Source organism: Topomyia yanbarensis, chromosome 2 (assembly GCF_030247195.1).
Source record: "Topomyia yanbarensis strain Yona2022 chromosome 2, ASM3024719v1, whole genome shotgun sequence".
NCBI classification, from domain to species: Eukaryota; Metazoa; Arthropoda; class Insecta; order Diptera; family Culicidae; genus Topomyia; species Topomyia yanbarensis.
Genome location: NC_080671.1, coordinates 368,200,172 through 368,263,513, shown reverse-complemented (window position 1 = coordinate 368,263,513; position 63,342 = coordinate 368,200,172). Strand labels below are relative to the sequence as shown.

The following is a 63,342-nucleotide window of genomic DNA, read 5'->3' as shown; positions in this document are numbered from 1 at the left end:
AAACTATGCTTTGCATGTATGAAAGCCAGGTCACCACGTGCCAGTATGTACTATGAATAGATGACATTTCACGAAAAGCGGCACAGAGCTGCTTTTAGGGAAGTTCATCAACAGAATCAAAACTATCACAGTCTCAATCGCCTTTTAAACAGCACACACTGAGTAAAACAACGGAAAATGTATTAAAATTATATAATTCCAATACTCAGTGAAGAAATTTAACAAAATAAAATGTCTTTAAATGTGCAAAAGTCTAAGAAATAGTATAGTCCAAAAATATGCTTTTCTTATGAAATAGCTGTTAAAACATTGAATAACGAGGGAAAAATAACCTAAAATAGATATTCACAGAGAAAAATATATGGAAAGTTCAATAAAAAAGAATATTTCATTTTGTTATTCTTAGTCTGCTTCGCTCTTTCTATTTTTTCTTCTATAATGACTTTTAACAATGCTTGGACTAATATCAAAATTTTGTTAAAACGGTAAAATGTTTCCAGTTTGTTTTGAGCCCTCGATGTATTTCCTGCCTCCCCCCATTCTTAACCTTCCGGAAGTCGCGCTAGTGCACTGAGTGCACACTTCTCTGAAAATCTAGCGAAATCGTCTTAGCACACCAGCGGCTGCTCGTTCAGTGAGATATTTGCGCGACTTCCGGAGGGTTAAGTGCCAGAAAATCGATAACAGCTATAATATTTTTCTAGGTGGCGACAAATTTCGATGTTTCATACCTTTTCAAAACAATCTTAACAAAATACTCATTCGATTTTTGAAATGTCATAAAGATTTCTGTGTTTAATGAAAATTTTTAATTCAAGATAAGTTTGTAAAAATCGGCTCCGCCATCTTCGTCGAAACCGACGTGACATTAATTTTGGAATATGCCTCAGATTGGAATGAAATTCGATAACAGTTAGCATTGCAGCTTTAGATTAAAATAAATGTTTTTGCTGGCACCATACTTGAAAAAACCGTGTTCCGTCTTGATTTCTAGACCAACCTTGCTTCTCATGTTCACCGGTATTGTAGAGTGACGGTAAAACAGCACAGCGCTGCGCTGATCGGTGTCTTGGTTTATATCTTTCCCGTGGAAACTCAACGTCGAAAAACCGCATATTACTCAACTTTCAAATGCGAGGATCACAAATGAATCATGCACCGTATCACGCTGCATGGGTTTGAAAATTCATGAATCAGCAGCAGCAGCAGCAGGCATTTCTCAAGCCTTGTTTGTGGTTGCGGACTGCGCGTGATACAATTCAAACCGATTTCGTTTCCTCTCTCTCTAGGTGAAACTCAAATGCACACCTATCGTACGGTATAGATGATGTATGCCAAATGCAAGCAAGCGGACCTTGTGCCTTCAATGTTTACGCATTGTGAGTTTTCCTCGCAGCCCGGGTCTCGGATTGCAAAATGGTTGGCCAGTTCATTATTTATTGTGTTGGTTTTATTTTGCCTTGACGCTTTCATAAACCCCTTGCCGGCGTCGCTTCTGTATCAATCGAAGACGTGTAGTTCAGTCCTAATCTCATATGTTTCATAACAAGCGATAGCAACTTATGAAAGTTTGGGTTATCTTTGAAAATACATGTATGTTTAGTTAATCGAAATTTTCAAATTTTTATATCATATGTGAGCGAGCGAAAGTCAGTCAGTAGTCTATATTTAATAATATAGAAGTGTAAAACACTGAAGTTCTTTTACGAGGTTTTTATGCGGTGTTTTGAGTTAACTGCTAACTCAAAATCCGCACAAGAAACTTTTATCTCGTTGATTAAAAAGAAGAATGGTTGAATCGGTAAATTTTTAGCACTGCTCAAACCACTGAGCTTTGAAAGAACTTTTTTATTTGAAAACTATATTATCATTAAAATTCAAAATTATTATAAACTGCTGATAGAGAAATATCAGTTTCATCTTGATAAAGTGTTTTTAAAAAGCTTTTCATGATAATGTTTGACATATTATAAAGAATTTATAAAACATTTTCAATCGAAACACTTTCCCGATCAACGGAGACGCTCTAAAATATTGCGTTTTCCCATTGCTTGAGATGAGCATGATAGCTTGCGATTCGCTAAACTGAAAATAGTGAGATTTGGAAAATCGTTAGTGTATAGGTCTTCTGTGATTGAATGAAGGGATTAGCGATAATAAATTGAAAAAATATTTTCTTTTAAGAAGGGTGACGATTTTTGGGAGAGTTTTGTTAAAATATTAAAAAAATGCCTAAAATGTTCAAGCTACGCATAAAACAGATCGGTTACCTAATCCGAACAATGAAGCAAATCAAACAAATTCAATTCATGTTGTAGCAAAATAATACCACTTTCGATTAATGATGATAATATAAGCTCTTTATGTTTGAACCAGTATATGATTGAATTTGTTAAAACCAAGAAAAGTTGCCGTGAAATAAAATTGTGTGATTCACGGAATCAAACGTAGTATAAAATTGAAAATAAATGTAAACTATGTAATTTTTTATGCTCATGGAGGTCAGCTCCAGAAGAACTAAATGTACACGATCATTTCTACTGTCGTTGTTGCTTGAAGCAAAACTGAGTCAGATTCTAACTCCAACTGCTGTCAATATGTATGAGCCGATAGCGATTTGGGTTAGACTCAGACACAGTCTTAGGGTAAAAAACGCTTTTAATCCACCTAACAGTGTGATGATACATTTCTTATAACATTTATCGCTTTCTTCGGGTATTAAATCGATTGAGAACATATAGAACAGGATGCTTCGCAATGTTTTTGATAAAACATCCAAACAAATTTTCGAATGGACTTGAATTTCATACTCAATATCGTTTAATCAAACTCCCAACGCGGCTGAGAACTAAGCACTAAAATTTCAGCTCTTGATATCTCGCTACCTCTGAAGCGCATGCATGCATAGTTTAAACTTTAATTCAATATCGACTTCTTCTAAAAATGACTTCCCAGTAATACCTTTGATCTGAATCATTATCCCTAATCCTAATGCCAAAGAACAAATAAAAAACTCTCGAAACCCGTTAGGGAAAATCATTATCATTATTGGAATTTTCTTTTTAACGAAACTTTTCGACAACCTTCCGTCACTTCTATTAAAAAATTCAAATACTTTATAATTCAGATAATCTTATTAGGAACTTTTTTCCTTTTTTATTTCGACTATGTTAGTCACATTTTCTTTTTTACATTTTAACGACATTCAATTAGCTAGAGATTACTGGGTAGGGAAAGTTATGAAACTTAGAGCCATAGTACTCAAGTGAGATCAAGGATGTGAAGTAAACAGATCGGAAAACTAGAAGTGGCACGGTCATTAGAACAGGCTTAATATCGTACGGGCTTAATCTTTGTCTTCTGTTAATGAGGGTCGAGCTTAGGCAGAATAACTACGAATCACCCGAGTTCACTAACATGTGTCCTGATAAAGGTAGACGTATTTATCTTTACCGTGACAACCGACCGCTAGTTATTCTGCCTAAGCTCGACCCTCATTAACAAAAGACAAAGATTAAGCCCGTACGAATTTAAGCCTGTTCTAATGACCCTGCCACTTCTAGTTTATCCGATTTGTTTAATTCGCATCCTTGCTCTCACTTGAGTACTATGGCTCTAGGTTTCATACCTTTCTCTACCCAGTAATCTCTAGTTAATTGAATGTCGTTAAAACTTATTAGGAACAGTTGTTTAAGAAGCTTTTGTAATATTGTGTAGGAAAAGCTGAAAATTGATGAATTTTTTCTATCTGCAACATATAAACCCTTTAGTATACCAATTAATTTAGGATACCCTTTTAACAGAAACTATCGCACGAATGGGAATAGGTTCGCCGAATTTTGGAAGAAGTCGATAAAATAACCTCTTGAAAACTACCTTAAAATTGGTGTAGTTCGATGCAATTGAAAGAAAATATCCTCAGAAAATGGCATGTACCTATTGCTGTGAATAATAAATACAGTAAAGACTCGTTTTTATCATCTCCATGGTGTATTTTAGGCTGACAAAATGGGAACATTGACTAAATTGCGACATATTTTTTCTTCATAATGAACTGAAGCTTTTAAATATTCTTCGCTTTCCTATTTATTTCTGATTATTTAATATAGTCTTCTAGCGCAAAAATTTAAAAAAATTATTTTTTATTTTTGCATATTTGCATCTTTAAGATAAGGAAAACATGCTCAAGAAAGGAGTTACTCAAATTCAGCATTGTTTGTCTGCTAGAGCCCATCAAACATATTTTCATATGAGGCTGATAAAATTGGGGGCTGATCAAATCGGGTCTTCAATGTATTATAATAGATAGGTAGTATTCGAAGAAGTTTCTTGTGGACGAGTGTAGAACGACTTTGTTTCTACTTACTTGAAGTAAGCGGTGTAGTGAGAAATTCGGTTTGGTGGGGATTTGGTGAAAATCTAACTTACTATCCAAATGGCATAATTACGAAACCGCCATCTTTGAAGTTTTAAAATTATCAGTTTTCAAAAAAATTTAACAGTGTTCCTGTCTTTAGCGAATTTGTTGAGACTTTTATTTAAAACAACTTAATTGTAGGCGTGATTACTACTTATATGGAGTATATCGAGTTATAAAATGATATTTACGAAGTGTTTCTTAGCCCTCCGGCACTCGCGCCATTGTATTTTGTGCAACACCTTCTGAAACTCTAGCGAAATCTTCTTCCCGCACCAGCGGATGCTCATTCGGGGAGTCATTCGCGCGAGTGCCGGAGGGTTAATCTAGTTTTTACATTTCTTACAAAAGAAATGTATAGGATTCGCTCAAACTTTGAAAACTTTTTCCGAGGCCCGGAGGGCCGAGTCTCATATACCAATCGACTCAGCTCGACAAATTGAGACAATGTCTGTAAGTGTGTGTGTATGTGTGTATGTATGTATGTACAAAATGTCATGTAATTATCTCAGCAATGGCTGAACCGATCTTAATGAAACTAGTTTCAAATGAAAGGCCTAACGTTGCCATTTGACACTATTATTTTTGATTTTCGATATGTTGTTTACTTTCTGAGATATGGACGATTTTGTCAAAAAACAGCAGGTTTTTCGCAAATAATTTCCGAACAATATACAATTGTCCCACAAACTGCACGTAAATAGCTTGTAAAAATACCTTTCTAACAAGCTATAGATTGTTAAAATCCGTACACGAGCGACGGAGATATTAAACATTTTGTATTTTTAGTCCTCGCTTACCAATTTCCACTATCTAAAAATGAAATTTTTTCATGCAGAGTATTGCTTTACTGGTGTTTTAGGGGCAAAACTAAGCCGATTTTGAATATCGGGGTATGAAAACACATCTACGTGATTCAAGGAATTCGATGTTGAGAATATTTTGTGAATTACCTTTATAATAAATTAACTATTTCTTAAAAATCAATATATAAGTTCACTTCAAAGACAAAATACTGTGTTGATAAAGAAACAGTGAGTTCTAGTATTTATCCCTTGGATTAGGCATTGCGTTCAATCATGAGGTAAATGTTGGATGGTATATCAATAAACAGATCAAGAAGTAATTCACCTAATAGTGAGATAAAAGATTTCTCAAATAATTATACTCGTGGCGTCACCGAAAGTAAAGTAGTAAGTATGTTTGCAGCCCAAAAATCTAGCCAAAATTTAGCTCTTTTGCAAGACTTAGGTTATACTGGTTATGACGCAAAAATTACTACTTACATTATTTATGATAAAAATATAAGAAATCAATATATCATAATAATATACCTATAAAAATAATGTCACTGCATTAACCAACATTTGCCATTCCTCACACGCCCCCCATCTCTCTCTCTCTCTCTCTCTCTCTCTCTCTCTCTCTCTCTCTCTTTCTCTCTCTCTCTCTCTCTGTTTCTCTTCTATCGCATCTATCTAGCTATTTCTGTATCCATTTCTAAGTTGTGTGATAAGATCTTCTGCCAATCTGAAATATTTATTAATTGTAATTGCGAAGGTTTGAAACTATTTTTTGTCTGCTGCTTCATCAACTCAACTGTAATTCAATTGTATTCAAAGCCTTTATCTACACTATAATTAAGGAAATTCTTGGCTATATCAGAAAAATATTTGGCTTAACTGGGTAATATGAAAGTTTGACATGAAAATTTCCGCCGCACGAAGTTGATTATCTACAAGACGCTGATTAGATCGGTGGTCCTCTACGGCCACGAGACCTGGGCTATGCTCGTGGAGGACCAACGCGCCCTTGGAGTTTTCGAACGAAAGATGTTGCGTACCATCTATGGTGGAGTGCAGATGGAAGACGGAACGTGGCACAGGCGAATAAACCATGAGTTGTATCAGCTGCATATTCGTTATATTGGTACGAACTTTCATGAGAAATAACGGATCAAAGACCAAAAATATCCACAAATTAGATCCAGGAAAAGAAGTCTCCCAATCCACTCTCGATGGGGGATGCAACTACAATGTGTTTTCTAATATAACGTCGTCCATATCTGGATATACTGAGTAGTTTGAAACACTTTTTTTCACAGTATTGGTCTGTATAGGACTTATTTATCCATATTTCCTGCACGAGAATTCCGAACGAAACAATATGAAAGCTATAAGGATGAATGGAAAGAGACTGCATTGCAATCAACTGAATGCATGGCTTTTATGCTATCGACATAGCCTAGACATTTCACACTATTTACTTCAATGCAAATAAAAACTTTGAAATATCTACCTGTCTCATTCACGAATCGCATTCTTCCTGTCGTTCTCTGTTCAAGGGACTTGAAAGCACATGTGACCTTGTCTAACTTTGCTATATTCAATTGCGCGTTAAAATACTGGACCAGTAAATTCTATTCCATACATAAATCTTTTTTTCGGGAATATGTGACCAAAAAGTAAACTTCGAGTTCCAAAGCAAATTGAACGTTCCAGGTTCCTGATAAATAATTAAGGTCTAACAATAAAGTAGAAACACCAGATAATCTTAAAACGACGCCGTCAAGTAAAGAAGCATGAAAACAAAAAGAATAAAACCAAAAAAAGATGGAAGCCCTAGAAAGTCTATTGCATATTTATTAGCCTTTTTTCAGAAGATGGTATTTTCAAAAACATTTCAAAACTTTCTGATGCAATGGTTCTCAAATTCGTTCAATCCGGTTTATTCATTTTCTTTATTCAAAAATGTTTTTAGCTTCAAATATATGACCATTTCATTTCAATTAATTATTTCATTCAGCATCTTTTTATTCGTTTTGTTCATCTGCGTTCATTTTACTTATTTTATTCGTTTCATTCTTTGGATTCACTCTGATTAGTTGTGTGCTTTTTACTCATATCATTCATTTAACTTATTTTATTCATTGTTTTCATTGTATGCATTTAATTCATTTTTTCCAGTTTATTCATTTTGTTCAGTTTCTTCATTTTAATAATATGACTACTTTTTGAGTTTTAATCACTTCATGCAAATAATTTATTTGATTCAATTTATTTCTTTTTATAAATTTATAACCTTTTACCATTCTTTAATTTTACATTTTAATCAATGCATTTTATTCTGCTCATTTCCTTCATTTTATTCATTTTATCACTTCAGTTCATTTCGTTTATTTGATTCGTTTGTTTTATATATGCATTTCATTTATTTTTTACTTTGTTCATTTTGTTCATCCATTCTTTTTATTCATTTGATCCATTTCATTAATTTGATTCATTGTATTCAACGGATGAATTAAATCAATTTGATTCATTTGATTAATTTGATTCATTTGATTAATTTGATTCATGTGATTCATTTGATTCATGTGATTCATTTGATTCATTTGATTCATTTGATTCATTTGATTCATTTGATTCATTTGATTCATTTGATTCATTTGATGTATTTGATTCATTTGATTCATTTGATTCATTTGATTCATTTGATTCATTTGATTCATTTGATTTATTTGATTTATTTGATTTATTTGATTCATTTGATTCATTTGATTCATTTGATTCATTTGATTCATTTGATTCTTATTTATGAATTTAAAAACCTATTATTTCATTTTTTGCTTTACTTTTTTATTTCGGTCGCTTTGTTGATTTCTATAATTTATTCAGTTTATTCGAGATTTTATTCGTGCAAGACTAGAAACTGTTTTCATCCCACCTCTAGTTGGGTGCCTACTTCTCGTGAGTTCTGCAAACTAATCCAATAGTGAAATGTGTAAGAAATGTCTCATCTCACTGCTAGGTGGATTAAATTGGTTTTTTTTTCTAAAGTAACTTTCTCTTGTAAGCTTCACAAACTCAAGCTTTCGATAAATTGTAAATTTTATCGTTTATAAACAATAGAAGAGATGTATCATAAACAGTAAAATCATAATAATTTAATTTAAAATTAAATAGAAATAGCCTAAAATATGTTAATACTTTGAACACGTAGAGCCTTCATGTCTTCAACAAAGTGGTTTGTAATAGCACTCCCCAAAATTTTGCTGCCAACATTATTTTATCAAATGATGTGCAGCTTAACGTTTGTAAAATTCATCGAAGATACTCAACCTGCGAAATTGGCGGAACGGAAAACGCCATTTTTCATTATGTCTCCTACTTTTGGAAGGCGGTTTTCTCGTTATTAATTCTATAAGGTTTTCGTCTCACCTCGACGCATCCCCAAAATAAAAACATTTTCAGAAAATGTTGGAAGTTATGCAATTTTTCGGTGAGCAGTTCCAAGTTTCATAGACATTAAAGCAATTTCAGTGTCGCTTCCTATTAAAAAAGACACTAATCCATATTACAGTACACCCCTTCAAATCTGAACTCGAAATGATAGAAAATTGTGATTATGATTGATTTCAGAACTCTGGAATGAGTTTCTATTGGAATGTTTTTAGGCAGGTATTTGATATTGATGTTATTAGACAACTGTGAGATCAATACTAATAGATCAATTACAGATCAGGATCGCATTCCCACAATTTTTCAAAGGTCCTCATACTGTTTCAAACAATAGGTTATCAATGTACTGATCAGATAATTATTATTGTAATATTGAATTAAATCAGTCAGCATCAATAAATTTTTAACTTCAATCCAATAATTTTTTTGTGAGGTTAAAGGTTAAAGGTGTGGTTAAACCTCAAAGCATCCTCTTTGCTACACCACTGGTTGGAGTTATTCATGTCGCTTTTCTTTTTCCGAGATATGTTTCAGATCGATCCGATGGTTATACGTCAGAAGGTTCGCGCAAATGAAAATTTTTACACCGATAAGTTATCAAGTTCCATCTAGAGAATTTGGAATTGTTCGGTGTTTATTCTAGCGGTTGTAGATGGAGAAATAAAATACGAAATTTGTTTTATCGAAATAATATTAGGGTCATTTAAATTGATTATTACTATATTGAACAATAAATAGGCGACAAAGGGTAATCCACAAACAACAAGCTATAACTTTTAAAGTATTCGAAATATGTATTTGATGTCTTCAGTAAAGTTATTCGCAAAAGCAAGAGCTACAAATTTGCTGAAGGCATCATCTCAATTCAATCACTTCAAAGAAAATTTGTGAAAATATCGCACTCTTAGGGTGTTTAATCGGTAAAATCGCAATACTAAAAGAAAGGGCTTATTGTATGCTTTAAATTCTCCGAAGGTACTATTGACCTAAAATTATCCGTTTTGGCGCTAATAATACATTGAATGTTTTTGGTCTTATTTCTGGTTATGGGAAATGATAAAAATCTTTCGCCCGCATTTAATGTTAAATATTTATTTTGATAAAATCCGATTTCAACAATCTATAGTTCGTTCGGAAAGTATTCGTATAAGCTTTTTAAAAATATATAAATCGTTTAGTTATGTCTTCAATTTCGGCAGCAAATTTCCAAAAACTGCAAAAAACTCGATGTTTGTACCTTGAAATATTCATATCTTGGAAACTAAGCATTAGAATCAAAAACCATTTAATAGCGTTCTGTCTGGGTGATAGGCCTTTCATTTAAAATTGATTTGGATAAGATCGGTTCAGCTATTGCTGAGATACACGAATGAGAGTTTGTCCGTTAAATACACACACATTGACCCAAATCGTCGAGCTGAGTCGATTGGTATATAAAACTCGGCCCTCCGGGCCTCGGAAAAAATCTTGAAAGTTTGAGCGAATTCTATACATTTCTTTTCTAAGAAATGTAAAAAACAACATAAATATGCGTGAGCGGCGCGCGTAATGTACAGCAAATTATGTAAATTTTAAACAATTTAATAATTTTGCTATATTTTAAGTAAGCGTATATTACTTTGAGTCTTGTAATGTTGTTTGAATACAGTGAAGACCAGATTTTGTCAGCCCCCGATTTTATCAGCTTTTTGACCCGATTTTGTCAGCCTCATATGAAGATGAATAGTTAGTAGTTTGATGAGCTCTAGCAGACAAACCAAGTTGCATTCGAGCAAATCCTTTCTTGACTATATTTTTCATATATTAGATATTCATGATATGCATGAATAAAATTTTTATTTTTTTTTTAAATTTTGCATTGTCAGACTCCTTTAAGATAATTAACTAAGGTGGAATCCCAGTGGAAATAGATTTCCTGTTAAGGGATCCACATTATAAATTAAATTAAAGTTAAATACTGCTGACGGATGTTTACATTAAATTACAAAACAATATCATTAATTAAATATTTCGTTAAGCCTATGTTTAAAGTACTGTTTCAATCTAGCCTTGAAGATGGTACGATTGTCGATTCTCTGCATGTCAAGTGGAAATGCATTAAATTTGGTAGGGTCAATAAAAAGAATGCGCTTTTGGCCAAGGTTTGTGGCTGCTCGAATGCGTTGCAAGTTACTATTTTGACGTGTTGAACGAGAATGTGTTAAAGTTGTAAAATGTATATTATGCTGCGCGATGGAGTTATGTAGATTGTCGTGTATGAATAATAGTGTGATACTAAGTAGTTAAGTTGTGAATTAATGTATGCAAAGTAGTAGTTCAACAGAGCTCGCTGGGGAACAAACGCTTTAACTCTCCACAAAATACCACCAGAGGATGCCACACGCTTTTCGACAAATTTTATATGGTGTGTCCAAGATAACGTAGGATCTAAGTGTATGAAACAGTCCACATTTTCAATTGTACAATCTCTAAGTTTGGGATGATGATGTGTTGGTAAAGTTTTCCGTATGGATCGGAAGATCATGTACTTAGTTTTGGAAAGGTTTAGTGATAATAAATTTGCTTTGAAATATTGGTCGAGAACACTTAGATCGTTATCGATCGAGTTAATAATAGTATTGACATCATTGTTAGGATAAAACAGATCTGTGTCATCAGCAAACAGTCTAGGAGTACCAGTAAGCCTCAAGTTAAGCGAAATTTAAACTAAATAATCAGAAAGGGTTATGAGGTTATATTTAGGAACTAAAGAAGAATATTTTAAGAGCTTCGGTTTCTAAAAAAGAAAGAAAAAAGATATGTCCCGATTTTGCCAATGTCCCCGTTTTATCAGCCTAAAAGGGGCTGTATCTGCTCATACTCATGGCTAATTCGGTACAGGCTACAATTTAGTTTTCCGATTTCTACGGTGTGCAAACTTGAGCATGGATAGCAACATTATCGAAAATGAACATACATCGGCCAAGCATTTCGACCGTCATTGGTAATACATTCTATCCGACATTGGTTCGAAGTTAGTACAATGTTGGTTAAACAACAACATTATATTCCACAACAATAAAAAATATAGCTTGGATTGGGTTGATGATTTGCAAAGTGATTCTAAGTTGAGAGGCTGAGAGCAAGAATGGGTTATAATTTTGTTCAAAGCAAAAGTGGGTCAATATAGTTTGCCACTGAAAATATGTATTCGTAAATATAATGAAATTGATCGTGCAATACACAAGTTCATTTGTTGTTTTCTGCAAAGAAGTATTTTCGTGCATTGTAAATAGTAGGTTCCGTTAATTTCATGAACTGAAGAATGGCCGCTTGATGAACGAAAGTTTTCGTGAATTTTACACATTTTGCGTACATGCTAACTATTCTTAAAATATTTATTTATTTAAATAATTCACCATTTTATGAAATTGCATGACCTGTTCTAATTATATTATTGACGCGTGTTTATTTACATTCAGTATTGTTCATATTAATGATTTTTCTTTTACTGGGCAATAATATACATGTGGATTCATTCCATGTATATTATTCTATATATTTATTATTCGTATAAGTTTGATGCATTTTATTTATTGTATTTTTCCTATCCTATCTTTTTTTGTTAGTAACATTTTATTTCAGCAGCACGTGCCTTCTTGTCATATTCATTTCATGTCATTATATTCTGTTCTTTTTTTGGTTCAGTGTATTTTCATCGATTAGTTGTTTGTGTTAATCGCTCCAGTTATTTTTTTAATATTTGACGTGATTTGTGCCGTTTAATCATCATTTATCGTATCAATCGATTCTAAATTTTGTTTGCGGCCTTGATATTGTGAAGTTTTAAAGTGTTCCCTGTAAATTTTGTTTTTGTGTCGTGAATAATCCAGTGGCAATCGAGATTGTTTACATCACCGGACCTGTGTAATTACCAACAAAAAATTCACGCGCTCGCTACGTCACCTGCACGCGGGTAGAGAAAAGTATTTCCCTCATTACAACTTGGCGCACAGTGAGACGAAAACGAAAAGCCGGATCTAGGGCGGGTAGAAAATCGGCATTATGACAAGTGCATGCGATCACTGCGCGAAAACCGTCAAATCGGACGACGACTTTATCGAATGCATGAGATTTTGCAAAAATGTTATGCACATGCAGTACGGGAAACAACTCAACAAGCTGTTCTTGAAAAACCTGTTTTAATCCACCTAGCGGTGCAATTGTGCCTTTCTCATTTCTCTAAACTATGGCACGGAGGCTTTTTATGTTCAACATAATCGTGGAAATGTCCATTACATTCTTAGTACACTTTGCACTTATACACAATGGCATGCCAGCCACGAACTTGATGAGCTACGTGTCGACGGTGAAACACTTGAAACAAAAAAATATCATACTCCATTAGCCTAATCAGCATTAGATCAATGTTATCTGCTTGCTAACTCATTTTGTCATGCGGGGCTGGGTATGTGAAGAGGGCGAAAGTCCCATGAACGAACGACTCCCCAGCTTAAATTGGTATGCTTTGTGATATAGTGGTGGTTTAAAGATGATGGGGTTGAAAGGGAGGAGTATGAGGGCTGGATGGGGTGGTGGTCTGAGGGGTGATTTAAGGAGATTTTTAAAGGAGGGGCGCGAACAGTAGATGGGGGGTGTAACCCCTCTCCGAAAAACCATCAACTACGCCCCTGTTAAAATCCAGAAACCCTAAACGAGTCGAAAAAAAAATTTAGGCCGGGATTAGGTTGACGTTTTTCAGAGTGATTGCATAACCTTTCTATATGAGAAAGGCAAAAATGTGCCAAAATCCAAAAAAGTGAATCGTAGTCAAATTTTTTTTTCGAGTTTGCATCAAATCTCGACGTTTCATGCACCTTGAACACATTCAGCATCAAAAATAAAAATTCTATTTTTAATTTTTCCTATAGTTTATATGAGAAATTTCTGTGTGACCGCACTCTGAAACCCGTAATTCCGGAACCAGAATTCCGATCGATCCAAAATTCAATAGCAGCCGATGGGAAGGTTGCACCTTTCATTTGAGACTAAGTTTGGGCAAATCGGTCCAGCCATCTCTGAGAAAAATGAGTGACATTATTTGACACATACGCACATACATACACACACACACATACACACACACATACACACACACATACACACACATACATACATACACACACATACAGACTTTTTCCGATCTCGACGAACTGAGTCGAATGGGATATGACACTCGGCCCTCCGGGCCGGGATTAGGTTGACGTTTTTCAGAGTGATTGCATAACCTTTCTATATGAGAAAGGCAAAAAACTTGCCGAAAACCCAAATTTATTTTGGATGTGCAATGGATGTGTCAAGTTGATGAAGTTTGCTCGCTTTCGCGACACCGTTTCTTCGCTTCAATGTGTTATCGCTGCGAAAACGGATGACGTCTGTGCTGAACTAAAGGCAGAGTTATCAAAAATAACCAGCAAATTTCGCAACTCGCCAGAAAGGTTTCAACAGCCACTCCAGTCCGGCCAAATTCCGGTACCTCTCGACCACCTCAGAAACGTTGTCGCGAGGATGGCCCTGATCCGAGCAGTATTCTTGTCGGCGGTCGAAAGCTAGTCGATAATAGCAACATTCTCACGGTTCCACCTCCCACTCCGTTGCTCTGGTTGTATCTTTCCCGCTTTCATCCCAGCGTTAGCAAGGAGACTGTCGAAAAAATGTCCAAAGAAGGAATAAACTGCAACGAGGAGATAAAGGTTATTCTGCTTGTTAAAAAAGGCATAGACGTCAGTACTCTGAACTTCATATCCTTCAAAGTTGGAGTTCACACAAAGTACCGTAAAGCAGCTCTTAACCCTGACACATGGCCGCAAGGCATATTGTTCAGGGAATTTGAGGTAGCCGTACCCAGAACATTTGGTGCCCATCGACTGATTTTCCTCCGCCCTCAGAATTCGCAAGTATTCCGCTAATGCAAACCGGCCCATCAACCCTACAGAGGACTCCGCAAAGATTGGAAATGCCACTATACCAAGCTACACTGCCATTGTGAAGGAGTGTTGATGCTGATCGCATACTAGGACGCAACGCAGTTGGTAAAATGGAAGCCCTCGATTCCTCCGCTACAGTCAAGCCCTTGCAGCCAGCGTTCAGCAGTCGTCAGCTACTACCGTCCCGTTCCTGCTCTCCGCATCGCACCATCGGGGTTTAACGCATACTGGGACGCACCGCAGTTGGCACTACGGAAGCCCTCGATCCCCCCGCCACAGTCGAGCAATTGCTGCCAGCGATCATCAGTTGTCCCGGTCCTGTGTGTGGGATGGGTGAAAGGGTCTTCCAACCCGCCACAAATGGCAAGTATACATCTGATGCGAACACTTCAAGCACTGATGTACTCTTCGCTTCCAGTAATTTGCCTTTTGCTCTAACATCTTGTGACCAGACGTCAACCATTTCTCTCGCCGACGATGATCGTCACATTCTGGGGCGTGATGCAGTTGATTCGCTCTCTGTAGAACCTGATCCGTCATCCAATAACATCGAGATTTACTAGCAGAATGTTGGTGGCTTAAATTCATCAACGGAAAGCTATTTGCTTGCGACCACGGGCTGCTGTTATGACGTCATCGCTTTAACCGAGACGTGGCTCGACAACCGTACTCTGTCCCGCCAGGTGTTTGGTTCAACATTTGATGTCTTCCGCTGTGATCGCAACACCCTCAACAGCCACAAGACATCAGGTGGTGGCAGTGATGCCACAAGTACAGATTTATCTAGAAAGGTACAGATTTTTGAAGAATTTTTGATACTGATTCTGTACGGTACGGATTACCGATTTTTGTAAAAATGTACAGAATGGTACAGATTTTTTTACATGACAGCAAGGTAAATTAAGTTAACCCTGCGATGCATCCCAGTAAACAGCAGGTAAACGTTGCGTTAGGCAGCAGTGATGGCAAGAATCTGAAGTGGAGCTGGTACTGATTGAGCTTGAATCTTCTCGGAGTGCATACGTTTACTCTGACCTGCTCCATTTGAGTTCCAAGCAGGTTTCTCAGATCATATTGATATTACAAGCCCCATCTCAGCTTCTTGCCGCTACTCTGTTGGCCACCATTGGTTACAAACAAAGTGGCAGCGAGTATTTGAGCTGGAGCTGATATTGACATTTCCCAGTCAAACTCATACGGAATTCTAACTGGTTTCTTGCGGAATTCCAGCTCAAATAAAACAACCGAGTCAGAATGTCTGGTTTGATTTCCCCGAATGAAAAATATGTATAAGAAAAATGATTTTTTTTAAAACAACCTTGTTATTGTTTGGGTACAGAATCCGGTACAGATTTTTCTATAGAAGAGTACAGATATAAAAGATTTTTCAACTCCCGGTACAGATTTAATTCTGGCAACACTGGATGGTGGTGTACTCATCGCCGTTCAGCATGGTATAAAAGCCCGAGTGATCAACGATGAGCGGTGCGCGAGCACCGAGCGAGTGTGGATACCAGTGAAACTTGCCGATCGCAATCTCTTCCTGTGTGTCGTGTATTTTCCACCTCACCAAAGTCGTGATTACAGCCTGAACGATGTACATCTTTTCTCCGTTTTTTTTATCACCTCGATCGCTGCCCCGTCCGATGATGTTGTTATACTGGGCGACTTCAACTTACCTGGCTTGACGTGGTGCCAGGCAAGTCATAAATTTCAACGATTGGATATCGAAAAGTCTGCGCTTATCAACAATGCCAGTTGTATTTTGGACAACTACAGTAGCGCAACTCTTCGGCAAATTAATAATATCATCAACGAGAATGGACGTACACTGGACCTCTACTTTGTAAGTGCCCGGAACTACGCTCCGTACTGCTGTGCCGCTCCGACACCTTTAGTCCAGCATGTGCGCCATCATCTCCCACTACATCTTGTACTCGCTGGTAACCTAGGAGTGAATTTTGAAGACGTCTCAAACAGAGGCGACGCGTCGGTACGTTCAACCTGTTCATTGAACAGGTAGGCAAAATCAGACGGCCAGAAACTCATTTTGAGTGAACACAGCCGTAGCACGATAACTACTTTAAATGAAAGTAGAATCTCCGAACCTTGAAGTTTGACAATTTGATCTGAACGATAAACCAACCCAGCGTCTTCAGCGAGTAGAATTCAGAAATTCTTTGCTTTCCCATGACTGGTTCAACCAGAGATATGAACGCATCTCGTACTCTCACCGCATGTTCTGGATAGAGCAGCTGCTTGAACGACGGCTGGAACAGCAGGGCGAGTGACATGGGCGACCGCTGGGACCATTCAAAAATTACGTAACGCGTTTGGGAGGGGGTACGACATGTTATGACATATGGGGGAGGGGGAGTAAGCTAGATCGTTACGTAACATGTTTATACTGAACAAAAAAAATCGAAGTATTTGTTACGTAATAGGTGGGGGGATAGAGAAATTTGTGACAATTTGTTACATGGGGGAGTCAATTTTGGACAATTTTTCCGTTACGTAATTTATTATTGGTCCCTTATTTCTATTCCCTTTTGCACCGGTTCAATTCAAATATTGAACCAGCGTACATGGTCGCGATGTCCATATGGACGTTGGATAGAACTGTGTGCATGCCAAACGAGAGCGTTTATAACTTTTCAACACGTTGCGCCATACGTTCATATCTGTCGGTCGAACACTTGTTTTCTTGGATAGCCTAACACGATGTTTCTGCTCTTGCGACATACTAGTTATAAGCGCGTATGTATTTGGTTGGTTCAACGATAATAATGAACCGTTTACTTGTGCTTCAAAGAAATTGTTTGTTTTTTGAATTTACATTCTGAAGCTATGTCTACTGAAAGTGTAAAATGGACAAACTCAAATCAGGGGTTGCTCTAATCATGAACGCGTGGATGTTAAATGTCTGTTTCCTACGATATTTTGCGAGGAAAATAAGTTTTCTGAATTTAAGGAATTGCATGTAGAACATTAAAATTACTATCCCATTTGAAATAATTAAAGGAAGAGTTTGAACCGGTTGACAAATGTTTCAATCTATCTTATACAGAAGGACGAATAATTCTTGGTGTATATATGTTAACCCATTATAACCCAGCTATGTTAAAACTTTTGGTAATTTATAAAATACTTCGTGGGCCCTCATATTATGCCGAATTAAGTATGGGAAAAATAAAATATCCACTTTGGAACGCTTTGTTGCGCAAAAAACTAACGTATGAAATTTCATACGCTGGGCTGATAGGGTATCAAAAAATCATTACATAGAAAATTCGGCTAATATCTTTATATTCAGCATAAAATCGAATAATATCTTCAACCTTGCGAGATCATTCATTTAGCAGCTTTTTTTGAATGATTTTAATACTTCTCTCCTCTCTCGTGCCGTTTCGTCACATGATTGGTTCGTTGCATCAAACCATCTTTCACTCAAACTTTGTAATTATTTGATGAAAAAGAACATTTTCCAGCGAGAATTTACATAAAAAATATTCTGGGTGGAACCAGGTATGATTTGCTACGTATTAAGCATTTGTTAGCCTTGAATGCACTGATTCAACGTTAAAATCAGCGAGAAAGTTGTGAATTCCCTCCTGTTCCTAAAGAGGATATTATTTTGCCTTAGGAAAAAAGATATCAGTTCAGCCTAGCGTATGAAATTTCATACGTTGAACTACCAGCAGAATTTTCGCAATTGTTTTACCAATTTCTTCCATTTTTTCGCACTGAGCCACATCTTTCACACCTCTCATGGTCATTCGTTTACAATCCGAAACAAGAATTAGTGATTTAGAAGAGAAAATTATTAATATGTATTGTTTACATTTTGGTTTGAATTTAGTCCAACTTTGACATTCGAAAACACAATGAAATTTTATAAAAAAAGATTATTGAGCATACACATTTTAAACTATAGGGTATTAATTAACGTTCACAAAAAATCAGTTTTGTTTGGAAGTTTGGAGTTTGGAAACGCGTTTGGAAGTTTGGAAACGCGTTTATTGTATAACAAGTATGATTCTGAAATGGGTTGTTTTTGCGTATGAAATTTCATACGCTAGGACATAATGGGTTAATAATCATATAACGATTTATTAGTATTTATTCCCCATTATACATACGCTTGAACAAATTTGTTGCGCTCAGCTCCTGCGGGCAGTTTTCTGTCGACGAACATCTTTCATTGATCCTATTCGCTAGATATTGGATGGAATCGAATTAGAGATGATTGTGTCCTTTTGAGGGCCTTGTGGTATATTGAACAGGTTGACGATGGAACCACGCGTCGCCTCTGGTCTCAAACTCTATCGTCTACGATTTTAAAAACGCTGACTACGACAGCACCGTTAGCACGCTGTTGGATATAAACTAGGATGAAAATCTTAACAATGATGACGCGAACGAAGCAGCGATACCGTTTTCTAATATTCTTAACTACCTAATCGATCGTCATGTGCAAAAACGAACAGTCAGCACCAATCAACACCCTCCCTGGCAATCAACAGTGCTTAGACGATTGAAAACTGCCAAACGAGCTGCATTTAAAAAATTCTCGAAGCATAAGACACTTGCATTACGAAACCACTACTTTCAACTCAACCACGAATACAAACAGCAGAGCAGACGTTCCTTTTTAGATACCAGCGAAACATCGTACGTCAACTGAAATCCAAGCCCAAGTCGTTTTGGAAATATGTGAACGAGCAGCGAAAAGAATCCGAGTTACCATTTTCTATGTCATTAAATGGAGTTTTAGGCACCGACACTAAGGAAATTTGCCAATTGTTCTCTGACAAATTTTCGAGCGTTTTTTTTCCGACGAGAGCATTTCCCCACAACAAGTCGCTGCCGCTGCAAATCTAACACCTTCTCTAGGACGAACCATCTACCGAATTTGTGTCGATAATGCTGCCATTCTTGCAGCAAATTCAAAGCTGAAAGTATTTAGTTCCCCTAGCCCAGATGGCGTTTCCTTTATTTTTGTCAAAAAGTGTATCAGCGGGTTTCTTGAACTACTTCGGCGAGTCTTTGTGCTATCACTCACTACTGGAACATTTCCTTCCTGCTGGAAAACAGCGCACATGTTTCCAGTTCACAATAAAGGAAACAAATCGAACATTGACAATTATCGGGGAATTTCGTGTTTAACCCTTTCATGCCCAACTTTTTTCTAGTAGGGTTTCAAAACTATTTTTTCTTGAAAACGGTGGGGTCAAGAAACTCGAAAAAACTTTTTTCATAAAGGTAGGTGCTTCTCTTGCAGTGCTAGAAGCTGCGAAATTTTTACCTTCCAATGCTCACTACAATTCTCATAGAAGATTCACAATAGTCAAATGGCTTGGAAATTGGAGCTAAAAATAGTCTAAATTATTTAGGTCGGCAGGGTGCATCAGGACATCATACGAACTGTGTCTTGTGCTAATTTCGTTTTTAGATCAGAGTTGGTCTAGGTTCGCTCGGAGCTGTCACTTTTGTATGGAAATTGTAAACATTAGAGCGAACCTAGGGCGACTCGATTCTAAAACCGAAAACAGCATTGGATTAGGGTACGTGGATCGCCTGTCCCTAGTCACAAGATTATAATGTCTATACTGAGTCAGAACTAACTTCAAACAGGGTTGCTATGATTGATAATAAAATCTACTTGTTTTGAAGTCATGCTGTTTCTTTAGTTAACAACTTTTCTTAGCGAATGTTCAAAAACTTACAATGTTCCACGATTATGTTCAGTAGAAGAATACCTTTATAAATATATAGTGTTCTCATGAATTGTTTGATAAGGTGATTTTTTAAGAATTTATTTTCAATTTTAACTGATTTTCCATACTGATTTCCATATAAACTTTGAAATTTTTGGAGGGTCCGTAGACGCAACCGATCGGTACCAAAATTTGCACAATTACTAAGGGCCATAAAAGGAATTAATAGAGCCTGGTGGAGCTAAAAGTCAAAATTTGAACCAGTCTACTGTCCATCCAATCCAAGTATTTTTTGTAAGTTCTTGAGTCAACTTTTTAACCAGTAGGTCCCGTGCGGTTTTTGATTTTAGTTTTTAGATAACTGATAAAAATGTTAATAACTTTTTCCGATGATTTTAAATCGATTTATAGTTTTCGACAAATTTGTAGGCAATAAAAGTGTTTATAAGATTCTGAATTTTAGTATTATTTGATTGTCTACAGTACCAACCAGTGACAAAAATATGAATTAGTTTCATTGTGAAACCAAAGTTTTTATACAAAAAAAACCTTTAAAATAAAAAGTTGTTATAGACTCCCGACCGTTTATTTTTATGCTTTTGGTTTAAAATGAAAGGAAAAAGTCAGTTCTTTCATATTCAGAAGTTTTACAGTTGCCGAATTTTTAAATAAAATTGTTCTACAAAGACACCGTGTATACATTTCTTTTAAAAGGAACATAGAATCGTATTTATTTTTTGTAAAATAATCCAAATTTGACCCCGAAACCATTCGCTCCCTTAAATGCATTGAGATACATTTACAACGTATTGTTCATTTATGATTTATGAGAAATGTTCTATGGGCAAGATTGCACCTGGTATATTAATGTTCATTATCTGATTCATAAATGTGAAACTCCGTCCTATATGCAATCACACTAACTGTACCTACCTGCACCCTATCTCAATAAAACAACGAATTCTCTTATGGTTCTCTAATTACCACAGTACTTTGCTTGGAACGTTCAAAGCCTAATGACCGATATTGACCGGCCCCCCTTCTAGCGTCTCGCGAATGTTGCAGTCGCTTGCAAGCTCTGTTCCCGAAAAGCGAAGAGAAAAGTGAGCTCGAAAATGCGTCAGTTACCTCCGCCCAGTGCCTTACTTTTCTCATTCGTATGCACATTCATAATTGCGGTGCTGGATTTTTATCACGCTCTTTTCTTGATTCGTAGCCTGATGCCGTCATGCCATCCGTACCGGTTGCTTACGATTTGCTCGTCCTTCACGCTTCGGAAACCATGCGAGCAGTCGAGTTTTACCAGAGATTTATTTCCGGTTGAATTGAGGGTGTGTTAATTGGTGGGTTTCTACGAAGGCAGCGGCGAGAGGCGAAAAACAAACGCAATTACTGAGGTGTAAAAGAGAAAAAAGCATACCCAAAAATATTTGATACATTTGTAAGCAGGGAAAACTGATCTATCAAAATTCTACCAAAAATTAAACGGGTGCGCCTTTTTGAATTTCGTACCAACTGTTTCTTTGTTGAAAATAATAATTAGGTGACAATATCAAGAAAAGTGGTTGAAACTTTGAATACTTTGTATTCACTGGCGATGCTATTGGAGACTAATAGCATAGACAGACTCGTACAATTTGAAAACTGTGCTTTTTTCTATTTCTCCATAGTGGAGAACAATTTAGGCAAAAGCTATTTTTCTCTATTAAGGAGAAAATTCTTTAAAGCCATCATTGCGCGTGAAGAGCACAAAACCTATAACCAAATTATTTATGGAATTCGCTTTTCGACTTCGTCTCATTAGAATCCGACGCTAACTTAGTGGCAGCGTCAAATTGCTGAAGCCTTGCAGTTGAAAAAAAAACTCTCCACGTAGTAAAATTAGAAAGTTGAAAAAACTGTTGAAGGATTTCAAGAAATGCAATATGCTGCAAACAATTATTCTTTGCTTGTTAAACTAAGATTTGTTTTAGTACTCACCAATATTTATTACTGAAATATATTAATCTTATATAAAAACTACATTTGATTTGTTAACTTTTCATAAAATTATTATCCAGTTTGTTTACCAATGATTGAATTTTCACTTGATTAGAAAATTTAAATCCACTCTAATCCTAATAGTTTGACTAAATTGTTCAATAGCAACATTTTGCTCTAACAACAGTGTTTAGCAACATTAGATATTGATGATTTCCTTAGGAGCTAGTCAAAATTCTGTGTCATGTATTGCCGCTTCGTTTATTAAATCTATTAATAGCACAATAAAAGTTTCAACAGCTTACTTCAGCTGTACCAGCACCATAAAGTAGGTGACAACGGCACCCAGCACCTGTTGTGGAAGACAGCATGAAAAAGACATACCATTATTGATTGACGCCCAAATTTTCTATCGTTTTCCATTGCCCCTTACCGACGCAAACAGATCCAGCGAAACGGTGAAAAACTTGGCCCCTGAAATGGTCATCGCCTTTTGACACTGTTGGCACACAATCTGCACAAAGGTTTTCGCTTCCTCGGAACCGTCATACCAGTGGCACGAATAGGCAGCCTCCATCACCGATGAACTCTGCAATAGAGGACAGATGAGATTGAGCTGTTCTACGCACATACGTCCCATCGCAGGCGCTGGCTTACCTCCTCAATCAGTCGGTTGCCGAAGATACAAAACAGGAACACCTGGGCCAGCGCGTACACCAGATAGCCTATGACGGTCAATCCGTACACGTTGAGTCCGTCGATTTTGGTTGCCTGGTAGGCCAGCAGCGTCAGTTTGATGGTCGAGGTTAACATGTGCAGGAGCAGGGCCGCTCCGTACGTATCGCCGATGGCCGAGACTAATCTGGTGATTAAAGGAAGGAAACATTAGGCTATTTGTAAGGTATTTAAATATAATGGAACATATCATGTTAAGGGCATGTATGATAGCTGATAACCTGAAAATCTCTTCTGCAATAAATTTTAATATTAGATATAAAGATTGGCTGAGTTCAAAATAAATCTTCATGCCCCAAATATAGGAACAAACCTCGTCTTACAGAATAAATATATAACAAAACATGCCCCGCAATGTTTGATGCCTGTTACACGAAACAAATGAATTTGACACTGGTTGTTATTTTCCACAACTTTTTTTTCTCCGAGGATCGTAATTTATAGCATTCAATTTTCCGCCCCATCGGAAGCTGTGATTTACGACGACACATTCGCGTGACTAACATTGCCACGCGTCATTGAGTTCTTTCTGACTTTCCCGAAAAGTACAAAGTAAACCTAACCGGCTATGCGGTGGAAAAGCAGCGCTACATGTCCAAACTTGAATGTGCCACATTTTCTATTCAACTCCCAGGGCGAACGCCAGCACAACATTCGTGAAAAGAAAAATCCTTGCAATGTAAATATACCGAGAAAGGACATCCTCGCTCCGTCAGCAACACGATAGCCGTCGATGTTGAGCGCAAAAATGAAAGCACGGATGCGGAAAGAGCACTCAGCGCTTTGGCAGAGGCGGCATTGGTGATAAAAGAAAATCCCCCTCATTCTTGAAATCGTTGTTTATGTCCTTCATAGTTTTCTATTTTCAGACGTAACATAAAAAGCATCCATTCAGTCGCTGTACCGCCCTAGCAGAGTGAGTAACCTAGAGGTTAGATGCTGGGTGTCAAAGGGGTTTGGGATGAGCTCTATGCATACATGGTAGTGTGAAAATGATGAGTCGATTGAGACTACCCTTTTCACCTTGATACTGCCATTTACCATTTACTGATCCTAGGGATTAATGTGGAAAAGTTGAATCTGTCTGACTGGTCCTATAAAAGAGTCATTTTATAGTAATTTCGTGATTACGAAATGAAGTAACCCTACTCTGATTTGGGTATATATTTGAAGGATATACTTTGATGAAATTAAAGTAACCTAGATAATTATAGGGGAGCCTAAGGTTAGTTGGTGAAATCCTCTTTTCTCCGTTTCTATTAGACATATTGCACTGCCTCTCTTTGTGTACCTCGCTTAATGTGAAACATCTCTTAATGTGAAAAACTTTTTCCAATGTTGAAAAACACTTTGTTTTGCAGAAGTGAAGCGATATAGTATTTTCAAAGATACTTCGTAAATTTTCTTATTTTTAAACATTTAGTTTTATTTAAGGTGATTTTCAATGTATTCCCCGAATGATTATACGGGGCGTGAAAAAAGCTTTCAGTCGTGATATAGATTTCCATTAGGTGTGGGGGGGCTAAAAGCTTAAAAACATTCAGTTAGGTTAAGCCCTCATTGTCAGTTAGATTTCTGGTAAAGGTTCGATTGTAAAACAGTTATTTCATTTTGTTATTGAAATTTACGTTGTTTCATTTATTTCTTATATCTAGAAACTGTTTCTCAAAAAAAGGTAACTAGAGTATTTATGTATCTTATTATCATCCCATTTTAATGAGGCTTAAAAATTAACATTGAACATTTTTTAACATTAAAAATTTCTCACGGTCTTTGACGCAAAACAATTCTCACGTTTTTGGCAACGTGATTTTTTTTAAAGTTAATAAAATTGACCATTTTTAGTCCCAGATATTCCATTCTATTCTAACCCTAAAACAGCCAGTATTGAAAAGCATCCTGGAAAACACTACAGTTATTCTATAGTGTTTTTCTTGTCAATATTATTATTTGAAGCATATTTTCATATGTCGCAAATTTTAAAACGGCCAGGCCTACTGTGCAGAGTTTGGTTTAAAGATGTTTCAAAATTAAACGGCAATCAAATTATTCAATTAATGAATAATTTGATTGACGAATCGTTTTGAACCTTAAAGGAGGAAGAAACGAAGACAACCGTACCAACCGTTTCCGTTTGAAGGGGATATGATAAATCGTTGGGAGTGACTTTGCTAAGAAGGTTAATGTCACTCCTTTGGTCCTTTGGGATGGAACAGAGGTATTTACACCTTGCCCTGGCTGTTAAGCCTAGAATAAAGCCCCTTTACTCGCTCTAAAAATGATGTTTAGATCACCTTTAAATTTCACTACTCGACCGGTATCTACAACAGATGGGCGTACCTCAATTACTTTCTGTGTCCATTATCAAAACTGCGTTTTGTCTGGAAACGACACTGATGACGAACACAAACATGCATGAACCGCACACCTGCTATAGGCACAGTTAATCATTTGGATTTGAGTAAAACCATTCCATTAAACACATTCACGAAAGTGAATAATTATAAACACAAAAAGAAAAATATAACTAGATTGTCCGCAACGCTCGTCGTACCTTTCTTCATCCAATATAGAACGCCATCACTTTGACCGTTCCCGCTACCGGAGACATTATTCAGGGATTCACCTTATTGCTTGATTGTTGGAGAGGTTAGGCAATTATCCTGAAACAATATCTTTAATTCGTCCTTCGAAGGTATTTTTTCAACAATTTGCTGTGACAACTTGAGAAAGTCTGCGTCCGTCACCAATAACATCGCGCTCCTGGTCGAACTGATCACGGAAGCTACCATCTTCGCTATGCCGGGATATTAGGTGTTGCTGTTTAACCCTAGAACGTTGCACTGGGGTACAAATGTACCCCACGCCTTCTTTGGGACCGTGTAAAAACGAGAATTCGGCATTTACCCATCTGGGACCCTAACCATAATTCAATTTAGAGTTCCTAGTACGAGTAGGAAAAGATGGTATAACCAGTTTGCTTTTAGCCTTCGTGGAAGCAGGTGTCAAAGTTGGCGTGGGATACATTTGTACCCCAGTGTACGGTTGCCGTTAGTGTTTCGTCAGGTTTCGTGCTGTCAGTGGAAATGTGATTCGTGACAATACCAGTTTAAATACTGGTTGTTTTACTACGGTAGTAACAATTAGTATTATATAATCGTTTTTAATCGTTTATTTAATTAATTTAATTTAATTTTGAAGCGGAACAAAAAATCGTTCTCATTTTTGCTGATTTTTATTGTTTTATAGTTAATTTTTTATAGTTTTTCAAAGCAATGGCGCACAAGTATAATTTGCGTACAATAACAGCTGTAACAGTAACATTGCGTGTTACCAATGTATTACTATTCAGAAATATTTTTTTCATTTCAATTGCCACCCCATTTCGTGGTATTTTCCCAATCCCCTATTTTTAAACTTTCACTCTTCAAAATAATTGCAGTTTTTCAAAACTATCGAAGTTCCATTTTATACCGTATCAAGATAATTCTTTCAACTTTTAGAATCATTTGATTTTTTTTCAACTCGGTTGAAAATTCGCAAAATTATAATAATTTTTGTGACAATGTCAAAACAGCGATTTTTTCACTTTTTATTTTGTTCAATCCAATTTATGTATCATTGATTCAATAAATTCCGTACTTTCACTTACACAGCTGTTTTAGCAATTAAAAAACGAACAACATGGTTCATTATACATTGTTTTTGTTTGCATTTTTACTTGTGAAAATTGCGATCAAACGCGTGGGGTACATTTGTACCCTAGTGCAACGTTCTAGGATGGAAAACGCAAGTGCAACGTTCTAGGGTTAAAGTTGACCATTTTTAGTCCCAGATAACTCGTAAACTATTGATGCATGGAATTTTTTTACGAATCAATAAAGTTGTGATTTCGTATGAGTTTGGATTTCTTTTAAATATTTGTTTTATTATTTGCCTTATGTATCCTGCAATAAGCAAAGCCAATTTGAAATCGCTATCGCTATGGAAGTATGCTTTAGCATAAAACGTTATTAAAAGAAAATGATGCGTATTTATTTTAATGTTCAGGCAGTTTGGGGATTTCATCCTTTTCTCAAGGACGTCATTATCCCGGTACTGCTATTGCGTATTCTGTAGTGGCAACACGCCAAATGTGGCAAAAACTTGAGAGGGCCCCGGAGGGAACTAATTAATTACTAGACGCTATCGTTGATAACTCGGTTCATATTATAGGTTGTGGTGAAAATCGAAGTCTTACTGCCAACTGCAAATTTACTGCCAGATCATACACTTTTTCCAAACTAGTCTGCAACAACAATTTTATACTTCTTGGAAACATGTGTTCTTTGGCAAAATAAAGCTTCCATCCCGGAAGCTCTTTAAAATCAAATTTTCATCATCCTTTCAGATGCATTTATTGAATTTGTTCAGATCCTGATCAAACATCTTTCAGACTCACGATTTTGATCATAATGTTTTGCTTTACGGTTCAGCTCGATTGCCTGATAGTCCTATATTTGAAGAAAACGACGGCACCGCTTCGACGTCACAATGGCACCTTCAGGACAGCAGACAAACTTTAGGGGAACCCGGGGCTAGTTGGCGGTTGGGGTAAGTTGGCGGAAGCCCCTTTTCTCCGTTTCTATTAGACATAAAGCGTTGCCTCTCGTTATGTACCTCAAGTAATGTGAAACACATTATCCGATGTGTTTTTGTTGCAAAACATTTTGTTTGGTTGAAATTGTGGGCGATATTATGTTTTCGAGCATACCAAGTAAATTTTCTAAATTTTAAATACTTTGCGGTACTTAGGTTGATTTTCAATCTATTTACCGAATGATTATATTTTTCGATAGCACGTGAAAAGAGCTTTCAGTATCCGTATAGATATTGCATCTATCCACAAACAAAAGTTATTTTTTTAATAGTTTTTAATAAAATATGCGGTTGGGGTAAGTTGGCGGCGTTGCACGCGGGGCAAGTTGGCGGTACTATCAGTGTAAAAAAGTCATCAAAAAAATTTATTTCTGGAATTCACTCCAAAGCAAGAAAATCTTTTTCTTCTGTATCTCGCCAATGTAGGAGACATTTATTCCGGCCAATTGCACGAAAAATTTCGAAAATTTGCTTTTGAATATGGAGTAAGCGTCAAAGTCAAAATGCCGGGGTATTGAAACTGAAATATATTAGCAAATGTCGGTTAATATACAGTTTTCTCGAAAAGACATTCAGCACGTTCCAAAAGGACCCTTGAGGTAATAGAATCTCCATTTGATTGCTTAGTTTTTGGCATATCCCACCATACCGCCAACTTACCCCGGGGCCGGGGTAAGTTGGCGGGTTTTCCGCGTCACATATTTTTGTCTCTAAAAAGGAGAAATTGTATCAAACACTTTTGAAAAAATCAAAGATGTTGTCAACAGTCTGCTCTTTCAAGCCGCATGTTTTGTTTTGCAAGATCTATCTACATCAAAGCGGTAAAAATTGAAAACTGAAAACACCGCCAACTAGCCCCGGTCTCCCCTACTTGAAAATTTCGGTTTGTATTGTACATATAAAGGTTTGGCCATTGTGATCATCATACTCGGGTTTTCATTTCTATTATGCAGAATAATTCCTCTCTTTTTTCTGTCGCGTGACAATTTATGAAAACATACTTTTTAAAAAAAATTTGCATGAGATCTCAGGAGAAAATTTTTCTTGAAAATCCAAAACTCACAAACAAAACAACTTCTTAGCAACTCCGAGAATCAAGTAAAAAATAGAAAAACTCATTTCTGTAGGAAAAAATTTAATAACACATTTTGAGGTATGTGAGTGGTCCAAAATTCATTTAGAAAACATAGTTAGGAAAAAATCAATTATTTTTCGTAATCCAGTGCTATTTATAGCGACCGAATAATCTGGGAATTTTATGAAAACCATGGTCGAATGCATTAGACATTTCCAGAGAGCCACTTTCCAGTCACGCTCCACACACATATTTTCCTCGATTGCATACCTCCAGCGAGAGCAACGCTTTCACCAAAAGTCGACAACACCTTACAGGTTGTCTACTGATCACTTTAACGAATCCCTCTCCTGAGCGCTACATGCCCAAAACTGATTATCATTTTAAACAGTCTCTAACATGCTAGTCCATAATTCATGTCATGATCGTCCATTTCAGCGGCTTTCAGCACACTACACTGTTCTAACATATAACTAGTGCAAGCAATAAATTCCTAGTCTTTTCTAATCTGTTACTCGTTGGTACTCCACATCGAATCAATTTCCTCATATGTTATCCGATAGTCATGTGATCTCTTGTTGATCGTTCTCCAAAACTTTTTGTCCTAAAGGCAGAATTATACATCTCATGCTTTCCATGAAATATGGGATTTAAATGTATATTTTTTGGTATTCACTAATAAACTAAGTGTATTAATATTTTTTTCGGTTTCCTAAAGTATTCACCTGGATCTTTTCAGATGTTTCAGAATGCATTTTTTCAATAAATAAACTTCTTACTTCAATATACTATAATATATGGACAAGGGAAAATAGCCCAATAGATATGGTAGCAGATATCATTATGGTTTATTACTTTTTCAGTAGATCACACTCAAATAAAATATAACAAATGAACATAAAAACTATAAACTGATGAAAATCGTTTATTTAAAGATGCATCCCAACAACACATTATCATATTTCTTATTTATATAATGAAGAGTTCCTACACATTTTCTTTAGAGTTGTCCCTCTTTACCATGAGAACCGACAGCTTTCCTATCTGTATATTCCAAATCCTTTCATAACTATTTTTTATAACTTTTCGTACCTAGTAATTTCTAGCTAATTCGACATTATTCGTTAAAATGAAAAAAGACTAAAGTAGAATAAGGTTTTATTCAAACGAATAACATCTATATAGTTCCAAAAGTTTTTCTAAGATTATGTTACTGTTAAGTTTTAGAAGAAAGTTGAAAGTTTCTCTTGTTCTCACTTTTCATGTAATACCTCCTGGAATCACCATATCGCCTTTGCAATAAAAAGTTTATAATTTTTAGTCAAAGCAAAAAATGAATTTGATCGCCAGCACTCTTGTATTTTTATATCGGTAACCGAATCTTTGCTGCAGTTACCGCTTCCTCTCAGAAATCTTATCTTGATATCGATAGAGATTCCTGATTTCAACGAACTTTCTATAACTGATTATCCACACACATGGGTTATTTCGTGGGATTTATTAATTATTATTATTACTACGATGAAGATTTTCTACTTTAATTACGTTGAAGACTTTTTTGGAAATAAATTGTAAAGCATCTACTCAATGGATTTAGAAACTTTTTTTTATTTTGAAGATACATGTTTTGACTTTTCAATTTTACTTTTGAAGACGAAAAGAAAAATCTCTTGCGACTTTGAAACTTCATTAATGACAATGATGTTGAAACTGAATGGGTCCCGCTTAAGTAAAGTTGTGGCAAATTGGGTAATCTCTAATCAGAAAACTCATATTTTTTATAATCATAGTCATTTTGGCTATATTTAGACGAGAGGGATTTCTTTTATTTTATAATTCGTAAAATTTATGTAACGATTTGTGAAAATTTGCAACATTTACGTTATTTTTTGGCCTATTAGGGGCAATAAAAATGGATCAAATTGACATTTTGCAAATCCTTCTCCACCAAACATAGCGGTATGTTTTCTGAACAATGGAGAAAAAATTATTGAAATCGGACCAGTACTTCTATGAAAAGTCTTACTTGACCGCTTAAAAAACACTACCTTCGGGAAAACGCGTTTAAAAATAAAGTACGGTGTATAACTCGATTGTAGTATCTTACTAGTTAATCTGCTATACCGGGGCCGTAGAGTTCACCTTCCTCATCACGAAAATGTTCTTGGTTGTCCACATTTTATTCCCTCTGTTGAATTCGGGCCTGTTTTACCACGACACCCACTTTGCGTTCAGAACGAGTTATACTTCACTATCGAATCGTGTAGCACATCTTTCAGCTTCAGTCCCCAAGGTAATTCCCATCACCTCCATAGCTTGTAAGATCGATGAAAATCTTTGGTTGAAGATACTGACTACCAAATAAGTCACAACATTGACCACCTGCCTGCCAGAATTTGTGCATGTGTTTTTGGCGCTAAGGAACAGATTCCACTATTCAGAGACTCATTGATGTTTTGGGGCTGAGCTCCTAAGCATCTTTCTAATAAATCACTAGATGATAGACTTTCGTAGATCTTGACATGTTCGAAAGTTTCTAAAGTTCCTTTTACTTCAGCCTGACGCCACTTGCAGCAACTGTTCTCGCCGGGTGAACACTTTGAGTGCCTGAGATTTTCGTTCGATGACGAGCAGTGTTCGAGGGAAGTCCAGATTGCATTTCACAAATGTTCTACAGAATTTGAGTTTCTCCGAATCGCCAGACCATAAAATTTTGTTAAGTGGTCGATTGATTTGTCCGTCAACTTTCCCTTTCCTTTCCCACCGATACCTTTGTTTTCTTTCTTCAGTTTTCGTAATCTCGTTCCCATACGCTTCTCAACATGTCCGACGCATTTTTTCTTAGGTACGATAATCTGCCCATGATCGTATATCAGTCCCATAAAGATAGGAAATCCCATAGAAAACGGGACAACTATGCGATCATGGGTAGTAATCTCGTCCCCAAAAAACACGAAACCATTCACAGACGCTCACATATACATAAACCGTCAAGAATGGACCTGTGAATTCTTTAAAAAATGTGTTTTTCCATAGACAAGAGCCATCGTAGTGCGCCGCGCTTAGTATCTCAGAAACGGTCGGATATGGATACCTTTCGATTCCAAGAAACATGCCAAGGAATATGATTTTCACCAAATCCTTTCTGCGGCGTGTTCTCAGATAAATTGAAATTTAACAAAGAAAAAAAATCGATTTTTTGAAACCATGAAAGTAGAAGACCCCCTTAGTCAAGAAAAAATGCAACTCACTGCAATTCACTTCAAACAAATCAAAAATACCACACTGAATGGAATCATCTGAGCGAAATTCGTGAAATGATTATTTTTTGTGTAGGACTCCATCGCCACAAGCCTGCACGGTTTGTCTGTGAGAAAGCGCGTTTGTTTGGTTAGTTTTACACCAGCGCGCGATCGTTACATACACTGTGAGTGGAAACAACTAGCGACGATCGCCTGCTTGTAACGATGTGATGAACGCTATTGCGTTGAAGATTGCATATAGCATGGGCGTAATTCAAAACATGTAGTTACGTTATGGCATCTCTTCTTAAAGAAATTTATTTGCACCGTTACGCAAATACGCTAAGGCTCCATATTGTGAACCACAGTTGGCAAAGTGCACCAACCAAATATACTATGAAATTTAAAAATAAGTTCACTGCAGATTCGTCTCTAATATCATGTGAACCCAGGTGTTTAAATGTAGTAAAAGTCTACGTTTGTCTATTAAATTCTCGTGTGCCAAGAGGAAAGGTCAGGAAGTCTACTTTTTAGGCCCAGATTTTTACCTTATGTGGGTGCAGAGTGAAAAATTAAAAATACTTCTTCGATCAAAACAGTGATTATGATATATCTTATGTATTTATCAGCCTCATTAAATAATTTACTAATAGAAGCGAGAGTTTCCGAATTTTTTTTAATTTCTTCCAGCAATAATGTGCATACCGCAAAAAAGATTTTTTGCGATATGCACATTATTGCTAGCTTGAATCTATATAAAATATAGTAACACAATATACTTAGTTACTATGAAATAAACAGTTTGTTTCAAATTAAAAAAGTTAACTCTTGTTTGTTTCAATAAATTCGGTTTTTGTTGGAAAATATTTCTATTTTCAAATCGGGAAATTGAATTGAACTAAGCAGATATTTTTGGATGGATGAATCAAAATATCAATTGAAGCAATTTGGCAAGAACTGTTATCTGAGCTTTTCGAAAATAAACAAAATTATTGCTTAATTTAAAAAAAAATTGTAAAGAATGAAATAAAACTACATTGCAACGTATTAGCATGTGCGGTTTATTTGACATTTTTTTACAATGTCAAACTGTATAAAGATGTAAAAATTCATGGTCTTCCATATTCCTTTGCAAAAATCAAATTGTGTTCACTCCGTGAAGTTTTGTTGGTTGCTTGAACGTTTAAAATGTCTCTTTTCAGATGTTCGATATTTTTATAAATAAGTAGAAGGGGCTGGCATTCTTTAGATAGCTTTACTCTATATCTTAGAACCAATCCTATTCACAGTTAACCGTCAAGTTAATTACGCCAGCCAATTATGCTCCCTGGGGATTACACTGCGGTAACTTCTAAGATCGCTTGCGTGGAGTAATTTGATAAAGCGACAATTCGTCAAAGTTACCAAGGAGGTTCCAACAGAAGATCCTCCCTAAACTAATTGCAAAGTACCAGTCAATCAAGCGATCGTGAACTGTTTCGATACTGTTCGTGGAATTGACGAAAGAATCTTCCTGCACGCTTAAACAGCATCATGACTTTGCTCTCTGCTGAATCTGATCTGTCCTCCAACAACATCGAGATTTACTAGCAGAATGTTGGTGACTTAAATTCATCAACGGACAGCTATTTGCTCGCGACCACGGGCTGCTGTTATGACGTCATCGCATTGACCAAGACGTCGTGAACAGCCACAAGACATCGGGTGGTGGTGTACTTATCACCAGGGTTCGGCGTGGTATAAAAGCCCGAGTGATCAACGATGGCCGGTGGACGAGCTCCGAGCAAGTGTGGATTTTAGTGAAACTTAACGATCGCAATATATTTCTGTGTTTCGTATATTTTTTACCTGACAGAATTCGCGACTTCAGCCTGATCGATGTACATCTTTCCTCCGTTTCTTTCATTACCTCGATCGCCGCCCCGTCTGATGATATTGTTATACTGGGCGACTTCAACTTACCTGGCGTGACGTGGTGCCAGGCAAGTAATGAATTTCTATGATTGAATATCAAAAAAAATTCGCTTATCAACAATGCCAGTGGTATTCTGGACAGCTACAGCAGCGCAACTCTTCGGCAAATTAATAAGGGGCCGTACACAAATGACGTAGCTTTTTTCGGAGTTTTTCGACCCCTCCCTCCCCGCTCGTAGCATTTTGTCACAAAACTCTAACCTACCCCGAGGCGCAAATCCCCGACTATGTACGGGGAACGTGCCATTTGAGCCAATATATTCTGATTCCTGATACCCCTTATAAATAACGTAGCATTTCTGACAACCCCCCCCCCCCCCCACCTTCCCAACGCGACCAGTGGATTGAAAAAAATTTAAATATGTTTTACAATTCTTTTAAATACATGTATTTACAAAATGTTTGACGGCTTTTATCCACATTTTCATTTTAATAGCAAATTGCGAACAAAATAAGCCCATTTCAAACTAATAGCAAATAACTTAAAATTCAAAGCGATGACTTATACTTCTTTATATACCAATCGATTGTAATTGAATTTCAGCTACAATTTCTGAAAGATACATTTTTATATTTTCTCAAAAAATAGACAAAAATGCGTAGAAGTACAGAAATTTCATTTAGTTGGCAAAAATCGTCGAATTCAAAGGGATGAGCTAAATCTTTTTATGTACCAGTCGATTGGAATTGATTTCGGTTACAATTTCTTAAAGAACAAATTCTTATGTTTTCTAAAAAAAATAAACAAAAATACGTAGAACTACAGAAATTTAATTCAGTTGGTTAATATCGTCGATTTCCAAGCGATAACCTATACCTTTACATGTACCATTCGATTGTAATTGAATCCGACTACAATAACTAAACTAACAATTTTTATATTTTCTCACAAAAATAGACAAACATATGCAGAACTACAGAAATTTCCTATAGTCTATTTTCTGAAAAAATATTAGAATTTGTTCTTTTATGGCATATTCGTTTTTGACAGTGCACTACACCGGTGTAGTCGGTGCTACACTCATTCAAACTTGGGTGTAATCAATGTATCCCTTTCTTTGCACTACACCGGTGAAGCACCAAGAAAAAACGAAAACGCCATTAGATTGTTTGCCGAAATCAATTACAATCGATCTGTACATAGAAAAGTATAGGTCAACGCTTTGAATTCGAAGTTATTTACCAACAAAATTAAATTTCTATACTTCTACGTATTTTTGTCTGTTTTTTGAGAAAATATAAAAATTGTTCGTTCATAAATTGTAACCGAATTCCAATTACAATCGACTAGTGTATAAAGAAGTATAAGTCATCGCTTTGAATTCCAAGTTATTTGCCAATGAAAGGAAATTGCTGTAGTTCTACGTACTTTTGTCTATTTTTTTAGGAAACATAGGAATTTGTTCTTTCAGAAATTGTAACTGCCATCAATTACAATCGATTTGTGTATAAAAAACGCTTTTAATCCACCTAACAGTGTGATGAGACATTTCTTATAACTCTTATCACTCTCTTCGGATATTATATCGTTTGAGAACATTTAGAACATGATGCTTCGCGATGTTTTTGATAACACATACTACATGGGATAGTGGCAGGACTCAGAGAATCGCTCAAATCAGCATAGGACAACATCAGTGCTAGAAATCTCAAACTTAATCAATGGGAAAGCGAAAAAATGGCCCATAAAATAGACATACCAACGAATTATTGTTAATGCTCTGTTAATAAAATAGCTAAATTGTGGTGGGAAAACTGAATTTTTCTAAAAGGGTTATATATTGCACTGAGCCAAAAAAATCTAAATTTTTTTTAATCGATTTGAAGTTTATACTTTACTCAAATTTCCAACGCGACTCCTGATATTACGCTATTTCTGAAGTGCATGCGTGCATAGTTCCAAATTTTACTTCGACATCGACTTTTTCTAAAGGTGACTTCCCAGTAGTATCCTTGATTTGAATTATTATCGCTAATCCTAATGCCAAAGAACAAATAAAAACCTCTCGAAAACGAACCGTTTGGGAAAATCATCATCATTACTGGAATTTTCATTTTCACGAATCTTTTCGATAACCTTCCGTCATTTGCGTCAATGCACTGGGTGCACAGTGCTCTGAAAATCTAGCGAAATCGTCTTAGGGCACCAGCGGGTCTAATTCAGAGCTATCTGCGCGGCGAGTTAAATCTGTAAAGAATACTAAAAATTAATTTCTATTCCATAATTTTCAGTTCAGCAATTCGAGAGATCGTGCTCACCGTAAACCATGAAAAATAGACTACGTTGTGAAGCGATGGTCACTATTTATTAAAAAATCACGGTTAAATAAAAAATAAACTATTAAAAAATTTTAAATAGTTAATAATTTTCGCAAACTTATTAGGAAAAATTGTTTAATAAGCTTTCGTAATATTGTGTAGGAAAAAAGCTGAAAATTTCAGTATTTTCTCTATCATATAAACCCTTAAGTATACCAATTAATTGGTATACGAATTGGAATAGGTTCGCAAAATTTTGGAAGAAGTCTATAAAATATCCCCTTGAAAACTACCTAAAAATTGTTGTAGTTCGATGCAATAAAAAAAATCCCCAAAAATGAAATGAACCTATTAATATGAAACACAGTGAATAATACATACAATAAAGGCCCATTTTTATCAATCTCATGGTGTATTTTAGGATGGCAAAATGGGGACATTGACTAAATCGGGCAATTTTTTTTTATTTATAACAAACTGAAGCTGTTAAAATATTCTTCCCGTCCCTTGATGTAGTCTGATAACTATTTCTGATTATGATGAACTTTTTATTTTTGCATATTTTCATCTCCATGATAAGGAAAACATGCTCAAGAATGGATTTACTCGAATTCAGTCTTGTTCGTCTGCTAGAGCCCATCAAACAAGAAGTTTTAAAATTATACAGAATTAATTTTTCAGAAAATAGTAACAGAGTTCGTGTCTTTAGCGAATTTGTTGAGACTTTATTGTAGTCATGAATTCTGAGAAACTTCACCATAAATACTTCTCGGACGATATACCGTCAAAATTATTTTATCAAATGATGCGCTGTTTAACGTTTCTAAAACTCATCGAAGATACTAAACCTCCGAAATTGGCGGTTACAAAATGATGCTGTCTTGACCTTAAATTACTGTTTTTAAACATTTGACCTATACATATAATTGGTCATACAACAAAAATCAAATACTCATCAAAATCGATCAGAACCTGCTAGAGTCGAACGGCAATCGACATTTTTCATAAATTTCTCTCTACATTCGGAAAGTGTTATCCTCGTTATTAATCATATTACGTTTTCGTCTCAACTCGACGCATTCCCAAAATAAAACCTGTTTTAATCCACCTAGTGGTGCAATTGTGCTTTTCTCATTTGTCCAGACTACGATTCCATGGCTGGTTATGTTCAATACAATGGTGGAAATGAATATTACATGTACAGTACGATTTGCACATACATATAACGGATCGACAGCCACGATCTTGAGATACTATGTGATACTGAAACATCGCTTGAAACCAGCGGCGGATCATGGAGAAAGATCCGGGAGGTCCAGGTCCTGCCGAAAATTTTCAACTTGTTAAGAAATTTTAAACTAGTTTGAATTTTAAAGTAGCAACCCCTCACTGCATACTCCCTCCGGGCCGGTATGATTGACGATTTTTAGAGTGATTGCATAACCTTTCTATATGAGAAAGGCAAAAATGTACCAAAGTCCAAAAAAGTCAATTTTTGTCAAACATCTCAATGTTTCATGCATTTTAAAGTCATTTGGCATCAAAAATACAAATTTGATTTTGAAAATTTTTCATTTCAGTTTATATGGGAATTTGCTGTGTGATTGCACTCTTCACCTCGTAACTCCGAAACCGGAAGTCCAATCAATAAAAAATTCAATTGCAGCCGATGGGAAGGTTGTACCTTTCATTTGAGACTAACTTTGTGCAAATCGGTTCAGCCATCTCTGAGAAACAGAGGTAACATTTTTTTCCACATACACACACCGACATTTTCCGATCTCGACGAACTGTTTCGATTGGCATATGACACTCGGCCCTTCGGGTCGGGATTAGATTGATGAATTTTAGAGTGAATGAGAAAGGCAAAAACATTTTTAGCAAATGTTGAAAGTTATGCATTTTTTTGGTGAGCAGTTCTATGTTTCATAGACATTTAATCAATTTTAACTTTGCTTCCTATTAAATAAAGACCCTTATTACAGTACATCTCTACAAAAACGAGCTCAATTTGAAAATAAATCTGAGGATTATGATTGATTACAGAACTCTGGAATTTTCTATTGGAATGTTTTCAGCAGGAATTTGATATTGATGCTATTAGACAACTGTGAAATGAAGACCAATAGATCAGTTACATATCAGGACCCCATTCCAACAATTTATCAAAAGTCCTCATGATGTTTACAACAACAGGATATCAATGTACGGATCAGATAATTGTTATTGTAATATTGAATTAAATCAGTCTGCATCAATAAATTTTCAACTTCAATCCAAATTTTTTTGGGGGGGGGGGGGGTGTGGTGTTTGTATGGTGTTAAACCCCAAAACCTTCTCTTGGCTACGCCGTTGCTTGGAGTTATTTATTTCGCTTTTCATTTTCCGATATGTTTCAGATCGATCCGATGGTTATAAGTTAGAAAAATTGCAGTCAAAAGGTTCGCGCAAATGAACATTTTTGTACTGATAAGTTATCAAGTTCCTTCCAGACAACTTGGAAGTGTTCGGTGATTATTTCTAGCGGTTGTAGATAGAAAAATGAAATACAAAATTCGTTTTAACGAAATAATGTTTAGCTTATTTCAATGGATTATTACTATATTGAACAATTAATAGGCGACAAAGAGTAATCCACAAACAACAAGCCATAACTTTTAAAGTATTCAAAGTCTTTAGTAAAGTTATTCGCAAAAGTAAGAGCTACAAATTTGCTGAAGGTATCATTTCGATATAATCACTTCCAAGAAAATTTATGAAAATATCTCACTCATAGGGGGATTAATCAGCAACAGCACAATACCAAAAGAAAGGGCATATTAAATTCTCCGAAGATACTATTGACCTAAAATAAGCCGTTTTGGCGTTAATAATAGATTACATGTTTTTGGTCATATTTCTGGCAATGGGAAATGATAAAAATCTTTCGTCCGCATTTAATGTTAAATATCTCTTATGATAATATTCCGATTTCAACAATCTATAGCTTGTTCGAAAGGTATTCATTAAAGCTGTCTAAAAACATATAAATTGTTAATCTATATTTTCAATTTCGGCAGATAATTTGAAAAAAACTGCAACAAGCGCCATTTTTACGCATTCAAACATTCATATCTTGGAAACTCAACATCAGAATCAAAAACAAATTAATAGCGTTCATACTGTTTTTTAGTTCTTTCATTTGAAATTGGTTTGGATAAGATCGGTTCAGCCATTGCTGAGAAACACGAATGAGAATTTGTCCGTTACATACACACAGACACACAGACATTGTCCCAAATCGTTGAGCTGAGTCGATTGGAATATAAGACTCGGCCCTCCGGGCCTCGTAAAAAATCTTGAAAGTTTGAGCGAATTCTATACATTTCTTTTATAAGAAATGTAAAAATGATTAAAAACCCTTGAAATATCACCATTTTGCATCCATGCAAAAATTCTTTAGCAATTTTTTGCATACTCTTTATTTTGGCACAATAATCAGTATGCTTTTAGGTATCTAAAAAAAAAATATAACTAAATAAAAAATCGAAAAAAAAATTTTTTGGTTACTGGCCAAGAATTTGTTCTAGTTACTCCTCTGTGCGTCGCTAAAACGAAAATCAAAAAATCAATATACGTTACAGTAATGCAGCTACAAATGTAATATTTGCATAAAGATCCATCCGTTATGGAGTTTGAACTGATTGTTCTTCCAACTGGATCAGATGACATCGATGGAATCGAAACTGTAGTGTTATCAACCATTTTTGCTTCGACTGTGTATTATATTTGATCAAAAGCCTTAAACATTTTTAATTATCAGAACCTACTATTGGAAAAATAAGTATCGAGTGTTTTTTCGCCATTTTAATACACGGAATTTTGAATGAAGTACGTGCAATTACAACTGCGTGGTGGCAATCGACTCAAGCGCGAACAACCACACCGAATACAAACGAAATAACAACGCCAGCAATGTTCCTCTAGTAAAGGTCTGGACAAGATAAATATGACGTATCAAAACGACCCACACGCCAAAATAAAACAACCTACAGAATAAGTTCTTTTAGTTTAAATTTAGGTACTTTTGAGTTGTGCGTCGCTTTCGCACTTATTAGTGTTGTCAAGAACAAAACGAGAGATTCGACTCAGTCGAGGTTTTCCGTGCAGTAAGGTACTTTTGAGTTGTTTGGGGTATACTCAAAATTAGGTAAATTCAACTTAAATTTAAGTAAAATAAACTCAAGGTTGAGTTATGATTTTTGCCGTAGTTAAATGGAAACTAGCTTCAACAGAGTTTACCTAATTTTACCTTCCTGCACGATACCACGAGGTTGAGTCAAAAGTACTCAATTTTAGGTAGTTTTTCTGTGGCGTACACACTGTTTTACAGTGAACGGCATGTTATTGTTACGGCAAATAGCCTAGAATAAAAATACCGCACGCCAGCATTTAAATCATCCTAGTCGCATTTTCGTTTACTGGGTAATGCAGCCAGCTAAGTGGCGAAGGGTAGCTGAGCTGATAGTGGCATTAGGATGGGTAATAGAAAATTATGTTACGGGTCATAAGCTTTTCTCGTGAATTTTATTTCGATTAAGGTTTAGACAAATCTTTAAATCTGTATTTTAGATAAAAATCTGTAATATGATAATAAAGATTCTGTGTCAACAAATAGTCGAGAAAATCTGTAAAATCCAGAATAATCTGTATATGTGGCAACCCTGGTTACATTTCCGGCTAGCTCAAAAAAGGGTTTCGAGAAAAACGCGGGTAAAGTTGAGAGGCGTTGCGACCGAAGTGAAATTTTGTATATGTATATTTTATTCGATTATCCCAGAAACAATCAAACTCTTCCGATTTAGTCAAATCCTGAAATCCTAAGCGATTTGAAAATATTGAAATATTTACTAATTTCAAATACACCGAAATGCTATGTTTGCCAAAATGAATCTCTATGGCAATATGCACAGGCGTCCCTTTTCTTCACCCTTTTCCACTGATTAACTGTTTATGCAACTGGACTGGATAAACAAATGTCTTCAGAAAGAACACCTCGAAATTACTAGTTTTCGAAAGGATATAGAAAATAAACCTCCGTACTGGTAGGTCGATGGATGCCAAATTCTTCCAAATCTAGTTATTGTCTATTTTTAGTTCATATTAACCCTTTCATGCCCAACTTTTTTCTAGTGCATGTAGGGTTTCAAAACTATTTTTCCTTTAAAACGGTGGGGTCAAGAAACTCGAAAAACCTCTTTTCATAAATGTAGGTGCTTTCCTTGCAGTGCTAGAAGCTGCTCAATTTTTACCTTCCAATGCTCACTACAATTCTCCTAGAATATTTACAATAGTCCAACTGCGTGGAAAACGTAGCCCAAAATAGTCTAAATTGATCAGTTTTATCAGTTTTCACTAATATTGCAACATAACGAAGTTATATGAAAAATTCATTTTCCGTCGTCAAAGTAAACGGTCCCTGGCAGCACTGCTCCATCGGAGTTCAATCAGACTAATTGCAATAACTTCAGTTCTAGAGCTGATCCTTGTAACCTTTAATACTCAAATGAAAGCCAATAGTCACATTTATTAGCCTTACTTGTTTTTGTGAGCAAACCTTGCCTTAATCATAAGTTATAGCTGTTTAAAAACGTTGTTGTCCACAAACAACATGGGCATGAATGGGTTAAGGCAAAATAACAGCAATTGAGTTCTTGTCGCCCGGTCTCACGAACACTTCTGCAGCTTCCTGGTTGAAAACAATCCCATTTGATTTTGCCGTCTTTGTTTATTATTTCCACCAGCTAGTGATGTAGTGTTTGTGTCATGTGCCGTGTACGTACATGAGCCGTAGAAAAGTCTATAGCCGCAATAAATAATTTTGGCCAGGATTCGACCCAAGTTACTCCTCTGTGCAGCGATCGATACTTACACTGTTAGTGTAAAAAAAATAGAGACCTTCGCGTTTGGCAACGGTGCGTACTGCGATGAACGTTATTGTATTGAGAATTGCATAAAGCATGTGCGTAAACCAAAATATGCCGTTACATGGTGTCATCTCTTCTTTACAAAATTAATTTAGACCGTTACGCAAATACGGTAAGGCTCCGTATATTGAACCACATTTGCCAATCCTGCATGTAGTACTATAAATTACCCTCAAACTGATTTTTAAGAAAATCTTTCGGAAGCAACGTAGCAAAATGCAGTTTCTATTTCAAGCGGAGCTGTCGAAAATGGGCACTAACCAAACACTATACTTTTATGAAATTCAAAAAAATATAAGTTCACTGCTGATTCGACTCTAATATCATTTGAACTCACGTGCGCCAAGAGGGGGGGGGGGGGTCAGGAAGTCTATTTTTGCTCAAATTTCTACCTAACTATTAAGCTGGATGTGGGTGGAAATTGAAAAATTAAAAATGCTTGTTCGATCAAAACATAATTTTAATGTCTAATATATTCATTACCGTTATTATATAACTTACTGATAGAAGCGAAAATTGGCAAATATATTAATTTATTAACAGAGAATTTGAACTAAAATGGCAGCGCGTACGATATTAAGCCTGTTCTAATGACCCTGCCACTTCTAGTTTTCTGATCTGTTTACTTCACATCTTTGCTCTCACTTAAGTACTATGGCTCTAATTTTCATAACTTTCCCTACCCAGTAATCTCTAGCTTATTGAATGTCGTTAAAATGTAAAAAAGAAAATGTGACTAACATAGTCGAAATAAAAAAGGAAAAAAGTAAAATGGCAAATAAATTCAATTTTCTATTGGTGTACAGACAAAAAATTAAAATAAAGTTTTTAGGCATCTCCAATAAAAAGATATTTTGTGGTATGCACATTATGGCTAGAATGGATCTTTAATAAAATGTTTAATAACTTAAATACAAGATAGAATGTAGCGCTTTATGTTGAAGGTTGATCCACTGTTTATGGTCACCCGTCAAGTTAAGTACGACATTCAAGGATGCTCCCTGAGGATTACATTGCAGTGTCTTCTGTAATCTTTTGCGCGGAGTGAATTGATAAAATCCACGCTGGATTCCGCCAAATAGCCACAGCAGTACGACGAAACATCAGTACCGCCCTGTCACGAAGCGTCACTCAAGGAAAAAATCAAAACTCAAATTTAAACTGAAGGCCTACTTGCAACTTTACTTTTGAATTGTATATGGTTCGATTCCGGTTTCGGATACGAAATTTTGATACGACTGAGTAGTACCATAGTATCAAAATAATTCAAACCTTTAATATGCGTTGTTTTGCATTTTAAATATTGTAAGTGGGTAGAACTGATGGTCAAAGTAATCTATGTCAAATCAGAAAGTCGAACCTGAGACCAGAGGTTTGAGACTTAGTTTGGCTCTAAACACTTAAAATCAAATGACAATCTTCAATATTGATTTTAATTCTTCTATATTGGTGCCGGCAATTTAATGGACATTGCCAAATTTAAATTAAACATTCATGGATGGAGGAGAACGGCGTAATTAGACCGCTAGGTGCATTAAAACAGATTGTTTGAACTCAAATATCTTTTGCGTTTTTATATAGTTAACTAGACATGTACTCTACATTTATTATTCAATAATATAGAAATATTTTAATTAAGAGTATGTGATAAGGCAAACAATTTCCAAACATTGTTTCACGGTAGATCCATTGGTAAAAATAGCCTTATATGAAAACTTTCGTAATAAATTACAACCATATACTAACCTGACAACGTGTTTATGCCGCTCTACCCAGTACTTGATTGCACTCCGTACCATCATTTCCTGTTTGCGAGTCAGTCCATTGGGGTTCCCATTCATACCATTTTCACCGAAAGTCTGCAACGTCGACGGTGCCCGAAACTGAGCTCCCCAGTCCGCTTTTGAGCTATAAACACCACTCAAATCAAAATCCTTGGTGTCGGGATCTTTCTCTGCAAAAAGAAAGTTGGAATGAAAAATCTTAAAAGAAATTATTTTGGACATGTCGGAGGCATCGATCCCGGTTCCTCTCGCATGCTAAGCAGACTCTCTACTATTTGAGCTGCACCCCCTTGGGCTCAGCAGAGTTGGCAGAGTATCCTTGCACATAAGTTTTTCAGTGTTGAGTTGGTGACCGAATTTTCTATTGCAACTTTTGCTTCATGCTCTTTCACAGTCTATGTATATACCAACCCACAGTACGTCGCGAGCGTAAAACTATGTCTATGCAGTGCTCGCCTTTGGTTGTACGTGGACATATTTATTTTGTCTATGTCTAGTGAACCGGGGACTTAATCGTCGGAGACGCCACCAAATGAATAGAGAAAGAGGGAAAAAGTTGGATCGCAAATGGGCCAGAAATGTGGTCTGCACTGTCTGCACGTACAACGGCGGAATGTCCTGATGGCGGACAGCGGTGTTCGATGATCGAGATTTTCTTTAAATTTACGAATTAAGCAGATGAGTGTTGGCACATTGGCGCATACTGTAACGAATGGCCTTAACAGGGCCGCAGAGAATTGCGTCAGACCACAGGCTATATGTAAGTTGTTTCGATTGAGAGTTTTTGGTATATTTGGTTTCGCCTAAAGCCGGGAGTTTTATTGATTTGATTTAGTCCAACGTACAACGGATAAACCCCCATCTAAACAGATTAAGCTTTTAAAACTATCTTCCTCCGTACCGTCCATCCCACTTGAACACAAACTTTATTTTAGTCAGTCAACCTGCTACCAACAGACGGGCCAGTTGACAACTTCGTATGGCTACTGGTCGGAATCCAATCATCCACAAAATGCACGAAGGTCTCTACCATTCCGTACAGCTTTGGGTGGGGTAGGTCTATTTTTAAACAAACGTTCTTTTTCCCCTCATATATACGTACTAGCTTCAACAGCTGCCACCGCAGGATTTGTACCATGGTGGATTTTGCCGTTGACCCGCCGGTCGCTGTCCTGTCGTCGGACTTACCTTCATTTAAGATCAGTTCCGATTTAGAGCCAGCGGAAATGGCACGGAACAATGCAGCCGAGTTCGGTCGATAGGTGTCCAGTGAGGCCGACAGTTCCATGAGCGGACGCATTATACCCTGTTGTACCATGGGAGGAAACAGAAAGAAAATGAAAACGAGAAATAGCGCGAGAAATTTATCGTTGAAATGATGAATTATGAAGATTGAAATTAATTTGTTCCCGCCGGGTGGGTCGAGTTGAACGGAACCGAGCCATGACCGGGTCCCTTTACCTTCAGATGTTGCAGTTGTTCACAGGCAAAGAGCAGCCACGAGCAGAACAGAACGTCGGCGAGGTTGGCCTGACACATCGAGAAGAGCAGAAAATAACCCTGTCGGAAGGAAATGGAAATTAAATCATGAAAAAAAATCTGTTTAAAGGGGCTGCAATAACCACGACGATGGCAGCGGGTGAAAGAGTCGCAGATTTACCAGCCTGGTTATTCATGCATACCATTCGAGAACCGCCGATTGCGGTTCATAAAAAACGACGCGACGGTGCCAGCTATTTTAAATTACATCCGCATCGCAAAGTGCTCGGGAGTATTCGAGAGCACACTTGTTACTGATGCAAATCAGGGTCGATAAAAATGAATCTCGCTGTTATTTGAACGCTTTTTTTACACTTGCCTGGTAGAAAAATGAGAACACGTATGCCACCCCACCCATGGCATCCCACGGGTACCAAGACTTGATGGGCAACCTTGGTATTTCCACGGTGTAGGTTTCGTTGGTTTCCTTATCCAGCACATTTTTCACGCTGTCGCCAAAAAACGTAATCGTAATCCAAGCTGAAACATATGAATTGCGCACGAATAAAAGCAATGGAAATAAATGGAACTGTAATTAATCAAGTTTTCGCTCGGCGCCTTAGACTTTGCAAAACTTTGAAACCAACCTACCTACAACTGAAAGCATCGTGGTCGCCATCACCATGACAAGCAGCTTTCGCATTTTCGCCAGCGCAATCGAGTGATATCGGGCATCGGATTCGGCGAACAGCGGATGGGCGTTCGGTTGATTCCAGACGCCCAGAGTTCGGTAAAAGTTTTCCGAGTTGATGGCAAAGTAGATAAATTTCGTCACCGAGTGGGTGAAAAACAGGGTGGTAATGGTGTTCGCCGTCAGCTCATTCACGTCGTCCGTATTCAGCACCAGGTTGATGACGATGGCAAAGAATTGCATTAGAATCATCGAGAGATTCCACCAGGAGTACAACTTGCGGATGAATATCGGCCCGGTGATATAGCGGAACAGAAAATGCCCGAAGCCCTGCATCAAGCGGATGTTCGGCATCAGGTCCGCCACCAGACCGGCGTACTTGGTCGGTTGAACGTTCATCTGGTGCGAGAAGGAAAGCAATCAATTAGGTTTGGTTAAATCAGTGCTCGAAATAGTATGCTTCTATAATTAGTGTATCCATGCAAGAGAAATAGGAACAATATTAGATACAATTTACTAACTACGTATAATTGCCGTTGGCTTTAATGCTCTAAAATAACGTTTCAATGCCATTGCGGCAGTATGAATAGAGTCATTTCTGAGCGGTGTTCTACTTTAAATCATTATTAAAAGTAGGGGAAACCGGGGCTAGTTAACGGTTGGGGTAAGTTGGAGGAATCTCCTTTTCTCCGTTTCTATTAGACATATAGCGCTACCTCTCGCTGTGTACCTCATGTTATGTGAAACCCATTATCGAATGTGTTTTTGTTACAAAACATTTTGTTTTGTATAAGTTGTGAGCGATATTGTGTTTTCGAGCATACCAATTTATATTCCGAATACACCCAGGTTTTACGCGGGGGATACGTACCGCGTAAAATACACCACGTAACAAAACCGCGTTAATTGGAAAATCCGCGTAAAAAAACCGCGTTAATTGGAAAATCCGCGTAAAAAAATTGCGTTAATTCGAAAATCCTCGCAAAAAAAACTCAGCAAAACACTTAGAATATTTTTGGAAGTTTTTTTTGCGCGGATTTCGCAATTAACACGGTTTTTGCAAAAATATTCTAAGTCCTTTTGAATGCAAAAGACTTAGAAGATTTTCGGAAAGATGGAAGAGACGGGTCTGGAAGATTCCTCATGGCCCGCACCCCAACAATATGGGTATTTTCGGAATGGTCTTGAAGAGTAGGTTCCAGAAATTGATTTTTGACGCCATTTTGAAATCAAAGATGGCGACTTCCGGTTTAGCGAAATTTGCTTTAACGCAATCAATATGGGTATTTTCCAAATGGTCTCGAGGAGTAGGTACCAGAAATTGATTTTTGAAGTAATTTTGAAATCAAAGATGGCGACTTCCGGTTTAGCGAAATTCGCTATAACCCAATCAATATGGGTATTTTTGGAATGGTCTTGACGAGTAGATGCCAGAAATAAATAAATCTGCTCCTTCCTCGCAAGGTTTTCCATGAAAATTTATTTTTGGCGCCATTTTTAAATCCCAAATGGCGGCTCCCGGTTTCGCGAGATTCTCTACAACTTAATCAACATGAGTATTTTCGGAATGGTTTTGACGAGTAACGGACAAACGTCGATGTTTGCCGTCATTTTAAAATTCTAGATGGCGACTTCCGGTTTACCGAAATTCTCGAATGAAAAATTTGGGCAATCATCTAAATCACCCTCAAATATAAGATCTAATCATAAACCAACAAAATGCAAAATATTTTTATGTGTTCATCCAGGAAAGTGCGGAGAGAATGGAAGAGAGAAAGAGAGAAGAAAGAGATGTATGTGGTGTGAGTTGGGGGTTTGAATTTATTCAAATTAAACATATTACTTAAATTTAAGTAAATTCAACTGTTTAATTAAAACTATTTGTACTACAACTTCAACTTCCAAAAATACCAATATTGATTGGGTTATAGCGAATTTCGCGAAATCGGAAATCGCCATCTTGGATTTAAAAATGGCGTCAAAAATCAATTTTTGGAACCTACTCGTTAAGATCATTCCAAAAACACTCATATTGACTGGGTTATAGTGAATGTGGCTAACCCGGAAGTCGCCATCTTGGAATTCAAAATTCTTTGTCTACTACTTGTCAAGATCATTCCGAAAATACCCATATTGATTGGGTTATAGCGAATTTCGCTAAACCAGAAGTCGCCACCTTGGATTTCAAAATGGCGCCAAACAGAAATTTCTGGTACCTACTCTTCAAGACCATTCCGACAATACCCATATTTAGTGGTGTGCGCCGCCATGCCACGCCGCCGCCGCCGGTACTTTTTGTCATACGCCGACTTGTCGGCGGCGCGCCGCTGCCGAAAATTTTCTCGCCGATATTTATCACGCCGTTATTTTTTGCGCGAATGAAACTTCTCAACGCGTGCATTTTAACGTGAACAAGACAACCTGTTCTGCTATTAGTTAACTATAAAATACCATTTGACATTTCGATCTCCCACCTTTTTCATGATAGTTCTATAAACCCAGAAAGTCGAACAAGCGCTTGTCAGACTTCATTAGTATTTGTGTCGTAGATAGCGTATTAAGCTATTGTCGCCGGGTCTCACGAACACCAATGCAGTATCTTGGTCGAAAACAATCCTTTTTGATTTTACCATCTTTGTTTATTATTTTCAGCCACGTTTTGATATAGGGTGATGTGCCTATTACGGCAGTAGAGCCTATTGTGACCCTATTTCGTACCCCTTGGTTTCGAACCAAGCATATGAGATAATGACACTATCGATTTGGCTAAAATAGGTGAGAAAAAATAAGCTCAAGTTATATTCTTTATTTGTTGTGCACATATGGTCAAGGCTTCTGTCTGTCACGTTACATTTTTACGCATATTTCATAAGATAAGTCAGCAAAAAAAAAATAAAATCAGATTCTATCCCAATTGCACATTATCAAGGTCACTAAACCGCACATTTTTTCTACATAAAGTTATTTTCTAACATGAGCGGTTTTCGTGTTATTGTCATTTTAATACGTCTGTCACGTTACACAATTTTCGCAGTGAGTTTGGAGGTTGTCCGACTAAATTGAAAAAGTCTGTTCCGTTGGCCCCCAAATTTGCATGAAAACAGTTTTAAGTTGAAGTTTGGAAAACAAGGAAGAGTTTGAAGTATAGTTTTCCTGAAGAAAAACTTTGTTTTCGATTTTATGGAGTATTCTCAATGATCTGTCACGTTACAACCAGAATCTGTCACGTTACAGTTCTATATTTTTATTACAGCAAGCATATCGAGACAGTCGTGCACAAATCATCCACGATCTGGGAACTGCGTATTAACGGAAAATTTCATGTTTATTTAGAAAAACATATTGGTTTTGTTGAACAAACATGAATAACTTATGAAAAGGTCGCAATTTCACGAAGTAATATATTATGTCGAAAAAAAAATCTAAAATAACTTGAAAACATCTGCATTTTGAAGCACAATTTTTCATGAGAATTTTGAATTGAAAAACCATTTTGAAATAATTTCTATAACTAAATTGTTTAAAGAAAAAAAATTAAATTAAAATAAAAAAATTAAAATTTTAAAATTAAAAGAATTTTTGAAATATGTTAAAAACTTTTATTGTTATTTTCGCTACAATGCAATTATATTATATTTTTTATTTGCAATTAAATTTTAAACGTGTTATGTTTTTGCGTTTGGTATCTGTGAGTTATTTATTAAAAGGGCATATTTTCACTACTAGATATTTTTGTTGAAGAAAAAAATCTAAATATTTCAGAAAAAATTTCGTAGGAGCATTTTTCTTCGAAATTATATTTAGTATTAGTATTGTATAAGAAAATTATATTTATGACTGGCAAATACTAAGAAATTTAGAAGCATACTTGAAGTTGAAAATGCTTCCTTACTAATAACTTCCTAATAATGTAGTTACAGTTTCTTCAGTTTTTAGGATTTCGTTAACAAAAAAAATCATTGTTTTTTTGTAATTGTATTTTTAACATTTTTTTGTTTTCTTATTCAAAAATTTCATCAAAAAATATTTACAAGGAAGAATTGATTCCCTAGAACTCGCTATCATATAGTTTTGCTGCACCAATGACGATTTTCGAACAATATATTTTGAAAGTAGTGCATTCATATCTAATACGCCCTTTTTAAATATTAATCTTGAATAATTATTTTTTTAATAATGCAAAATACCAAGTCTCTCATAAAGATGAAACGTAAAAGGTTTCATCAGAATCGTAGATGGTCACCATTTTTGACGTAATTGAATCAAACTTGATGGAATTGCTTCGCAGCAGAAAACATCTGTCACGTTACATAAGAGCAAATGTGATTTCTCAAAAATGAATAAAACTTTAAGGTTTTCACAATACAATTTCAAAAGGTAGACTTAAAGTAATAATAAAAAATATAGGTTAGACATTGTATGCATGCTTTTTGTGTGGTCCACAAAACTTTTTCGAATTTTTGATCTGTCACGTTACAAGTTATATGGTTTCCATTACTTCACAATTGAAAATATTCATTTATCCATATTCATCTCAATTTTTCAAGCAATATCATCACATTTAAATTCGACTATGATGGAAAAATGTAGTTCCAGGCAAAAAGTTGAAAATATGGATTTTGTGTACATTTTTATCTCCTTACGGACTTTTAGTCATTTTCAGGTCATGCAAGTAGCATCAACAAACTTTTATAGATGACAGACATGAAATTTTTTTCTGGGCTCACCATTTATATTTTTTAATATTAGATGTTATATACATACGGAAAACAATCAGTTTGACGTAAAATTTGATAAAAAAAAAATTTCGCGAGTGGTTGCCATTTTCGGAGCCTTGACCATATGTATTTAGAACTATCCTCTAAATCCAACTTTTAATTAAAACAAAATCACCTTATTGAAATATCTACTAATCCGCCTCACTCACGTAGTGAACCGAAACTGGATGCAACGGCGCTTAGCAAAATAAACACATACGAGCCAGCATTTACCGCCTCATATCTCGTTATTCCGGCACAAATACACTAAACATTGCACTGATACATACCTTTATTTTAGCTGGAGAACCTTTTTACGATAATTTCACTTTAAAATCACTCGTCAAACACTAGAATAGGCCTAATGTTATAATAGGATAAAACTAAATACGGTGGTTCCTATTATTGGCATGTTTTGCTGATACACAATCAAAACCAACTTTTTGCATCCATCATACAGAAAAGAATCACCAGTGCGGCCAAACCAAAACATGAACTTGTAAATATAATGTAATGCAATTTCAGGTATAAGTAATCAATTATTTCAAGTTATTCAACTAATTGTTGATTGCAGATATTTTATTTTCATCTACATATACAATTTGGATCGGGAGAAAGCAATGTGTGATGTGAAACTTGTCATTCCAGTTGCTAACCTTCGAATGGTTTTTTTTTTCTGCGTGCGCAATTCTGGGCGCTCTTCTACTAACAGCTGATGAGTTTCATTGATGTGCGTGATGTTTACGTTGGTTTTGATCGGCTGCAAATAGCAGAATGATTCGTTTTACAAATCACGCTTTGGCGTCCTTGATCTGGATACATAGTTAGAATCGACGCAAATGGAATATGAGGCATAGCGTTTCAACTAGATTGTTTTTCGATGAGGTGGAAATGGGCACACCCATGAGGCGATAATTGGATCGTTGCGGTGGGAATAGATGCACAGAATGGAACATTTATTTTCATTTATGCTGAAAATTGAGGCAATACTGCTAAATAAGCATTATATAGATGTTTAAGAAACAGTACACTGATACTTTATTCTGAGAAAGGTTATGGATAATATGGCTTCTTTTAAAGTTATTCAAAAAATAGTGCGACCCTCTCCCTAATGGTGCCAAAATAGGCTCATCACCCTAGTTTTTGTGTTGTATATCGTGTACGTACTTCACCCGTAGAAAAGTCTCTATGGTAGAAGCAAGGAATCTCATTTCTGTTGGAGCCAGGGCCGGCGGAAAGCGTGGGTAGTATGGGTAGTACTACCCATACCGAAAATAACCGAGTGGGTAATTATCCACTCGAAATTTTAAACCATTTCAAAAAATTTAGATGCGCAACGCATGTATCTCGCACTACACATGTTTGAAAACATCGATGTACCACAATTCCATTTGCATAAACGAACGTGATTTAATGTGAATCTAATGTAAGCGTGTGCATTGCGAAAAGGGAAAAATCGTTACTAATGGACCCCTCACCCTATGCTTTCTACCCACTCGGGCGTAAAGTTTTTCGCCGCCCCTGGTTGGAGCAAATGAGTGAGGAGTTTCAAAAAAAGAGATAACAGCAGTTGTGGTCAACCATTGATTTCAGATAGCTAAGAAGGTTGTATATGTGTTGCCTTTCTGTTGTGTGAGGAAAACTATCGTGTGATTTACTTCAGCTGTTTTTATTAGATTGAAGTATTCATTACGTGCTGTGCGTATCAGATATTGCGTCAAGTTTTCAAATTTTGGTGCGTTCTGTTATTATGAACGTGTAGGAAATTGCCATATAAGAAATACAAGAAAGTGCCATGGAGTTACATTTAAATAATATTAACATAATGCACCTTGCTGTCAACACTTCAAACGGGGCAGCCAAAAAAGTGATGCGTGGGAGTATTTTGTAGTTTACTGTTCACTATGCGTTGCAGAAGCCAAGGAAAAACTTTGCTTTACAGTAAAAATCGAAGGATCGGAGGAAGATACTGATGATTTAGTGGACCTAAATCCAAGCGCCAGGAATTTCTTTGGGCGGTGAGTCATACTTTATTTATTCAATGTGTATAGGAAGTAGAATTCTGAATTTCTAAACTTTATTCGATGTTATATACTCACAATATTCACATTTTTTCGTTCGCTAACATTTTCATATTTTCAAAGAAAATTAGAGCAAACCCATGTTCGTCACAAGCTAAGAATGCACAGTAAGTATAGTGTTGCAACAGCTCTACAAAATTTATAAATTCCTAAGCTGAGTTGTGAACATTTACAACCAGGGCTAAAATTTGAGGACGTAGTTTTTTATGGATAAATGCTCAAAAGTGTCTCGTCTGATTTAATTGAACAAATTGACCTGATTTTAAACATACTAAAGACATTTTTTCAAAGTTCATCGGCTATTTCAAATTATTGTTTCGCGTCAATTTATGATTTTACCGTCAATTTAGTTTTCTACCTATGTTTCTCGCATCGCAACATCTACTAACAATAAAGTCTTCGGCGAAGGAACATCATTGCTTGCATTGGTTGTCAAACACTCCAACGTTGTTGAAACAACCTATTCGATCATTCAGCAGGAATGTCAAGCGTATTTTGCCACACACCAAAAAATAATGAAATTTAAACGACATGTAAATCAATACGAATGTAAATATACAAAGATTGAATCAAAAATTTGATTGAAAATTACGTTAAAATCAATGTACTTAATTGGAGTATCAAAAAGCATACAATTTTTCACTTTTATTTGTGTAATATTACATGTCATTCATTTTACAGCAATATTCGAGTAAAAATTCATTGAAGTGCATTGGTTTTCCGTTTAAAGAAACTGTACTTTTCAATCCACGTGTAAAATTACAATAAAATTTGTTGAAGAAAGCACGACATGTCGTGTGTATTTGTGGTTGAAGCTTATTTTACATTTATATTCATGCTCCAAATATGTGCATGAAAATAAACTTAAAATTACAAAATATTTTTTTTTCTGTGCGCTGTACATGCAAATCACATTGTTGGCGATGATATTCTGCTGTTTTGGAAGGAGCGTCGTTTACAATTTCCTTGATGGTTATCAGTGGCGTAGCCAGGGGGGGGATGGGGTTAAACCCCCCCCCCCCCCAAACCAAAATTAATTGGATTGAAAAAAAATTGATGCTGACGAATTTAATTTAATATTCCACAAAATATTTTTGGAAAAATTATTTACGTATTTATTAACGTATTTTTTTAGATTGCGTAGAGTTTAGACAACAATTCAATATGGTTAACAACAAGAATAACATTTCAGAAGCTAATTGAAAGCTGATGTAATTTTGTCTCTAGCAGGTCAGGATCGGTTTTATGAGCATTGGATTTTTGTTGTATTATCAACTATATGAATAGCCTCTTAGCAGGATGTAATGAATGGCGTACTAAAATTTTGTGTGCTACGTACTAGTACTGTAAGTTGTGAGGTTGACTAATGAAGAAAAGTAAAATTAATGCTCGATAAATTTTTAACGGTCACGATCACATTCATTCGAAACTGCCAAATTTCGATGTTAAGTAACATTGAAGAATTTCAAAACGTAAAACGGTTCATCTGCTGATAGAATAATTTTGACGGTTAATCCTCCTAGAAGTAATTATAGACAAGAATTACTCTTCAACCAAATTTGGGTCGAGACTTAATGTCTCCAGCAAAGTTTTCGAAAGTGCTATTTCAAACAACTTTGCCAAAGACGTAAATATCCCACATATTCAGAGTATCGAAATATAGTAGTAGAAAACCTTTACAACAAGCTATTCTGAAATTACTGTATTTGATAAATCTCTTCTGCGGTAATTAAATAATAAATTCACATTGCGTTCAAGGTGCCTTTGAGGCTTACAAAAAAAATAAGGGAACTGGATATAAAACAAATAATTCCCAGATATTAAAAGGACTCAAAAACACAAAGAGTGATTCCATTTTCAGGAGCTAGCATCAATTCGGCGCACGCTTAGTCCACCCACCAAGTTAGTGTCGGATTCTGATGAGATGAAGTCGAAACGCAAGTTTCAGTTCCATCCATCCATAATTTAGTTATAGGTTTTGTGTTCTCAACTCGCAATGATTGTTTCAAACAATTTTATCCGTAGCGCAGAAAAAAATAGTTTTCACCTAAATTTTTCTTCACTAAGAAGAAATATAGCAGGCCCAGTCCATTTAAATCCCTATATGTTGAATTCACGTAGCCTTCATATTTTCAACAAAATTGTTTGAAATGACATTATCAAAGCTTTGCTGAAGGCACCATGTTTCTTAATATTTTTGAAAAATTTATTCACCATAATTACCTCTATGAGAGTTAATCACTAAAATTTCTACATCAAAGCAGACGCTGTTTTATGTTGATAACTTCCCGAAGTTGTTAAGCCTTCAAAGTCAAGGATTATTATATTAGGTGATCTTGAACGTTGAAAATTTTTTAGATCATCCCACTTTAAAAGATCGCAATTTTTGACTTCATTGACATATTATACAAGAAAATAATCTATAGACGTTTGAAAACTGTTCCATGTTGATCCTTCTTGTTTGTAGACTGGAATGACATCTGATAGACTACTTATGTTTTTGAGTTTTCAATAATTTATCAAACTCATTAAATTTTAGCATTTTTTCAAAAAATTTGCGATTTTCATCAAAACCCCTTTCCAAACCAAATTTCTGGCTACGCCACTGATGGTTATCAACACTCGCCAGGAAAACTCTTTGCATTCCGGCCACTAGCACACCAAGCGAGCGGGTGTTCAACGTTGCTGGATTAACTATTAATGCCCGGAGAGCAGCAACTCATCCGAGTAATGTGGACAAAACTATTTTCATTCATGATTATTATGAAACCTGTAAGCCAGAAATAAAATAAGAACATTGTCACAAGATATATGTATGCTCAAAAACTTGCATTGAATTTTTTAAAATACAAATTCCGAAATTTGCGACTGTTTATTAACTTTAACATGAGCCCTATATGACAGAAGGTTGAGAATCGCATTGTGAAAGAAAAGGTGCACGAAATGGTTCCGCGTAAATTTAAGGTTTTTGTTTGTTTGGTTTGAACATTGGCATTTGAATGGACCAACTCGAGTGCAGTTAATACGTCATATATCGTGTATTAACAATGTAATAATCGTATCCGGAATCAAGCTAAATATGTTGAAAAGTTCCTTGAGAATATGTAGTTATGTGAATAGGATGACAATGTATACTCATACAGTAATTTTATTATTCCCCAACTGTGTTTCCTCTTAACACGAATGTTTTCACGAAATAATATCAATATAATCATTATCTAATATGTATTATTGATCAATTAATGCCTAGATTTCTTAAGCCAGTTGCATCTTTGAAATGTAAATTGAACTCGTGATTATTTTCAAATCAACATTAAATTTTCAATTTTCAAATTCAGTCAGCTTTCGTCAAAAAAATTGGCTAATAAAAAATTAGAAAAAAAAACTCTTACGCTGATCCACGCCGCCGTCGATGCTGCCGAATGTCACAAACGGCGCGACGCCGCCAACGCCGCTGCCGCCGTCCTGAAATGACCCCTACGCCGCCGCCGATCAAAAATACGTCGGCGCACATGTCTACCCATATTGCATGGGTTGTAGGGAATTTCCGCTAAACCGGATGTCGCCATCTTGGATTTCAAAATGGCGTCAAACATAAATTTCTAGCACCTACTTGTCAATACCATTCCGAAAATACCCATATTAATTGGGTTATAGTGAATTTCGCTAAACCGGAAGTCGCCATTTTTTATTTCAAAATTGCGTCAAAAATCAATTTCTAGTACCTACTCTTCAAGACCATTCCGAAAATACCCATATTGCTTGGGTTATAGCGAATTTCGCTAAACCGGAAGTCGCCATCTTTGATTTAAAAATTACGTCAAAAATCAATTTCTGGCACCTACTCTTCAAGACAATTCCGAAAATACCCATATTGTTGGGGTGCGGGCCATATGGACTCTTCCAGACCCGTCTCTTCCATCTTTCCGAATATCTTCTAAGTCTTTTGCATTCAAAAGGACTTAGAATATTATTTGCAAAAACCGTGTTAATGGCGAAATCCGCGCAAAATAAAAACTGCCAAAATTTTTCTAAGTTCTTTGCATTTAAAAGGACTTAGAAATTTTTTTCAGAAAAAAGTCTAAGTCTTTTGCATTCAAAAGGACTTAGAATATTTTTGTAAAAACCGCGTTAATTGGAAAATCCGCGTAAAAAAACTGCGTTAATTGGAAAATCCGCGTAAAAAACCTCGTAAAAAACCGCTCAAAAAACAGCGTATAAAAACCTTTGTGTAATTATATTTTTCGATAGTGCGTGAAACGAGCTTTCAATGTTCGTACAGATATTACATCTATCCACGAACAAAAGTTATTTTTAAACAGTTTAAAAGCGCTCGGTAGAGATAGAAGTGTTTATTGCCAGTCCGAGTGGTGTATTGCTATAAAGAATAGTGCTAATCCGCGTTCAAGGCTGTCTTTCCCTTCTTTTGTGTTTCTGTTTCTGAGTACCGTTACCCGGCCAGTGACCAGTGCAGCTTCTAGTAAGCCGTCTAGATACCGTTATACACACAGTTAAGTACAGGTATTTTATGCGTTTCCCCTTCTTGGTTCTCATTCTAACGTGCACTTGGCAATAGGCTCGTGCAAAAATAACTTCCCGTGACGGCAGCTCATCTCAAGGTGTGATGGACGTCGAAAGAAAATCGGCTCCCCGACTCAAAGTATATCCAAGCTCGGCCACCGGGCCATTCGTGATCTTCTTTCGGACCAAAGATAAAAAGTGTTTGAATCTGTTGCATTAAAACACTCGGGCAGGCAATTGGTGAGGGAACAAATAAACAAAACTGGCTCATTCAATGAGTTTCAACGTCGCAAATGCTTAGTGTGGAAGTTTACCGTGACTTAACTTTTTGTCGGTTCCGACAGCATGAAGTAAAAAGTTACTTTACGCTTGTCTGGACATGCCGTAGACTCAGGTGATTCGCATTTCTAATGCCAAACGATCTTGACTTCTACGGTAGCAGACAAAAAGTTAAGTCGCCGGTGAGCTCTAAGCTTGCATATATGATCCTTCCACGCTTTTATAAACTTTCTCCCTTCAACTCCTTGCTCTCCCTTGAGTACTATGGCTCTAAATATTGAAAAATATACTTCACCTTCCAGTCCCTTGCTAATTAAATGCCGTAACACCTGTTGCCCAATTCTAAACCATTCTGGCAACTTTCTTAGGTTCTTAAGAAACCTCAGAAACAAATTCCAGCTTTGAAGGAAGGTGACCACATACTTCTTACAAACGAAGAAAAAGTTCAAAAACTTGCTCAGCAGTTTGAAAGCGTCCATAATTTTAATCTCAACGTTGTGAGTCCTATTGAAACATTTCAAATCAAGTATTGTCTCTAGATGATATTGTTGAAACAAACTATCATGAAAAAGTTAAAAAATATGAAAGCTCTAGGTTACGAAGGAATTTTCAACATTCTTCTTAAAAACCTTCCCGAAATCACCATTAGTTACTTGGTCAAAATATTCAACAAATGTTTTGAATTAGCATACTTCCCTGAAAGATGGAAAAATGCCAAGATTATTCCTATTTTAAAGCCAGATAAAAACCCAGCAGAAGAATTTAGCTATCGACCAATTAGCTTACTCTCTTCTATTAGTAAATTATTTTAAAAAATCATCCTAACTAGAATGATGTCACATATCAATTCTATTTTTCTTCCTGAGCAGTTTGGATTTCGTATTGGACATTCAACTACTCATCAACTTGTAAGAGTAACTAACATGATAAAGGCAAATCGTCGCTGTTGTGCTATATTATGACAAGCGCCATTTTGCACATTTCGAGAAAAACGATTTTTAAAGTTTGAGATTGAATATCTTGGAATTGGTAAATAGTAGAAACAATTCAGAGAATACAATTGATGCTTCTGTCTATTCTGTATTAATCTCTCAAATATATTACGAGTTTTTGCTAAACATGTAAACAAAAGTCGCACTCATACGTGTCATAGGTGTGTATTGATGACAAAATTTGTATGGCGTGTCATAATCGTGCTTGGAAAATTTTCCATAGAAAAAAATCAATTATTAACTTTTATTTATATCTTTGGCTTTATTTGGTCTATAAACAATCGGTGAGATGCATTTCAAAGGAAATGAATCTGGGAAACTAGAAAAATATTAGTTTTTGGATACAGTGTTGCCAAATATTCTATATTTCCAGTATAAAACTAAAATTGCTTTTTCTCACATTTCGTGTATTTTTATTTTGAAAATGATTTTATCATTGTGTTTCTCAGACATTTTTACATAGAAAAACATCTAATCCATCAAGATAACTTGTGCCAATGTCCAGACACAGTCATTTTAAGTAAATATCACAGAATTTCTCAGCACGTTTCTCGCTATATCTCAATAACCAAGTAGGATGTCAAAATTCCGAAAACGCCATTTGGTAGAGATTTTTTAGACCAACAATATTTAACTCAGTTTACTCCAAAATGGCATTTGTCATAAGATAGCACAACAGCACGAAATATCTCAGAGGGCTATTCCACTGGAGTTGCTCTTCTAGACATCGAAAAAGCTGTCGACAGTGTTTGGCACAAAGGTTTAATTGCCAAAATGTGGGATTTCAATTTTCCATTTTACATAATAAATATAATTAAAAATTATCTTACTAACCGTACCCTACAGGTTTCTTATCAGAATTGTAAATCTAATAAGCTACCCGTTAAAGCAGGCGTCCCTCAAGGATCAAGCGTCGCACCAATACTATACAATACTTTTACCTCTGATCTTCCAAATCTACCTACAGGCTGTAAAAAGTCACTTTTCTGTGATGATACTAGCATCTCAGCCACTGGTAGGAGTTTTCGTATTATCTGCAGTCGACTGCAACGAAGCTTAAATATTTTCAATGATTACCTGAAAAAATGAAAAAATTTCCACTAATGCGGCAAAAACATAATTAATTGTGTTTTCGCATAAGCCAAGAGCTTCTTCTCTTAAACCAAATAATAACCATATTATTAAATTTAATGGTTTGAATTTAACGTGGTCAGATCAATTTAAATACTTGGGTTTAATTTACGATAAAAAAACTCACTTTTAAGGATCACATTGTACGAATCCAAACCAAATGCAACAAATATATAAAATGTTTATACCTTCTTATAAACAGGAATTCTAGGCTCTGCCTAAAGAACAAACTATTAATTTATTAAAAAAAAATTGACCGGCAATGCTATATGCAGTGCCAATCTGGGCAAGTTGTTGTGCTACTAGGAAGATAACGCTTCAAAGAATTCAGAATAAAATTCTGAAAACGATTTTGAAGCGTCCTCCCTGGTTTAGCACAAACGAGTTGCACAGACTCGCAAACATAGAAATATTAGAAATTATGACGAACAGTATTATAAGCAACTGCCGACAAAAATCGTTGCAATCACCAATTGCAACGATTAGCTCTCTTTATAGTTTTTTAAGTTAGTTTATAAGATTTGTTTAGCTCCTTATTCACATGACAAGTAGGTTTAAAACTTCCTACTGCAAAAATCACTTAACTGCGAAAGCATTTTATATCTTAATAACTATTTACCGAATCATGTAAACAATAGGGATGAAAAGTCACCACTTGTGGCTGAACACCCAATATACTAAATTAGAAATGTAATGCAAACAAAATAATATAATGAAAAAGAAAATAATAAAAAAATATAAATAAAAAAATATAAAACAAAAAAATGGCGCCTTTAACGATTAAAAAAATAAAAAGAAATTAGAAAAATATACTTTTTGTAACAGACTGAAGCTTTCCTGTTTCAGTGAGTTTGGAACAATCTGAAACAGTTGCAGTCACTCTTGGCTTGCCTCAAGGGAGTGTATTGTCACCTGTTTAATACAATATTTCCTCATTCAAATATCCCACTCAATATGGATCAGTAGCTTCTGGCTCAAATGGCACGTTCCCCATGTTGATCGGAGATTTGTGCCTTCAATATGGATGGGTGCATAAAATATCAATTTTTGGGTGATTTCGTAGTTAGTGATGATAAATTCAGAGGCAGCGAAAGTGAACCAGAATCCACTTTACTACTAGTTTTACTAGCCGTAAAACTATCGCAGTCAACAAAATGTAATAATGTTACCATAAAAGGTTAGTACCAGAATCAGTATCGACTGCTCTAGCTAAAATCTTGGGTCCACAGCCAAATGATACACACAAAGTTTAACTGATACAAACAAATAATAAGATTGGAGAGTTTTTACCGTTTTACGTTGATATAGTCTAGTGAGTAATAGTCAGTATATATTAGCGTTAATTATTGTATTATTACCTGAGAGGTACCAGAATATGCCAAATTGCGTTTTTTTTATCATGTGCCTTACAAAAAATGTTTTCGAATCAGTAGTGGTTGAATGTTATCAAAGCTTTTACCAACCTTGCTTGGTTAAGACGAATAACTTTTCCAATCTCAGAAAATGAAACGATGATAATCTTCTGTCCGGTTTTGCAGAAGTTCAGTCCAGCTCACAGAATTTTTGCCTGGATATATCCAATTTTTTGCGACACCTTTGTATTCTTCACACAATCCTTACCAAGATGCACACAAAAAGTTTTTCGCAAAACTTTAGCACTTCCGGTGCGCTTACAAACACATCACATGCAGCACGAAGAAATCTCGTGAATGCATCAGTTTTCTTTCTGGCTGCAACCAACCACTGAACGGTTGGATAAAATGTGCTACTTTTAGTTACCGGTTTGGTATCAAAATCTTTGCGAAGGAATTTCCATTCACTGTGATTCCCTTCCTATCATCCCGCTTACATTTTCGTGCTCTTACTTGTAATCTGTCACGGCAGTGAGTAATGTTTTTTTTTGTCCAACCACAAGCAATAAAGAATGCAAATCACAAAAAATAATCAGATTTTTCAATCTTCCCGAAACTACACGTCTTTCGAGCAGGACGTGTTCTAATCAATTGACGGTTTGTTCCGAGACAAGGTCTTCAAGCAATCATCGAACACGAGGACACTTGTCCTTGGTACGAGTACGTGGCCACACGTTCTGTGTACAGTTCTAAAAAACTATGTAAACTTGATACCTCACTATTGATTGGTTGATTCCTTACCACGAACCAACAATTAGAAAAAAGGTAAGCCAAGAAGCAGCTGTTGTTCCTTTATAAAACAGGATGAAAATTTCCCACCAGCTCATCTAAGCTATGAAAATTTAATATCCTGCTTTGCACCCTCGCCTTTATACACTGGGAAAAAAACGGAGACTCAAACATAAAGTCGCCTTATTTTCCATTGTCTCGTCGTCGGTTTTAATCTCATTAATTATTAATGTAAACACCGCTTTTCTTCGCCTTGGCACTGTTGTTAAGCACAGACGTGGACCAACAGAAAAGACCAGTCATCGTCGCTGTAGGGATGAAAGGGAAAAAAAATCGCGCCGAGTTTATTATTTTTTTTTTGTAGGACCAGCAACAAACTTGACCTGTGACTTAACATTGTCTTGGCTGTGTTGAAGGGAATTTTTGTTTCGGCGGATGTGGGTAGGTGGATGATAAATTGTAATCGAAGCGGCAACTGTTCCGACAATCAATCCGATTTGATACAGCTGAGTAGTATCGGATTACAGGATCACAAACAGTGTTTCAATTTCAATTGAAGTGGAACAGAAACCACTGTCAAACTATGTATATATTTGCTCAATCATGTTTATTGTGGATTTATACATAAAATTATAATTATGAACTTGATGAGAGCTTTCTCATTCCACCGCATCTGTAAAAGCACGAGAGATAGGCTTTGCTACTAATCAAGTTTAATCAACAATATACATTGTCCCACAAATCAGATACCCTATTGATGTGGTATCGTCACCTGTCAAGACCAAACTCAAATCATCGTTGTTTTCTCACCAATTCGAATGAAATCTTAAATTCAATCCGCACAAGCACACTTTATCTATAGTTTCACTCGTAAGATCCTAGCACAATTGTACTGGTCGTAATGCTGCGGCGCGGTAAGAAGTTCTTCGGAAACTTTTATCCACACACACACACTCTTACTCTGCACATTTAATGATGCCGGTGCTCCATCGAGCCACATCAATTAAAATTAATGAAAACTTTACACCCGACGTGGCATTTGCAGCACTGGAAGTTGATATTAGGGCAGACACAAGAAGGCTCTGTCAAAACAATCGATTGAGCAGAGATGGAATTTTCTTTTGCAATCTTTCCCATTCACAGCGGTTATCAGTTTCTTTTTCGATCGCTCGAGCGGAAAAGTTTTCTATTGGCTTTCGTTTGAAATATGGAAATTGTTGAATTAAGTTATGCTAATGTTGGAATTATTCAGGATGAACAGATGGTTCAAGCAGAATGA

At 36.1% G+C, this 63,342-nt stretch overlaps 1 protein-coding gene across 1 annotated transcript; it reads right to left on the bottom strand.

The window, feature by feature from the left end:
- Positions 1-22,342: 22,342 nt before the first annotated feature.
- LOC131684465 (odorant receptor coreceptor) lies at positions 22,343-61,907 on the bottom strand. Its single transcript, XM_058967373.1, has 9 exons — positions 61,386-61,907; positions 46,122-46,560; positions 45,850-46,010; positions 45,453-45,551; positions 45,180-45,297; positions 43,954-44,161; positions 22,976-23,180; positions 22,752-22,907; positions 22,343-22,670 (listed from the first exon to the last, which is right to left on the bottom strand). Exons 2-9 carry the CDS (start codon positions 46,558-46,560, stop codon positions 22,620-22,622), a joined length of 1,437 nt encoding a protein of 478 aa, XP_058823356.1. The 5' UTR covers positions 61,386-61,907; the 3' UTR covers positions 22,343-22,619.
- Positions 61,908-63,342: the final 1,435 nt, after the last annotated feature.

Coding starts and splice junctions, on each gene's coding strand:
- LOC131684465 (XM_058967373.1), bottom strand. CDS start 46,560: ATGAACGTTCAACCGACCAAGTACGCCGGTCTGGTGGCGGACCTGATG. Junction 44,162..45,179: donor GGAACTGATCTTAAATGAAG/GTAAGTCCGACG, acceptor TTCTTTTTGCAG/AGAAAGATCCCGACACCAAG. Junction 23,181..43,953: donor CGGCATAAACACGTTGTCAG/GTTAGTATATGG, acceptor TTTAATCACCAG/ATTAGTCTCGGCCATCGGCG.